Raw genomic sequence first — 70,677 nt, 5'->3', positions numbered from 1 at the left:
ATTGTTTGGTCCTGATGTCCAGGTTCCTCCTCCATTTGTCGCTTGTATCAGCAAGGAGTTGGATGTCTCAGCGGGGGAGCCAAGTATGGTTCCCCAGCCTGCGCTCAGATTTGAAATCTCTTTGTTCTCACTCACTACTATCAGGATGAAGACATTACATGCAGACCGCAGTACCTCCTTTGTTTGAGCATGTGGGACCTTAATAATAATTGTTAATAACAGATTATACAGATGAGGTCCCCCAACATAGGATTTGTTGAGATCAGCCACTTCAGTTATGTTCTGGTGGAACATCCTGTGTAAGGGCTTGTCCTCCCATCATGGTCCCTCTTCCAGCATCTCATCCTCTGTTCTCCACTGCCTGAGACATTCACTCAGCACGTCATCTGTTGGGGGCCTTATCCTTGATGTACCTATGGATCTTGGATGTTTCATCCTGGATAGTGGCTCTCATGCTCACTAGTCCTCGGCCTCCTTCCTTGCGGCTAGCGTACAGTCTCCGGGTGCTGGATTTGGGGTGGAACCCTCCATGCATGGTGAGGAGCTTTGTGTCTTAACATTTGTGGTCTGTATCTCTTCCTTTGGCCACCTTATTATTCCCGCAGGGTATCTGATCACTGGCAGAACGTAGCTGTTTATTACCCGGGATTTGTTCTTGGCATTGAGCTGGCTTCTTAGGACTTGCCTTACTCGTTGGAGGTATTTGGCTGTTGCCGCTTTCTTTGTTGCCTGTTCAAGGTTGCCATTCACCTGTGGTATTCCAAGGTACTTGTAACTGTCCTCAATGTCTGCTATTGTTCCTTCTGGGAGTGAGACCCCTTCTGTGTGGATTACCTTGCCTCTCTTTGTCACCATCCTCCCACATTTCTCGAGCCCGAATGACATCCCGATGTCCGAGCTGTAGATCCTGGTGGTGTCAATCAGCGAGTCGATGTCTCGCTTACTCTTGGCGTACAGCTTGATGTCATCCATTCCGGAGTCGGTATCCATAGCCAGTATCCGTAGCCAGTCTTGTTTATTATTTGGCTGAGAGAGTTCAGACCTATGCAGAACAGCAGCGGGGACAGTGCATCTTCTTGGTACAGGCCACATTTGATGGATACTTGGGCAAGTTGGCTTCCCATATAAAACGAAAATTCTATTCTCACCCTCTGCGGGTAGTCTCATCCATTTTCCAAGCTCGGGTACTCTACCAGAGGCCAGGAAGCTTAAGGGTTCTGCGCAGTATCCTTGCTGCTCCTAGGGCTGCACTTCTGGACTGAGACGTCGGATGTATTTCTGTGAATAACTTGGAGGAAGCTACAACATGTGTCTGCATACTTATGTTTAGATTCACACACAGCTACTCTACGGGTGAAGGTTACTTCTTTGTACCTGTGGAAAGTTAGCTATCTTAAGCATAACTGTTTCTTAACTGGCTTTCTAGTTGATGTCTGTTCTAGTGCCAAGCAATTGATAAAAGTAAAACATGGAGAGAACTAGTAGGGCGTCTGCTTCACAGAAGTTAAGCACTGTTACCTTGTTAATTAAGTCATTTTAGGTGGATTAATAATACAGTTGCTAACTGAGTATTACGTTTATTGTCCAGCATCATGATGATGTCTTTCCTGACCATCCAACAAACAGGTGTTTTATCATCTACATGCAGGAAAGTAAGTGAATACAATATTTTTGTTTACACAAAAATACAAATATTTGTTAATGAACCTGAACTGACTAACTGTTCAGACATGTGACACTTACACCATACAGTGGGCAGACTAGACATATTTATCTGTAATTAATTAAAGTATTACCATCTATCATGTTGTAATGCTGTAGAATAGCAAACAAAATGTATGCATCTTAGTGCTGACAATAAATTTCCTGTTAAAAACCATCTTGCTACAGTAGCATAATTAGATGTAACGCTAACATAAGTGCATATTATTATTGATTTTTGTCTTGTTGTTTGTGATCCTCAGACCTCCCTGTTCTTCACCAAGATGGAAACGAGCCCTCTTCTATTCGAGATTCCAAAACTTTACAGAGGGAAATTGCTTCATCTGCTTTGATTGCAGAAACAAAAGTAGCTAGTGGCTAGTTTTACAACTGATTCTAGTGAGTGTGTGTGCGTGATGTACAGGTAGGTGTGATAACATTGCTTATTGTACAGTCTAATTGCAGCAAAGAGCAAAGATCTCCTTCACACAGCAAAAGTGGATCAGTCCGTCACTTAAGCTGCTCCCCAAATCACGTGTGTCCTGCAGTGGGTAAAAATCAGGGTCCAGGGTAGATGTCGGCTTTGCCAGGACCCTTTTGTCACCCACCTCTTGTATTGCATCCAGAGCACAGCCCAAGACAGAGCTGACCTCTGAACTACTATGTTCCTATTTTGTCAGTCTATATACCTGTTTGCAGTAAAATTGTTTTCTGCAAACAAATGCAGGGTAATTTGGCACATGCAAGTATGCATGTATAACACAATACAGTAGAAGAAAGGGAGAAGCTACTTCTCCCAGTCAGAAAAACTGGACAAATTTTATACATAAAGCTGAGATCTACCTAAAGGGTCTTAGCTTTACATATCTAATAACATTTTAATCTACAGTTATAAACTGTAAATGATAATTATTTAATCTTATTACCTCCAAAGAATGCTTCCTCTCGGCTGTTGTCATCATCTTCAGGCTGTCGAATGTTCCATGAAGTTAGAGGCAGTGTCTCAATGTCATGCAAACTTCTGACCTGCAACATGACCATATGTCTGCTGCTGATCTTATATTTAGGGACAAAGCAAGTTTTTCCTTGCTTAAAAATGTCCTTGATGATTTCCTCAGTGTGCACTTCATCACTCATGTTGAGAAATACGGCAATTCGAGTACAAGACAAATATTTGGGATGTTGGAACAGCTAAAAAAGAAAACAGATGAAACACGCGCGCGCGCGCGCACACACACACACACACACACACACACACACACACACACACACACACACACACACACACAAAGTTAGAACGTGAAAGGAGTCCATGAGCAGAAGTGAAAGTATCTGTTAATGCTAACAGAGGCCTACTACAACTAAAATATTTATAAGTAGAGTAAGAGTGGATTAATTACCTATTTATTTAAACATTTTACCAATGCCTTAGAAAAGACATAAGCCTGAGCTGCAGTACTACCACGCGGGCGGAAGACACAGTGGGAAAAAACATGACTTCCTTACTCCCAATGCCTGGCAGCACAATTATTTTAATATGTTCCATTTACTGTTACGTTACCTTTTGTGAAACAACTACAGACTGTTGTCGTTTCTCCTCCTCACTCAACGCTGCAATCCGTCGCTTTATTTCTTTCCTCAGCTCCTGTTTTGCTGTTCTTAATGCGGCCATTGTGCCGCTGCAACAGATGTCCAACTCGAGACCTCCCACTCGACTCAGCATCGCTCTTTTGAAGCGGAAGTGTCGTCAAGCAGAATCTCGAGGGCGTTCCAAATCACGTGTTCAATGAGAGCAAATCACGTGACCGCCAAGCGGTTTATCTGTGGCTTGAACTGATGTTTTAATATGTCAGAGCTTCATAAACGTTGCAAGCGGAGAGATCTATAAGAATATATATGATCTATAAGATGGACAGGTTTCACATTACAGGTATCTGTATTTATGACAAGTTCAAAACGTAATTAAAGACTACAACTACATTTTGACAAGTCGCAATTCCAATAAAAATGTTCTTTATTAGTCAGAAATCAGTGCCATGCAAACAACTCTTTTCCAAAGCTGGAAAGGTAGTAAGAAGGTGATTAAAGTCATGTTCTGTGGAAAAATAAAATAAAACAAAAGTCTTTGATTTAACTGAATGACAAACATGTCTCTCCTTAATGTAGTGATAAACAGTTGCAGAAGCACCAAATACAGCTCTAATAACATCGGACTATCAAACATTTGCCACATCAAGGCTACTTATATATTATTATCTACAGAGAAACACAATTACACACCTTTGATTAAATAACTTTTATTTGACAATAAAACATGGAATGTGATCCTGAACAACCACATATTAGCGAGGGTTTGATGGTCAGTCTGCTCTGATGCAGTTCTCACACACAACCAGGAGTCGTTGTTCTGACTGTGTCATATGGCGTCGAGCAAATCGAGTGATTTACGTCACGCTATTTGCTTTGTATGTACATTGCATCACATAATGAACCTTACATATACTTCTATATGATGTAAAAGTAGTCAAAGCAAACGACATCAACAACAGCATGGTTGCGCTTTTTCCTGTAACAACAGCATGGCGGAAAAGTCTGCAAACACTCGCCATTTTTGCGCTCGCTACTATATGCTTTCCATCATCTACAAATGCCATGGTGTTCAGTTCATCATGAATGACCTGAACATTGAGCATAAAGACCAAGGAGGCTGATATCTGGCTTTTATGCGCTGATCGACATGCTGAAGCCGAAGAGGAAATTACGTTTTCCATGCTTCGGCTAAACGCTTGATTGAAACTGCAAACTGAAAAATACGACAGTGACACCAAGTGACACCAAGAAAGCCTGCAGTGAAGAAAAAGGTTGATGATGAGCATCGACAATTTCAAGAAAAGTGTGAAATGCATTATTTCTTTGTTGAGCACAGCGCACCCCGACATGTCTTATTTCAATAATTAACTCTTCCAAGGTTTACTTGTGTAAAGTCTTAAACCTTATACCTTACCATGTAAAATGCCTTGAGAAAACCTTGTTGTTATTTGGCCTGCCAGACCCCCCCGCGACAGGCCCAAGCACTTACCAGAGGGAGTAGGACGACTAGGGCAGGGAGTAGAGTTTGTGAGAACCATTTCAAACATCCTTTGTCCTGTATAATGTGTTCTATGAGGAATTTTATATCGTATTGTAAATTTGTATTTTTTGTCATTCTGAATAAATTAGAACATATATTATTCTAGAACCTGTGATCAGTGGTGATATCCAGATCAGCTTCCCATTTAGAATTTGGAAGGCTCACTGTCTGAATTTGGAAAGCTTCCTGTCTCACATATAGATTTTTGATACTGTCCTTTTCCCTGATATATCAATAAAGCGTTCTATTGCTGGCGCCGGTTGCATCTGGATAGGAATATATTTAGTTTTTGCATTAAGTATTGACTTTAGTTGTTGATATTTCAGATGTGTTATCCCTTTGATATGCCAAGTTGGAAAGTGTATTCCCTTTTTGTTTTGGCCTGTAGGTGGCGATTGACTCCCACTTTTGGTCCTAACACATCGTAGTTGCTTACGTTATATAGCCTCTTGTAGTACAATCAATGATCAGATCTATGGTGGCCTAGTGGTTGATACGCATGGCTGCAAATCTTTTTGTCCGGGGTTCGAGTCTGAGTGGAAAGCGTTTTTTTAAATTTTAATTATTGGAAAAACAGCGTCTCATCATCATCATGTGATCACGAGATGACAACGTTGTATTACTTAGTGAATGGATCGCCGAAACCCTGAACCGCTGGTCGCGTTATAGTATGAAGTTATGAACGTAAGTAAAATATGGCAAATTATGGCAGTTTAAAACCGAAAATAAGAAGCGGAACGGTGCACCCTCCCTCGTGCAGCGTTCGATTTGTGGCAGACAAGCTACTGTAACCCTGATTTCTCGCTGTTGGTACGGGCAATTTTCTTTACGTGGTATGCTTCTTTAATGCACCTCACGGCAAGACAGTACGGCACATGTACACTTTTTTCTTTACGCCGCTCTTACCCAACCTTTTTCCTGTCCCCCGTCAACAAGGGCAGGTAGGAACTAATGTTAATGACAAATAAAATCACAGTAGCTGAAATGTCACGTTTCCCAAACCTAAAATAAAAAAAAAATAAAAAAGAATACTAACTAAGGTTACACTACTATAATTTAAAAAAAGTGAATAAGGATGATCTAGACCAGAGGTCTGCCACCGGTAACACCCACGTTTTCAATGAAATAAACAAACACTAGGAGCCGCGGGGGGCGGCAATATTATATTATTTGAGAACATTCAACATTTGTTTTACATAAAAGTCATAAAGACATAAAAGTCAGGGCTCAGAGATCTAACATTTTATATTTTATTGACAGAAGATCGTAGCAATTAACAGCATACCTATTCAGTCCTTGTTCTCTTTTATATGGAATATGAGCAACGATCAAATGTAAGCGTCATATTACGCCTTGTAAAACCATAAAAACTGTTCAGGCCGTTAACAGATGAAAAAACATTGTCAAGGCATCGACAAGGACAGCTAACTCGCTTTTCCCTGCTTCAAACAGCTGCTGTAACTGAGAGCAACTCGTGCGGCATCACCGGTCAAACTCGTCAAAGCAAAAGAGCTCAGTGCAGCATTTACAAATCACATGTGAACGTCTTAATTTTTTTTTTTTTTTTTGTAAATAAAAATAATGTTTGCCCTGTTCATAACTTACCTGACTGCTGTGGATCACTAGTCTTGTGTGTATATAGTGTGACAGACAGTGTGACAGACTTTAGGTGTGTGGCTAACCTTGAGTTTCTGTGTATTCTGAGTTGTGTGTTGTCTATGTATGTGCATGTGTTTCCCCTGTGCAGTAGATGTTTGTGTGTGGCTGCTGGAGGGCTACATAGCTGGCTGACTATGTGGGAAAAGAATAGGAAAGAGAAGGGTGTACACAGTGTGGAGTGAAAGTAGGTGATGGAAAAAGAGTAAAGGGAAGGAAAATAAAGTGGAAGGAAAGTGAGGGAGTGATTGACATTAGAATGACAAACATTTACATGAAACATCTGTGAGAGAATGAGTTTGAATATTGGATGTAAAGTTATAACACTTAGTTGCCTTGCATCTATTATTTTCTTTTAACAAACCTTTTATATTAAACCATTTTTGTTGCATACCACCTGCTAGTACAGCCACGGAGTTGCTTTCCGGTCCCGGTAGAGCTCTCTGTTGACGTACAGTTTGTCGACGCTGATGACAGCCCTGCAGCCTTCTGCCATGAACGTTTTACGGATGGGGAACAGTCAGCGGGGGCGGTTGAGGATCTCCTTGGTGAACTGATCGTTAACTTCAGGTTAACTTAACTTCAGCTGTCTGTCTGTTAAGCAGTTTCTTCTGCTTAAAGTCATGAAACTTGGCAACGATGATTCGAGGGCGCTGGCCATCCGGTCGTCTTCTTCCGAGTCGGTGGAAACGATAAAACACCAGGTTGTCCCTCATGCTGCGGGGCCTGCAGATCAATGATGCCTTCTTTTATTTTTTTATTTTCAGCCGCTAGCTGAGCTACATCCTTCGTCAGGGACTGCAACGTTCCCTTCAGGGCCTCGCCCTCAGTGGCGAGAGAAACCATCTGCTGATGGCTGATTTCCAGGGATTCGCCGAGGGCCATAAACTCTTCGTGGAGGAGTTCCACTAACGCCAGACGCACATCAAAGCTGGTTATTTTTTTCTCTATGGACTCCAGGATGTCCGTGATGTTTTATTTCGCCGAGCTAGCTTTAGGTGACTCAGGTGAGTCAGACAGACAGGATCTTTTGTTTGGAGCTGTGTCCTTTTTCCCCAAGACCAGACGCTCGAAGCACTCGTCGATGTACTCTAAACTTTCTTCGGTGTTATCCAGAATGATAAGATGGTTGATTGTTTTCCGTAGAATGAAGTAGTTATTTATATATTTAAATTGGCGGAAAGTTTGTCACGCTGTTGTTTACTGCCGTTGTCGCGCCGCCTTGTTGAATTTCTCGTGCTGTTCTCACAGAATCTCGCGTTCTCTCACAGCATCGCGTTCTCCCCTTTCACAGTCCTCCCCTCTTACAGTCCTCTTCTCACATTTCAGTGAGGATCAAAAAGTTTTTAACAGTGGTTTTCCGCGTTTTCCTCCGCCTGCTCTGGAATCCCCGAGAACACCAGGTTGTCTCTCATGCTGCAGGCCTGCAGATCAATGATGCTTTCTTTAACTTTTTTATTTTCGGCTGCTAGCTGAGCCACATCCTCCTTCAGGGATTGCACCGTTCCCTTCAGGGCCTCATTGTAGTTGGCGAGGGAAATCACCTGCTGCTGGCTAAATTTCAGGGAGTCGCGGAGGGCCTGGAACTCTCTGTGGAGAACTTCCGCTAACGCCAGACGCATGTGGAAGCTATCTACAGTCGTAGCACTTCAAAGCAACCACCTTTTTTAATGCAGTACGATTGCGACGCCACCGCGCAACGCAACTAGGGATTTTTAATCTTGCAGAAAGCTGAAAAAAATCAGGGTGCTAGTCTTGTTTGTTTTAACCGCCAGGTGGCGCAAAGATGTGAGGTCTGACTGTTCATTTCTATCTGTGTCTGCATATTAAGCACAAAAAACGATGTCATGGTATTGTATCATTAAATGTAGAGTAGTTCATTTTTACTTATTATAGTTTATTATGCGTCTTTGCTCGCTAGTGCATGCCAGTGTTTGTTGTTAATTGTCGAAGCTGCTGATGTTTTTACACAGTTCCCAGACCAGCAGAGAGACACAGTCCCTCCTCCAGCCAATCCAATACGACAAAATAAGTGTAAGAAAGTGAGACTCTTATTTTGAAACACAGTACAACGAAGACAGGAAGGTACTCAAGGGCAACTTAAGTAATAGATTTATATTTTCCTTTCAAGACAACGTCGGCTAAATTCTAGACGTTTTCTAGTTAAATTGTTCAGAAAATAAAATACAAAGAACATCCGTTTTCTCGTTTCTCTTGATTTAAGCAAAAAACGGAATTTAATCACAGCAACCTTAAAAGCCTGTCGTACAAAGCCTATATGCAAAGATTGGTTGATTTGATTTAATATGGACAAGCTGATTAAAGGTAGAACTTCGAGTAATCTGGTTGGGATTGGGTCTAAGAGACATGTGGACGGGGCGGCGCGGTGGTGCGGTGGGTAGCACTGTCGCCTCACAGCAAGAAGGTTCTGGGTTCGATTCCCGGAGTCGGCCCTGGTGCCGCGTGGGTTCTCTCCGGGTTCTCCGGCTTCCTCCCACAGTCCAAAGACGTGCATTAGGTTGATTGGCTTCTCTCTCTCTCTCCCGTAGGTGTGAGTGTGTGAGTGAATGGTTGTCTGTCTATGTGTTGCCCTGCGATGGACTGGCGACCTGTCCAGGGTGTACCCTGCCTCTCGCCCGTAGCCAGCTGGGTTAGCCGTAGCCAGCACCCCGTGACCCCGCACTAGGGAGTAAGCGGTTAAGAAAATGGATGGATGGATGGAGACATGTGGACGACTTGGAAGAATTAATTATTGAAGTTAACTTTATATGAGTCATGAGGGAAAGCTTTCTAAGTAAGATGGAGGACTTGGTAAATGTATTAAAGTTGTTGGATCTAGACAGTGATTTCTGTCATTTGAAGGAACTCTCTGCTCAATGTCTTTTCTAATAGCATAAAGTGCTTTTTTATATATTATTAGACTGCCCTTCTATGCAATGCAGCTTACATTTATTTTGTTCCACTGCCTTTTTAGTTGTTGGGTCCTGTGCTTTAGGCTTTCTGAGTTATACTGTACCTTGAAGCTAACCTCCTCTGATTCACTGCCTTCTTCAGAGGGAGAGCCACTGTGTCTAACATTGTATATAGAGAAGCTGCAGCATCATCTACAAGACAATCAACCTGTTCATAAAAATTAAGGTGATTGTTCTCCTCTGTGTAGCTACAAGACAATGAGGCAAAAGATTGTGAAATTATCTGCTTAAATCTGGCAACAGCGTTGTCAGATAAAAATCTGCCATAGTAAGATTTCTTTCCAGCTGCTTCAAGGTCAATTATGGTAAATTCAAAAGTTAAGAAATGGTCAGATAAAAGAGGATTTTGGGGAAGAACTATTAAATTACCAATTTCCACCCCATATGTCAGAACAAGATCGAGGGTATGGTTTAAACGATGAGTGGGTTCATTTACATGTTGAGTAAAACCCATAGTGCCTATTAATGAATTAAAAGCAGTGCTGAGGCAGTTACTGTCAATATCTACATGAATGTTAAAGTTCCCACTACAATGACTTTATCTGTGCTAAGAACTAAGATAAAGAATTCAGAGAATTCAGTTAAGAACTCTGAATATGGCACAGGAGGACAATAAACAATACAAAACACAACTGGCTTTTGAGTTTTACAGTCTGCGTCAGAAAGGCTCAGAGTGAGGCTCTGAAATGAGTTGAAACTATGTTTAGGGTTAGGATTACTTAACAAATCTGAGTTATAAATTGCTGCTACTACTTCACCTTGGCCTGTACGTCTAGGAACATGATAGTTGATGTGACTCATTTAAACTAACACATTGATCCTGCCGCAGCCAGGTTGTGTAGTACATTTATGTATCATATTACACATATCACATATAGGTGCAGTGACTGTTCTATAACCCTTGTATTTTGGCAGAGTCGTTGTCTAAGGAATGTCTGGGATAAACTCCAGGAAACAGACATTTACTTTTGAGTAAACACTTATTGTTGGCCAGTTGTATCAGGCCAGAAGTTAGAATGAAACCAGATGTCTAGCTGACGTAGGATGAGGGTCTAAAAGCTCGTGAGAGGCAGAGCCCCACGGACTGATGGATGACTAGTACTAGTCAACTAGTCAAAATTCAGGGTTGTTTAAAAGACATCAAATCCTGGATGTCCCAAAACTTCCTTCAACTAAACTCAGATAAAACCGAGATTCCTATTGTTGGACCTAAAAATCTGAGAGAGACACTATTGAGTCAGATAGCCACCCTGGATGGCATAACATTAGCTTCAGATTCTACTGTGAGGAACCTTGGTGTCATCTTTGACCAGGATCTCTCTTTTACATCATACATTAAACAAATCTCCAGAACCGCCTACTTCCACCTTAGAAATATAGTTATAATCAGAAGCATCCTCTCTCAGAGCGATGCAGAGAAACTGATCCAGGCATTTGTTACCTCTAGGCTGGACTACTGTAACTCCTTACTCATATGATGTCCTAACAGCTCCTTAAAAAGCCTACAGCTTATTCAAAATGCTGCAGCCAGAGTTCTGACAAGACTTACAAAGAGAGATCACATTTCTCCTACATTAGCTTCTCTGCACTGGCTGCCTGTAAAATGTAGGATAGAATTTAAAATTCTCCTACTCACCTACAAAGTACTCAATGATAAAGCTCCTTCTTATCTTAAAGACCTCATAGTTCCTTATGCTCCCAGCAGAACACTTCGTTCTCAGAGCGCTGGGCTACTTGTGGTTCCTAGAGTGTTTAAATGTAGAACATTGTCCCATGTTTAACTAACCTTGTCTCTTTCTCTCCAGTAGTTGTGCTTCTCTCTCTCTCTCTCTCTCTCTCTCTCTCTCTCTCTCTCTCTCTCTCTCTCTCTCTCCCGCTCTCCCTCTCTGTCCTCACCTACAGGTATCATTGGACTCAAAGTTTGGTGTCTGTGATGGGCAGCTGCGGATCCAACCATCCTGCCTGCATCCAGTCCCTGGTCCTACCATCCTTCCTGTGCTCTGTTATTGCTTGTTGTTGCTTGTTGCTGTTGCTGTGCTTTTCTCTCTCTCTATCCTCTCACCCCAACCGGTCGAGGCAGATGGCCGCCCACATCCAGTCTGGTTCTGCTAGAGGTTTCTTCCTCGTTAGAGAGGGAGTTTTTCCTCTCCACTGTTGCTGTCAAATTAAATGCTTGCTGTATGTGGGATTTGTTGGGTTTAGTTGTGAGGTTTTAAACCTTACTTTGTAAAGTGCCTTGAAATAAGTTTGTTGTGATTTGGCGCTATATAAATAAAATTGAATTGAATTAAATTGAATGACTGGGACGTTGGGGTTCTCAGGCTGACACACTTCTGCAGGAGACCAGGCGGCCTCTCACCGCTGCTCTGTCCTTTCTTCCTTGCTGATAATATTATGTCACCACTTGTAATAAATTTGAGATGTATCTCTTTAAACGGTAACGCAGTGGTGGTTTGAGTTTGTCCATTTCAATCTGGCAGCTGTAAATTTACTACAGTTTCACTGAGACAGAACAGATCTATGTTATGGTCACTTATCAAGTCATTTAACAAGGATTTAGATGAGAGAAATCTGATATTTAATAAACCACACTTTATTAACTTACTCTTACTTTGTTTTGTAAAGAGGAACCATTTTGATGTTTATTAAATTCTGGTAAGTCACTCCTCTTTGATTCGTTTGTGACTTGTATAATCTAGGTGGTTGGGGAGGAATCTCACAATCTCTATATAACACTTAACTATGACCGCTGTATTCTCTAACTTCACGTTTCGGACTATGGAGTCACCAATGATCAGAGTGGGTTTCTCAGTGGGTGTGTTGCTGAGTGGGAAAAAATTTTATTATTTTAATTATTTGAAACGTAAAGCTGTTGGTTGTAAACTGTGGGCGCCTGTCTAAAGCTATGTTTCTTACGAGCTGTCAGTCAGTCATGACCCAGCTGCGTGGGGCCTGCCAAGGGACTGGTAGCAGCAAAGCTAGGAGGCTCCGCACCAGCTAAAAGGCCCAACATAAAACACACAGAGCACCGAACAGAGTGAGAAGGAGAGGAACAGGGGGAAGCCATAGCAGGAAAGTAGGCTAGCTGCTACGCTAGCAGAGAAAACACTTGATAACTGAGATTTGCAGGACGTTTAAAGGGCTCATATCATGCAAAATCCACTTTTTAGACATTTTGGAGCGTTCCTATGACTCTATGGGTCACATATACACACACTGAGCACGGTAGAAATGCATTTCCTGCTTTTTTCACATTTTGAAAACGTAAATTTTCTCATCCAATGGAGAGAGATATCTACTGTTCTGAGGCCGTTACCCAGGTTTCGTCACAGTGGTTGAAAGTTCTCCTTGCAAATCCTGAACCACCACCCCCACAATGATCCCGAACCAAAACTGGACTTCCGCCATTTCCCCCCTCACTCACCGTGAACAGACCAGCACGGCAGCGCCCAAGTCCTCCCATAGAAATAGTTCGGTTCTTAGGTGTTCTAACCAACACCAAAGTGTATTCACTTTACCAAGGGATCAACAAGTGAGGACTTTGTGGGTCACTTTTATTTTTAACGGACCGGTGCCAGAAACACTGCCTCAGCATTTATACGTATGTACATTTCAAACGAGGGTGCGTACAATGCTGAATTTGTTTTACGGCTCCTGTTGAAAAATAGAAAGAAATAGAAATGAACCCTTAATAGTCCCACAGTGGGGAAATTCATTCTCTGCATTTGACCCATCCCCTTGGGGGAGCAGTGAGCTGCCACATGAGCGGCGCTCGGGGAGCTAGCGCGAAGTGTCTTACTCAAGGACACACCTGATGCCGAGGCAGGGGATCGAACTGCAGACCTTTTGCCTTCCGAGGTCGACACGCTACCAACTGAGCTACCAGGCCGCCTGGATCTATTCCTACAGTCCGTCATCCACTCACTGAAGTAAGTACATGCTTAATACTTATAATGTTTTAAAATGTTAGTTTGTCCGTTTAAAATATAGTAACCTATGTGTGGGGCAAGTTACTAGCTAGCTATGCTAACGGCTACAGCAAGTCGAGCCTTTCTCCCCTTCAAATGTGCTCATGTGGGCTCCTGCAGCCACACACCTGTGTGGATAAAAGCTAATGACTATCATATCGGCATCGAGCGGCGACAGGCAGGAAGCGGTGGATCTAGCTCGCTGTAGTAAGTTTGTGCTTGATACTTGTGATATCTAAATATGTTAGTTGGGTCTGTTTAAAATGCAGTAACCCATATGTGAGACAAGCTAATCGCTAGCGTCGCTAACGGCTACAGTGAGTCAACCGAGCCTTTGTCCCTTTCAAATGTGCTACTCTGAGTTGGCGCAATCACACACCTGTGTGTGTTATTGGCCTTCGATCGCCGACAGGCAGGAAGCGGTGGATCGAGCTTTTGTCCTGTTGACGTGCTGCCGCTCCTGTTTGTGTGTTGCGTTAGCCGTTAGCATGCCTTTAGGCCTTTGCACTTTAGAGCTACAGCTGGTCAATCGTTACAAAAAGAACCTGCAGATGATCGCGGTTATGTTTATTACCCCGTCCTGTGTCACAGCCTAAATCAACTTGTGATTTTGGGTTATGTCATTGTTCTATCAAATTCTAACATGATTAGTTGGAATGATTACTGTGTTGTGTTTCAAGCTTAGTTGCTAATTAGTCACATCTCTACAATACCTGCTGCTTATCTGGTCAGTTACCTATAGCTTGTACCATAGCCATTATATTTGTAGGACCAATACAATTTACAGTAAATTTAACATTGTCTTTTCTATACTGTAGGGAGGCACATCCCAGTTACCTACATGCAAGGAGGCTGTCAAACAGAGAAATCACTGCAGACTGTTGGTACACGGACATCTGCTGCCCAGCTCAGGAGTGAAGGTATGTAAGTTTGTATGTACCAACAGTAAGATAGGTAATAGAAGATTTTAATTGGTATATACTGTTTAGATTTTATATTTGAATTGTAACATTTATCTGTTGTTTTAGCACAGACAGGCCTGTCCTCTTGTTTGGTTTAATTTTTTGTCTGGTATTGTGTGTTCTTACATTAGAGAAGGTTTTGACCTACATAATAATGAACATCTCACTAATCTATAATTCTGATTGCAGTACCTTTTGTTTTGATAAGGTGATGGTGAGGACAGCCACAGCTTCCATCTGGTAGAGGACTGCTTCCGCTCAGTCTTCCAAATAGTGATGAGAACAAGGATCACCACATCTCCCTGTTTACCCTACTTTCATGCATTTCGTCTGCAAGGCCCTGCAAAAGCTTCTGTCCTCAAACCCCCAGACTTCTTAATTAACTCAGTAACCTATACATTGCACATTGGAGTGTGAAGGTAACAGTTTGTTCTAGCTTTGGAGTAGTGGTGTATTTTTTTGGTTTACAATAAAGTTGGCTTTACCTATTATGTATTTCACTAAACTCTGTTTCTGAAAGTAAAACACTTTTTTATTTAGGAAATCATAGTATTGAAATTACAAGTCTTTCTCTTTCTAATATGGTAAGCTATAAAGTTGAAGTGGCCATAAATAAAAAGCATATAAATTATATATAAATAAAATAAAAAAATTCTTAATAAGTGTTGCACTCACAAAAAACACATTTTTACTCAAATGGTAAAGGAGTTATTCCACAGGTGGTCTACATCCATCATACAATGAGTGTTTTAGTGTTTTATCCATCAAGAAACTCTGCCTTCATCAACAACCCAAGCATGAAGATATGGCAACTCAGATTCTTCACCCCAGGAATCCTCAGCACCAGCTCAATAGCCTCTGTAGACTATACCTGTAGACTATACCTGTAACAACTTCAGATACAGAGACATATTACTGTCAGATTTATCAAGAATGACAAAAAACATAATTAAAAGCAGTAAAAATACGTTAGGTCAATATATAATTTGAACCAATGCTTTTTGTTCCCAGGAAGGTCATGCAGTGATTGCTCTAAATATTAATGCACATTTTTTAAATAAAATTGTCAGAGCAGCAGCCCAAGTAAGACAAAAACAGTGAAATGTGTAAATGTAAAATGTATTTATATTATTTCAGCTATGCTCTCAAACTTTTATTTATCTGTAAAATTTCTGTAAAACGAGAGTTTTCCAGGTAAGTCGTGTTGGGAATATTCAAGCTGCATAGGCCATTTAGCATACGCATTAGCAACTGCCAGTCGCTTTGCAAATTACATAAATCAATTAAATTAAAGTAAATGCGACATTACCAATGAGACACATCTTGCATCAGCCGAAATGTGTTGACTTCAACAGCCTCCTCTTCAGCTTCAGGGTCAGATCCGGGATCGTAGACGTATGGTTCTACTACGCTACGAACCAGCTGGCTAATGTCGTGCAGTCCTGTAGCGGGTCTTCTTCTTCTGTGGAGGATTGCGGTGGATTGCATTCTCAATGTCGCACTACTGCCACCTATTGTATCCTAACCGTGCGGTGGCTTGTATCCATGGAGCCAATTTAAAAAAAACAACAACAACAACAAAAAAGGTATGCGCTTCCGCACAGAGGAGTGGTGAGCAGCTTCGCTTGTGACACGCCCAGAAAACTCAGCGTTTGCTGATGGAGAGTGAAAACCACACATTGACAGGGGCAGTGTGGATGATCTAAAGGGTTTTATGGGATGAAAGTTTACAGAGACCTTACTGAGACATTAAAGTCTAATATTTTTTAGAATGAAAAGTATGATATAACTCCTTTAATGAAAAGAAAAGATGCTTGAGTATTACAAGCTTCTTTTTCTTCTTTTAGCAGTCGCTAGGCGATAATATTTAGAAAAGGGTAGTAACGCCGTACACACGTAGCTGCAGCGAACCTCAGTAACCTGGAAGTGACGCAACTCTGTTGTTGCTTTGCTTTTTTCTCTCTCTATCCCCTCACCCCAATCGGTCAAGAGAGATGGCTGCCCACATCCAGCCTGATTCTGCTGAAGGTTTCTTCCTCGTTAGAAAGGGAGTTTTTCCTATCAACTGTTGTTGTCAAATTGTAATTAAAGGCTTGCTGTATGTGGGATCTATCCGGTTTAGTTGTGTAAGCTGTTAAAGCGTACCTTGTAAAGTGCCTTGAGATTACCTTGTTGTGATTTGGCATTAAATAAATAAATAAATAAATACATACATAAATAAAATAGATTTGAACTGAACTGAACTGAACTGAACTGTACTGAACTTGCACAGAGAAAGTTGCAGTGCCCAAAGTATACAATTTGAAATGTCACTACACAACTAGACATGCTGAGATGTATGCAAAATACCAGGGAGATAAGAGGGCCAATCGGGTTCGCATTTATTTTATTTCTTTATTTATGATGGGTTTATTTATTTTATTAATTCTTAAGTAGTTTGTTTATTTTTATTTTTTGTGTTCAAAAATGAAAATAAAAAGATTTGAAATCATGGACTAAATTCTTCTTGTGAAAAACCTGACGCAGCCCAGCCTTACCCCAGGTAAATGAATGATGTATGATGAGATAATGAATGATGAGTTTGATACCTTTGAGACCCCTCTAATACTTGTGTTAAAAAAAAAAATTGAAAAAAAAACGTTTTTCAGTTAATATACAATATATAAATATGTAATAATATATAAAAATATTATGATGTAGGGGATATGCGAGGGGCATGCATTATAATAATTGGATTCATAGCTCCTGACAGAAGATACCAATTATGTTTATAATATCATTATTTTATCAGATCTCTCATATCAGATATATCATATCATCTAAATCCTTAAAATAAATGTCTTGATAAGTGACCATTACATAGATCTGTTCTATCGCACTGAAACCTGGCTGCAGCAGGATGAATGTGTTTAAATGAGTCAACTCCAATGAGTCACATCAACTATGTTTCTAGAAGTACAGGTAGAGGTGGAGGAGTAGGAGCAATTTATAACTCAAACTTATTAATTACTCCTAAACCTAAATATAGTTATAACTCATTTGAGAGCCTCACTCTGAGCCTTTCTCACCCAGACTCTATAACCTTGAAGCCAGTCGTCCTCCTGCTCCATATTCAGAGTTCTTAACTGAATTCTCTGAATTATAATCTGACTTTGTTCTTAGCACAGATAAAGTCATTGTAGTGGGGAACTTTAACATTCTAATCCTTATGAACAGGTTGATTGTCTTGTAGATGATGCTGCAGCTTCTCTGCGTTCAGTGTTAGACACAGTGGCTTCTCTGAAGAAGAAGGCAATAAATCAGAGGAGGTTAGTTCCATGGTATAACTGTCATGGATCAGCATCTGGTCGTCACTGTTATTTCCTGCTTTGTTTTCTGGTTTTATTTTGGCACTTCTTGTTTGGTTTCCTGTCTGCTCTTGGTTCCGTTCTACTCAGTCATGTTTCACCAGCTATGTTTAAGCCGTCACTAGTCATGTGATCTATCAACTGTTTTGTGTTAATCGTTAGTCACTCTATTTAGTCTCCAGTATTCACCTCATTCCTCTGCCAGATTGTTTTTGTGAAAACAGCGTCATCCAGCGATTCGTCCTCAGTCAAGTAAGCTCCTGTTTCTGCCATTGAACTTACCTGTTTTTGCTCGCTCCTTGCCGGTACCTCTGCCTGTGTTTATTATTCCCGGTGACTGACCGTGCCTGTACGATGTTGTTTTTTTGCCCCCTCTTTTGACGGAGCTTCCTTATTGAATGAATTGCTAAACTAGTTCGGTCTACGGCTTTGCATCTAGGTCCTGCATCATGCCCGCTTCCTGATGGCTCATTACAATAACTCAGAGATCCACAGCCTAAAGCACAGGACCAGACAACTAGAAAGGCAGTGGCGTTCCAGCAAAATGAATGTAAACTTCATTGCATAGAAGGACAGTCTTGTAATATATAAAAAAAAACACTTGTGCTTCTAGAAAAACATATTATTCCTCCTTAATTGAGGATAACAAAAACAACCCAAGGTTTCTTTTCAGCACTGTAACCAGGATGATTAAGAGTCATAGCTGTGTTGAGCCTACTATCCCCTTAAATCTCAGTAGCAGTGACTTTATGAACTACTTTACTAATAAAATTATCACCATTAGAGAAAACATTCAGCTGCGACTTCCTCCAAATGATAGAAATCACCCTCCAGATAACATGTTTTTACCTGTGGCCGTAGCCATTGTTATCATTTCCTGTTTTGTTTTGTAATACTTCTAGTTCTGTTCATCCCATATGGCTTGGAGCTGGCTTGGCGGCAATTTAGAAAACATCATAGCGCAGAAACAGCTCTGGTTACAGTCACTAATGATCTTCTCCTAGCTTCAGACAATGGTCTGGTCTCTGTTCTTGTCCTGTTAGATCTTAGTGCTGCATTTGATACAATTGATGACCATCAACATGCTATTACAGAGACTAGAACATAGAACATAGATTAAAGGAACAAGACTGGGATGGTTTAAAATCTATTTGTTGAACAGATTCCAGTTTGTTCTTGTTAATGACAAATCCTCCACATGCACAAGGATTAGCTATGGAGTACTGTGCCACAGGGCTCTATGCTTGGTTCAATTCTGTTCAGCCTATAAATGTCTTCTCTAAGTGAAGGTATTCTATATTTTTTCATTGTTATGCAGCTGATACTCAGCTATGTGTGTCTTTGAAACCAAATGAAACAGATCAACTAGTCAAAATTCAGAGTTGTTTAAAAGACATCAAATCCTGGATGTCCCAAAACTTCCTTCAAGGTCCCTGCACACGCAAAATTCACTTATTGGACATTCTGGTACATATCCTGTATATGGTCCCTGGTTCCTGTTAAGACACTCCCGGTGTGGTGTGGTAGAAGTACCCTCCGTACTTATTTCACATTTTGCGACTATCCAATCCGGTCCAAGAATGATCAGTTTCAAATTAAACTTCTACTTCCGCCTCTTGAGGAGTGCAGATGTGTTTTTTCTCTGCTCCCACTTTACTTTTGCTTGCAGTGTCTTTGTCCTGTCTTTTCTGAGCTTCCTGAACTGCTTTGCTGGAATAACATTTTTGAACAAGGAGCTAATCGACTGGTCACTCCGCACATTGGACAAAATTTTCTCACAAAGAAAAGAATCTCCGGGAGAACCACTCTGCCCCTTGGGGACTCCTGCCTCCGGCTATGTGCGGGACGTGTGGGATTCCTGGTGCCTGTGTGTCTGGAGCCACTGTCCATCAAGGAATGCGGAGGATCTATTCATATTTTGGAGTTTGATAACAGGGCTACTCGTGATTGGCCTTGGTGGTGCCCTGCTTTATCGGAAGATTGAAAAATCTGCAACCGGCTTAATGACCCGGATTAAAGGACTAATCAGTAACATCTCAGCCCGTTCAGATGCCTGGATTGCAAAACTGACCAGTAAGATCTTAGCCCGTTTGGAGAAAGACAGAAGACAGATGGATTACATCTGCAGACAGACTGAACACTTGAAACAAATCTTTCCCCCTAAACCCAATACGCATGTGCCACATGCTCCAACTAAATTTCCTGGACTGAACAACAGTCTGGTCTTTGGCACTGAAGTTGCTACCATCACTACTTTCTCAGTAGAGTCATAACGCGTCGTTCTTGATTTCTTCCACGCCAAAACTCTCTTGTCTTCTTTTACTTCCAGTCTCTTCGGTGGCACCCCACCCCGGAGGGGGGGGGGGGGGGGGGGGGGGGGGGGGGGGGGAGAGACAGCGCCCTCAGCTGACCACAAGTGGAATTACGTTCTCACCCGTTCCTCCAAGTCCCACTGCACTGCTTCAACTACCAGCCGTGGGAGGATGGTGTCTCCCTTCTGGTCCTCATTCGGCTCAATAGAGTCCTCGAACTGCCGGGACAGAGCGTCGGGCTTCACGTTCTGTGACCCCGGCCTGTAAGAAAGTGAGAAGTTAAAACAAGTAAAAAACAGCCCAACGCGACTCGCGGGCATTCAGCCTGCGGGCATTCACATATTCCAGATTTTGATGATCTGTCCAAACGATAAAAGGCTATTGGGCCCCCTCCAGCCAATGGCGCCACTCCTCCAGTGCCAGCTTGATGGGTAACAGCTCCCGGTTCCCCACGTCGTAGTTCTGCTCCGCTTCCAAGAACCGCTTGGCGAAGAAGGCGCACGGGTGCACCTTGCTGTCATCGACCTGCAGCTGGGATAGGATGAACTTGACGTGCCCACCTCCACGATTAACTGGAGTCGTGGGTCCGGCAGCCGCAGGATGGAAGCCGAAGTGAACAGCTCCCTAAGCTGGTTGAACGCGGTTGTCCACACGAACCTGCTCTTCATGGAGGTGAGGACGTAGAGCGGGGCCGCCACTTTGCTGAACCCTCGGATGACGCGTCTGTGCTTGTGGTCCCGGGGTTCGGGCTAATTTGCTACCGCCTCCACCTTGCCTGGGTCCATCACCAGCTTCCCTAGCTGGAGCAGGAAACCTAAAAAGAATGTAGGAAGGAAGAAACAAGGGAGGCACAGGTTCTTTCAAAACAAAAGAGTTTATTACTCTTTTGTTGTCTAGGTGGTGTCCTGCAAACGATGTGGGCTTTGTGGCTAATTGGAGCACTTTTTGGGGAAAACCTGGGCTGATTAGAAGAGACGGCGTCCATCCCACGTTGAACGGAGCCTCTCTGCTTTCTAGTAACATGGCCATGTTGCTTAGTCCCCCCACTGCTTGACAACTCAGAGGAGGAGGCAGAGTCGCAGTCTTACACGCCTCTCTGCATGTTCTCTACAGCCGCGACCCACTCTTAGTCTTAGTTATCGCATAGAGACTGTGTCTGCTCCCCGACCACCTAAACTATACAAGTCACAAACAAATCAAAGAGGAGTGACTTACCAGAATTTAATAAACATCAAAACAGTTCCTCTTACGGAACAAAGTAACAGTAAGCTAATAAAGTGTGGTTTATTAAATATCAGATCTCTCTCATCTAAATCCTTTTTAATAAATGACTTGATAAGTGACCATCACATAGATCTGTTCCGTCTCACTGAAACCTGTCTGCAGCAGGATGAATATGTTACTTTAAATGAGTCGACTCCAATGAGTCACATAAACTATCATGTTCCAAGAAGTACAGGTAGAGGTGGAGGAGTAGCAGCAGTTTATAAATCAGATTTATTAATTACTCCTAAACCTAAACATAGTTATAACTCATTTGAGAGCCTCACTCTGAGCCTTTCTCACCCAGACTCTAAAACTCAGAACCAGTTGGTGTTTTGTATTGTTTACCGTCCCTCCGGCTCCATATTCAGAGTTCTTAACTGAATTCTCTGAATTCTTATCTGACTTAGTTCTTAGCACAGATAAAGTCATTGTAGTGGGAGACTTTAACATTCATGTAGATGTTGACAGCAACTGTCTCAGCACTGCTTTTAACTCCTTAATAGACGCTATTGGTTTTTACACAGCAGGTAAATGGAACCCACTCATCGTTTTAACCACACCCTAGATCTTGTCCTGACATATGGGGTTGTAATTGATAATTTAATAGTTCTTCCCCAAAACCCTCTGTTATCTGACCATTTCTTATTAACTTTTGAATTTAGCACAACTGGACCCTATAACAGCTGGAAAGAAATGTTACTATAGCAGATGTTTATCTGACAATGCTGTTGCCAGATTCAAGGCAGATGATCCATCATCTTTTGCCTCAATGTCTTGCAGATACACAGAGAACAGTCACCTTAATCCCTATGAACAGGTTTGACTGTCTTGTAGATGATGCTGCAGCTCTCTACGTACAATGTTAGACACAGTGGCTCCTCTGAAGAAGAAGACAGTGAATCAGAGGAGGTTAGCTCGTGGTATAACTCAGACATCCGCAGCCTAAAGCAAAGGACTAGACAACTAGAAAGACAGTGGCGTTCCAACAAAATAAATGTAAACTGCATTGCATAGAAGGACAGTCTAATGAAATATAAAAAAGCACTTTGTGCTGCTAGAAAAACATATTATTCCTCCCTAATTGAGGAAAACAAAAACAACCCCAGGTTTCTTTTCAGCACTGTAGCCAGGCTGACAAAGGTCATAGCTGTATTGAGTCTACTATCCCCTTAAATCTCAGCAGCAATGACTTTATGAACTACTTTACTAATAAAATTATCATCATTAGAAAAAACATTCAAGCAGCGACTTCTTCCAAATGACAGAAAGCACTGTCTAGATCCATCAACTTTAAATTTATTAAATCCTCTGTCTTACCTAGACAGCTTCTCCCCATAACTCATATGGAGTTAACCTCAATAATTAACTCTTCCAAGTCGTCCACTTGTCTTTTAGATCCAATCCCAACCAGATTACTCAAAGAAGTTCTACCTTTAATCAGCTCATCCATATTAAATCAAATCAACCAATCTTTACAACTAGGCTATGTACCACAGGCTTTTAAGGTGGCTGTGGTCAACCTCTATTGAAAAAACCAACCCTTGACCCTGGACAAACTAGCCAACTATAGGCCCATTTCAAATTTACCCTTTATTTCCAAGATTCTGGAAAAAATCGTGGCCTAAAACAATTATCTGACCACCTTAGTGGGAATAACCTTATGAAAGATTTTTCAGTCAGGATTTAGAAAACATCATAGCAACAGAAGCAGCTCTGGTTAGAGTCACTAATGATCTTCTATTAGCTTCGGACAATGGTCTAGTTTCTGTCCATTGTCACCATGTTGTAGATCTTAGTGCTGCATTTGATACAATTGATCATAACATTCTATTACAGACACTAGAACATAGAATCGGGATTAATGGAACAGCATTGGGATGGTTTAAATCCTATTTGTTGAACAGATTCCAGTTTGTTCGTGTTAATGATGAATTCTCCACATGCACAAGGATTAGCTATGGAGTACCACAGGGTTCTGTGCTGGGTCTAATTCTGTTTAGCCTATACATGTCTCCTCTAGGTGAGATTATTAGAAAGCATTCTATTAATTTTCATTTTTACGCAGATGATACTTAGCTATACATGTCCTTGGAACCAAATGAAACAGATCAACTAGTCAAAATTCAGGGTTGTTTAGAAGACATCAAATCCTGGATGTCCCAAAACTTCCTTCAACTAAACTCAGATAAAACCGAGATTCTTATTGTTGGGTCTAAAAATCTGAGAGAGACACTATTGAGTCAGATAGCCACCCTGGATGGCATAACATTAGCTTCAGATTCTACTGTGAGGAACCTTGGTGTCATGTTTGACCAGGATCTCTCTTTTACATCATACATTAAACAAATCTCCAGAACCGCCTACTTCCACCTTAGAAATATAGTTAAAATCAGAAGCATCCTCTCTCAGAGCGATGCAGAGAAACTGATCCATGCATTTGTTACCTCTAGGCTGGACTACTGTAACTCCTTACTCATAGGATGTCCTAACAGCTCCTTAAAAAGCCTACAGCTCATTCAAAATGCTGCAGCCAGAGTTCTGACAGGACTTAGAAAGAGAGATCACATTTCTCCTACATTAGCTTCTCTGCACTGGCTGCCTGTAAAATGTAGGATAGAATTTAAAATTCTCCTACTCACATACAAAGTACTCAATGATAAAGCTCCTTCTTATCTTAAAGACCTTATAGTTCCTTATGCTCCCAGCAGAACACTTCGTTCTCAGAGCGCTGGGCTACTTGTGGTTCCTAGAGTGTTTAAATGTAGAACAGGGGGCAGAGCTTTTAGCTACCAAGCTCCTGTCCTCTGGAACCAGCTCCCTCTTCAGGTTCGAGAAGCTGACACACTCTCCACCTTTAAGATTAGGTTTAAAACCTTCCTTTTTGATAAAGCTTATAGTTAGAGATGGTTCAGGTCACTGGCAATTATTGTTAGTCACAGGAACCATCTCTTAGTTAAGCTGCAATAGACATAGACTGCTGGGGGACTAAATTTATACACTGAGCTCCTCTGTTTCCTTCTACCTCCTCTGTCCCATAACCTCCCATCATTGTCCCATGTTTAACTAACCTTGTCTCTTTCTGTCCAGTAGTTGTGCTTCTCTCCTCTCTCCCCCCCCCCCCCCCCCCCCACCCCACTCTTTCTCCCTCTCTGTCCTCACCTACAGGTATCATTGGACTCAAAGTTTGGTGTCTGTGATGGGCAGCTGCGGATCCAACCATCCTGCCTGCATCCAGTCCCTGGTCCTACCATCCTGCCTGTGCTCTGTTGTTGCTTGTTGTTGTTGTGTTGCTGTGCTTTTCTATCTCTCTATCCTCTCACCCCAACCGGTCGAGGCAGATGGCCGCCCACATCCAGTCTGGTTCTGCTGGAGGTTTCTTCCTCGTTAGAGAGGGAGTTTTTCCTCTCCACTGTTGCTGTCAAATTAAATGCTTGCTGTATGTGGGATTTGTTGGGTTTAGTTGTGTGAGGTTTTAAACCTTACTTTGTAAAGTGCCTTGAAATAACTTTGTTGTGATTTGGCGCTATATAAATAAAATTGAATTGAATTGAATTGAATTGAATTACAAAGTGGTATAACAAAAAGCACTTGCAAAAGGCAAGGAGGGAAAACAAAAAACAAGAGACGATCGCTGAGGCAAAAACACAAAATGATCATACACGCTCTCAGGAGACAGGAAGCTTTAGCAGACTTACCGATTAGCAGTTCCACTGCGCATCACTTGGCTAAACACGTCCACTATTCAACAGGACTCACCAGCGACTAGTGCTGGCCAGCCTTTGGTTTAAATACACAACAGTGATTTCCGAGTAATTACAGGTGTGCCTAATTGTCCTACAGCCGGTGGAGGTGCTGCCATCTAGCGGCCCTGGCTGCAAGTCCATGCGTGTGACATTTGTCTGATATACTGTATATTAAATGTGTTCTGTAATGAATATACATTCAAACATACTGGCTCCAGTCATACAGTACATGACAGTAGGTTTGGCAGCTGGTTCAGGCATCTTGTGGTAAAGTTCATCTAAATTTTAATATCAACTACCATGTCAAAAGTATTAAACACATCAAATATCTTGACAGCAACAGTTACTGTTAGACCATGCATCAGTAGGCATTCACTGTTCCTACATTAGTACCTAATTACAGACAAATAAAGCAAAATATAAGCTGCAGCTGAAGATGCCATTATGGAGAAATTTTGCCACAGCAGCAGCATGAGAAAGAGAAGAGAAAATGTATAAATTAGTTTATAATAGTTTATCGAGCTATGCCCCCAAACAAGCTGTAGTCATGTTATGAATATTCTCTTGTATTAATTCAGGCTGCATAAGCTATTGGCAACCATTACTATTAGCGTAGCCACTAATCAACTTGCATGTTACAGTGGCAGCGGTTTAAAGTGACTAGGGTTTTTACTGCAGTACTGACGCGTCGCCACGGTGCAGCGAGTGCGTCGCTGACGAAAGATTTTTAATCCTGCAGCAGGCCGAAAAAAATCAGGACGCTAGTCTCGTTTTAACCACCAGGTGGCACAGCGTTGATTAGAAGCCTCCAAAGCACTACAGCGTAACTGAGGTCCGACTGTTCATTTCTACCTGTAACACACATATATTACACCAGACCTATTTTACTATTAAGTTTTTACTATTAAGTATCTGTTGTGTGCTAAAACATGGGGAGTATGAAGGGCAACAACTTGTTGATAGCTTAGCTGTTTTCTGTTCACTGCAAAGTTATAATTGTTCTTTGTGGTTTAAAACAGGCAGCACCACAGCAGCAACACATTCTTGTTTTCATTCTCCTCAGCTTTTTCGTGTCTTTAAATAGAAGGCGTCTCTTAAAAATATGTACACACCCACCGCTCTAACATTCGATACAACATGTTGACTTCACATAATACCATGATTATGCGTCGCGGTTTAATTAATATAATTTAAATGCGCATGGCCAAGTAAAGACGTAGAGCGCAGTCCATCTGCGACTAAAGCCACTTATTTAGGTTTTAAACTTCCACAACTTGTTAATGAATGTTTTCCAATAGTCGTAGATTTTATGTAAATAACCGTAATAATCATAGGAATTTGTTTTACAGCAGTTGTCGGTCGTAATTTTGACAGGACGCCAGAAATCAGCAGATCTACAGCGACGCATTACAGCAACATGTTTGTTCCTACGTGTTAACTCTGTGTCTGCAGAACTGCAGTTTGACTTGTTTTGACTGTGCGTGTCATTGTAACTAAGTGGCTGAGAGACTTATTCGACCAGTGTACGTTTCAACATTTTCATTTCCCATCCGTCCATCCAGCCACTTTCACCGGCGTTTTCGTCTCTTTCGTTGAGCTGCAAACGGATTTTAATCAAAGCACCGCCTTACAAACCAATAAAACAGGCAAAAATATTTGTTTTTTACAAAAAGACACGGAATTGGAGTAAATATGTTTTTATTGTTTAGAGACAAACGGAAAACAAAAAGTCGTTCTATCGTTGCCTCTGCTTATAATTTGGTGGAGACATCAACCTCTTACACAAACACGTGACGTGTTTCGGAGTCATGTGTCCAGACAGAGAGTGACCAATACACAAATGTATGGATGTGCAAATGCAGGCTACGAGAGGAACAGAGGAGTAGCGCACTAAATGTAGCGAGAATTTGTTTTGACTGTGCGTGTCATTGTTACTGAATGAGTGGCTGATGTGACTTATTCGGCCCGTGTATGTTTCAAAACTTTGATTTCCCATCCGTCTATCTTTCCCGAATAAAAGCACCGCATTACAAACCAATAAACCAAACAAAAATATTTTTTAACAAAAACACACGGAATTGAATTTTAAGCCCTAACCCTCTCTAACGAGGAAGAAACCTCCAGCAGAACCAGACTGGATGTGGGCGGCCATCTGCCTCAACCGGTTGGGGTGAGAGGATAGAGAGAAAGAAAAGCACAGCAACAACAACAAGCAACAACAAGCAACAACAGAGCACAGGCAGGATGGTTGGATCCGCAGCTGCCCATCACAGACACCAAACTTTGAGTCCTATGATACCTGTAGGTGAGGACAAAGAGGGAGAGAGAGTGGGGGGGAGAGAGAGAGAGAGAGAGGGAGAGAAGCGCAACTGCTGGAGAGAAAGAGACAAGGTTAGTTAAACATGTGACAATTATGGGAGGTTATTGGACAGAGGAGGTAGAAGGAAACAGAGGAGCTCAGTGTATAAATTTAGTCCCCCAGCAGTCTATGTCTATTGCACCTTAACTAAGAGATGGTTCCTGTGACTAACAATAATTGCCAGTGACCTGAACCATCTCTAAGTATAAGCTTTATCAAAAAGGAAGGTTTTAAGCCTAATCCTAAAGGTGGAGAGTGTGTCAGCTTCTCGAACATGAAGAGGGAGCTGGTTCCAGAGGAGAGGAGCTTGGTAGCTAAAAGCTCTGCCCCCCGTTCTACATTTAAACACTCTAGGAACCACGCTCAGCGCTCTGAGAACGAAGTGTTCTGCTGGGAGCATAACGAACTATGAGGTCTTTAAGATAAGAAGGAGCTTTATCATTGAGTACTTTGTAGGTGAGTAGGAGAATTTTAAATTCTATCCTACATTTTACAGGCAGCCAGTGCAGAGAAGCTAATGTAGGAGAAGTGTGATCTCTCTTTCTAAGTCTTGTCAGAACTCTGGCTGCAGCATTTTGAATAAGCTGTAGGCTTTTTAAGGAGCTGTTAGGACATCCTATGAGTAAGGAGTTACAGTAGTCCAGCCTAGAGGTAACAAATGCATGGATCAGTTTCTCTGCATCGCTCTGAGAGAGGATGCTTCTGATTTTAATTATATTTCTAAAATGGAAGTAGGCGGTTCTGGAGATTTGTTTAATGTATGATGTAAAAGAGAGATCCTGGTCAAAGATGACACCAAGGTTCCTCACATTGGAAATCATATAATAACTGCATAGAATAAGGAAGAAAACACTTTTCCCATAACACGGTGCAGTATAATGTGGACCTGAACAATCAGCGACCCCTGCTAGTGTTGAGGAGAAGTGTAAAAGCTTACAGCATCTGGTATTCCCAGGCGGTCTCCCATCCAAGTACTAACCAGGCCCGACCGTGCTTAGCTTCCGAGATCAGACGAGATCGGGCGTGCTGAGGGTGGTATGGCCGTAAGTGAGAGCAAAGCATGACAGGAGCTCTTTTAAGCTTGGCAAGCCACGCAAGAGCATCCATTTGCCTGAATGTGGCGTTTATAAACGACTTAAAGCATTTTGGGACATACACAGAAGCTGGCCATTTTGGCTTTATACACAATATCCCCTTTTTTGTATTTCGCTCTCCCTTTAAACAAAACAAATAGAGAGAAACCAAAATCATTACTTGTAACGTGTCACAGACCACAGGCATGAACTGTGGACAAAGCAAAAGCAGCACTGTGACTGAAAACAGAAAATTCTTGCAGGTAATAGCGTCTGTTGTCTAAGAATGATGCAATTATAGAGTTAACAAATAATTGAACAATCTAGGTGAAATGTCAAATACATAAAATACAAGTAATAAAAAACACAAGATATTAATTGCAGAAGATACGTCATAAATCATCTAATAACTGCATAGAAAAGGAAAGAAAACACTTTTCCCATAACACGGTGCAGTATAAGGTGGACCTGAGCAAACAACCCGCTCTGCTAGGGTTGAGGAGAAATGTAAAAGCTTACAGCAGCTGGTATTCTCAGGCGGTGTCCCATCCAAGTACTAACCAAGCCCGACCTTGCTTGGCTTCCAAGATCAGACGAGATCGGGCGTGCTCAGGGTGGTATAGCCGTAAGCGACAGCAGAGCGTGACAGGAGCTCTTTTAAGCTTGGAAAGCCACGCCGTTACATCCACTTGCCTGAATGTAACGTTTTTAAAGGACTTAGAGCATTTTGGGACGTACACAGAAGGTGGCCATTTTGCCTTCAAACACAATATCCCCTTTTTGGTATTTCGCTCTCCCTTTAAACAAAACAAATAGAGAGTAGCCAAAATCATTTCTTGTAGTGTGTCATCGACCATAGGCATGAACTGTGAACAAAGCAAAAGCAGCACTGTGACTGAAAACAGAAAATTCTTGCAGGTAATAGCGTCTGTTGTTTAAGAACGATGCAATTATAGTGTTAACAAATAATTGAACAATCTAGGTGAAATGTCAATTACATAAAATACAAGTAATAAAAAAACACAAGATATTAATTGCCGAAGATACGTCATAAATCATATAATAACTGCATAGAATAGGAAAGAAAACACTTTTCCCATAACACTGTGTAGTAGAATGTGGACCTGAGCAAACAGCCCGCTCTGCTAGGGTTGACGAGAAATGTAAAAGCTTAGAGCACCTGGTATTCCCAGGCGGTCTCCCATTCAAGTACTAACCAGGCCCGACCGTGCTTACATAGCTTCCGAGGTCAGACGAGATCGGGCGTGCTGAGTGTGGTATGGCCGTAAGTGAGAGCAAAGCATGACAGGAGCTCTTTTAAGCTTGGCAAGCCAAGCCAGAGCATCCATTTGCCTGAATGTGGCGTTTATAAACGACTTAAAGCATTTTGGGACATACACAGAAGCTGGCCATTTTGGCCTTATACACAATATCCCCTTTTTGTATTTCGTCTCCTCCCTTTAAACAAAACAAATAGAGAGAAACCAAAATCATTACTTGTAATGTGTCACTGACCACAGGCATGAACTGTGGACAAAGCAAAAGCAGCACTGTGACTGAAAACAGAAAATTCTTGCAGGTAGTAGCGTCTGTCTAAGAACGATGCAATTATAGAGTTAACAAATAATTGAACAATCTAGGTGAAATGTCAATTACATAAAATACAAGTTATAAAAAACATAAGATATTAATTGCCGAAGATACGTCATAAATCATGTAATAACTGCATAGAATCGGAAAAAAACACTTTTCCCATAACACTGTGCAGTAGAATGTGGACTTGAGCAAACAGCCCGTTCTGCTAGGGTTGAAGAGAAATGTAAAAGCTTATAGCACCTGTAATTCCCAGGCGGTCTCCCATCCAAGTACTAACCAGGCCCGACTCTGCTTAGCTTCCGAGATCAGACGAGATCGGGCGTGCTCAGGATGGTATGGCCGTAAGTGAGAGCAAAGCATGACAGGAGCTCTTTTAAGCTTGGCAAGCCACGCCAGAGCATCCATTTGCCTGAATGTGGCGTTTATAAACGACTTAAAGCATTTTGGGACATACACAGAAGCTGGCCATTTTGCCTTCAAACACAATATCCCCTTTTTGGTATTTCGCTCTCCCTTTAAACAAAACAAATAGAGAGTAGCCAAATCATTTCTTGTAGTGTGTCATCAACCATAGGCATGAACTGTGAACAAAGCAAAAGCAGCACTGTGACTGAAAACAGAAAATTCCTGCAGGTAATAGCGTCTGTTGTTTAAGAACGATACAATTATAGTGTTAACAAATAATTGAACAGTCTAGGTGAAATGTTAATTACATAAAATGCAAGTAATAAAAAAACATAAGATATTAATTGCCGAAGACACGTCATAAATCATATAATAACTGCATAGAATAGGAAAGAAAACACTTTTCCCATAACACTGTGTAGTAGAATGTGGACCTGAGCAAACAGCCCGCTCTGCTAGGGTTGAGGAGAAATGTAAAAGCTTACAGCACCTGGTATTCTCAGGCGGTGTCCCATCCAAGTACTAACCAGGCCCGACCGTGCTTACATAGCTTCCGAGGTCAGACGAGATCGGGCGTGCTGAGTGTGGTATGGCCGTAAGTGAGAGCAAAGCATGACAGGAGCTCTTTTAAGCTTGGCAAGCCAAGCCAGAGCATCCATTTGCCTGAATGTGGCGTTTATAAACGACTTAAAGCATTTTGGGACATACACAGAAGCTGGCCATTTTGGCCTTATACACAATATCCCCTTTTTTGTATTTCGCTCTCCCTTTAAACAAAACAAATAGAGAGAAACCAAAATCATTACTTGTAATGTGTCACTGACCACAGGCATGAACTGTGGACAAAGCAAAAGCAGCACTGTGACTGAAAACAGAAAATTCTTGCAGGTAGTAGCGTCTGTTGTCTAAGAACGATGCAATTATAGAGTTAACAAATAATTGAACAATCTAGGTGAAATGTCAAATACATAAAATACAAGTAATAAAAAAACATAAGATATTAATTGCCGAAGATACGTCCTAAATCATATAATAACTGCATAGAATAGGAAAGAAAACACTTTTCCCATAACACTGTGTAGTAGAATGTGGACCTGAGCAAACAGCCCGCTCTGCTAGGGTTGACGAGAAATGTAAAAGCTTAGAGCACCTGGTATTCCCAGGCGGTCTCCCATCCAAGTACTAACCAGGCCCGACCGTGCTTAGCTTCCGAGATCAGACGAGATCGGGCGTGCTGAGGGTGGTATGGCCGTAAGTGAGAGCAAAGCATGACAGGAGCTCTTTTAAGCTTGGCAAGCCACGCCAGAGCATCCATTTGCCTGAATGTGGCGTTTATAAACGACTTAAAGCATTTTGGGACATACACAGAAGCTGGCCATTTTGCCTTCAAACACAATATCCCCTTTTTGGTATTTCGCTCTCCCTTTAAACAAAACAAATAGAGAGTAGCCAAAATCATTTCTTGTAGTGTGTCATCAACCATAGGCATGAACTGTGAACAAAGCAAAAGCAGCACTGTGACTGAAAACAGAAAATTCCTGCAGGTAATAGCGTCTGTTGTTTAAGAACGATACAATTATAGTGTTAACAAATAATTGAACAGTCTAGGTGAAATGTTAATTACATAAAATGCAAGTAATAAAAAAACATAAGATATTAATTGCCGAATACACGTCATAAATCATATAATAACTGCATAGAATAGGAAAGAAAACACTTTTCCCATAACACTGTGTAGTAGAATGTGGACCTGAGCAAACAGCCCGCTCTGCTAGGGTTGAGGAGAAATGTAAAAGCTTAGAGCACCTGGTATTCCCAGGCGGTCTCCCATCCAAGTACTAACCAGGCCCGACCGTGCTTAGCTTCCGAGATAAGACGAGATCGGGCGTGCTGAGGGTGGTATGGCTGTAAGTGAGAGCAAAGCAAGACAGGAGCTCTTTTAAGCTTGGCAAGCCACGCCAGAGCATCCATTTGCCTGAATGTGGCGTTTATAATGGACTTAGAGCATTTTGGGACGTACACAGAAGGTGGCCATTTTGGCCTTAAACACAATATCCCCTTTGTTTTATTTCGCTCTACCTTTAAATAAAACAAATAGAGAGAAGCCAAAATCATTACTTGTAATGTGTCACCGACCACAGGCATGAACTGTGAACAAAGCAAAAGCAGCACTGTGACTGAAAACAGAAAATTTTGCAGGTAATATGGTCTGTTGTCTAAGAACGATGCAATTATAGAGTTAACAAATAATTGAACAATCTAGGTGAAATGTCAATTACATAAAATACAAGTAATAAAAAACACAAGATATTCATTGCCGAAGATACGTCATAAATCATATAATAACTGCATAGAATAAGAAAGAAAACACTTTTCCCATAACACGGTGCAGTATAATGTGGATCTGAGCAAACAGCGCCCCCTGCTAGGGTTGAGGAGAAATGTAAAAGCTTACAGCACCTGGTATTCCCAGGCGGTCTCCCATCCAAGTACTAACCAGGCCCGACCGTGCTTAGCTTCCGAGATCAGACGAGATCGGGTGTGCTCAGGTGGTATGGCCGTAAGCGAGAGCAGAACGTGACAGGAGCTCTTTTAAGCTTGGCAAGCCAGGCCGTTGCATCCACTTGCCTGAATGTGGCGTTTATAAAGGACTTAGAGCATTTTGGGACGTACACAGAGGGTGGCCGTTTTGGCCTTGGAGTCATACTCAGACACGGCTGAGCGAACCTAGTCCTCAGGACTATCGTCCCTGATCACACCGTCCAGACGACCTGCAGCGGATCCTGTTCGTAGACGCCAATTTCTGTGGTGGAAATTTTCCATAAAGAAGCAGAAGAGAGAGAGTTGTCCTTTTGTGCGATTTATTGAAATAATAAAGAAAATAAAAATAATGGGGAAAGCAAATCAAAAGCATGGATGTTGATCGTGCACATCAACAAACCAAAAACCAGCTGGGGAGATCAGTGCACACACCACGAAGGTGTGATGCAAAGAGCCCACGATCCTCAAGTTGCTTCTGCCTTTTAGCTTCTCTGTCCGACTAGGGTGGAATGTCTTTCTAACCCAATCAAATTACATGCACCATCTCCTCCCTGTCGCAGTGTGTGTGAAGATATTTACATTCTCACACCTGCATTGCTGATGTCCAACTATCTGTGAGAAAGGAGCACCAAGTCTCAACAGACAGAGACACAACTCCCCAACCTTGGGTTTGGGAGCTAGAGTTGAGAGTCTATCAGGCAAAGACAACCATTGAACAATGTAGGTGAAATGTCAAATGCATACAGTAAGACAAAACACAAGATATTAATTGCAGAACATAAGTCATAACTCATATAATAACTGCATAGAAGTAAGGAAGAGACATAGAAATAAGGAAGAGACAATTTTTCCCATAACAGTGACTTAATGCTGTCTTGGCCCATTGGTACTTTGCCTTGCCTACTGGAGCAAACGATGCCACAGGAGGCTTACTGTAGCGTTTGCATGAATGTGTGGTTTTCACAAAACTGTGAAGGCACTGCCCACAGGCAGAGCCTGCCAAAAATCAAATCAACTCGCCAGCATTCCTCACCACCGAAGTCTTTAGTAAAAGACGAAAGACTTGTGCGTTTTGAAGAGAAACCAGAGCCAAGATGGCCCGGCGCCACAGCCGAAGCCAAAGTCCCTTGTCATACAAACAACAGTCGTCACGGGAATGTGTGTCTCTGAATTGCAGTGTTTCACAGGCCCCTCCCACTTCCTGAAGCTCTGCCAACAAAACAGGCAGGAACTGAGGTGTGCCAAAGGTCACGTGCCAGCAAACCCGCACGGACTCAAAGCAACCTATTGCCGTGTATGCATATTGTCCTTCAACTGAAAATAGGGGAGAGTGCGAACACAGTCCCGCACTAGCACAAATTATGCAGTCAAGATTCCCGCATTTGGGGAATTCGCAGGGGTCAGACAGCCAGAGTGCAAAAAAAAAAAAACACCTTCTTAATCATGGTATCTCCCCTGCCAGGTAAGTTTGCCTTGCTCCAACAACACTCAGGGAGATTCTTCCCTGGCTGATCATGTTGGCTGACGGTGCTGAAATTCAATGAGCCTATAGAACTGCACTAAGCCACCACTCAGGCAGAACGCTTGTGTAGGGGTTGATAAGCAGTATTTCCCCTAGTGTTTCTGTTCTACAGGCAGAAACACGTCTCTGCCATAACACATTTATACATTTCCAGCACAAACGTACAGTCGTAGCACTTCAAAGCAACCACCTTTTTTACCGCAGTACGTGCCAGCGCGCCACGGGTGCGTCCCCGACTAAGGATTTTTAATCCTGCAGCCAGCTGAAAAAAATCAGGGTGCTATCCTCCTTTTAACCACCAGGTGGCGCAAAGATGTGAGGTCCGACTGTTCATTTCTATCTGTGTCTGCACATTAAGCACAAAAGACGATGTCATTGTTTTGTATCATTAAATGTAGAGTAGTTCATTTTTAATTATTATAGATTATTATGCGTCTTTGCTCGCTAGTGCGCTAGTGTTTGTTGTCAATTGCCGAAGCTGCTGATGTTTTTACAGTTTTCAGGCCAGCGGAGAGACACAGTCCCTCCTCCAGCTAATCCAATAGAATAATATAAGTATAATAACATAAAATAGGAATCTATATTTATTCATCAATCGGGGTTATAAATTTATTTTATATGTATATCTGTAATCGTCTTCTGGTTTGTTGATCATGAGGAAAAAATACAAAACAAACTGGATTCGTTTCGTTTCGTCCTCTTTTTATATGAGCGACAAACTGAATTCAAGTGTTGTTGTTTTTTCGACACAAGGCACAGAGTTGGATTTAAAGCTGATTTTTCGTTTTGAGAAAAAAGCAGAGAACGAAAAACTAAGTCGTTCTCTCGTTATAGCAGCTTTTAAGGTTAACCAAATGCTTAACATTTACTCTGACGCAATGACCTATAGTTTGCTCTGACTCTGAATGAAAAGCCCGAATGACAGATGATGTGTCCAGGTAGAGCTTAAGCAGAAATGTATGCATGTGATAATGCAAGCAACGAGAAAATCGGGGAAGTGGCGTCACCGTCTGAAGCAGACGTGACGTTCCAACGATGGTGCTGAGGAGCCGCTTATTTATAGGCAGATGACTTGGATCAAGTTGTCAATGCGCGCTAGTGTTTGTTGTCAAATGCTGATCTCACTGCTGCCTTTATACAGTATGTCCTCGTGTGTAAGTACTGTGTCGGGTCTGTGTACGTTCTACGTTTGATTTCCCCCACTAGAATAAATCAAGCCTAGGTAAATTGTCCAGAAAGAAATAGAAAAGAACATCCGCTTCCTTATTTCTCTTGATATAAGCGAAAAACGGAATTTAATCACAGCACCGTGTTAAAACCAAATAAACGAGCTGAAAACAGTGTTTTCAAAACTAGACCTGGAATTAGATTTGAAGACGTTTCTCGTTTTCTTGTTTTGTGGAAAAAAAGATTTTATTCTGGGGGACAAATCAAACAGTTGAAACATACACGGACCGTTTTCCGTTTCTCGTTTAAAAAGGAACAAACGGCATCTGCAGCATAAACCACTTTGACCACTTTTAATGTGCTCAATTAAACAGTTAAAACACTAAGACATAGGCAATGTGCCCTTTAAACGGAAGCTGTATTATTATACTTGACCTTAAAGACATTTACCACAATATCTGCAGAAAAACAAAGTTTTATTACACAGGCAACACAGTGGATTTGGAACTCGCTCTGCGCGAGTTACGGCGTCTGATGCTGATTCAGTTGCAAAGCAAACTTCAAACCCCATCCCCTACTAAGTATTGGCACAGAGACATTAACATATTGTCTCCACTCGGTCAATAGGTGTAAAATACTTTACCTCCGAGACAAAGAAAAACTCCATGGGAGATCGGGCAGCGTGATCACTGCACCTACGTAGCTGTGAGACGCCAAAAGCTTTTACTTGACTTTTTTTAAATGATCTTCTTATGGTATTTCACACAGGTCTGGCAGACTACCACTGCTAACTTGTAGAGAATATCATATAATAAAAATAAACTAACTCTCTCTGTGGTGCCAGAACGCCAGGACTCAGTAGACCTCCGACTCATTAATGCAGCAAGTTGTTTGTTCTGCATATATTGATTCTGCATGAGTAATAAGGACTGTTTTACACTTATTTAGCCGAAGACAAAACTCAAAAGAGAGACACCCATCAAGTTTTAACAAATGTGCAATAAGAAATATAAACAGAAATAGCTTGAAAGCGTTTCCGTTTTATATTCCGTTTATTTCGTTATTACTCCTTTCATCTTTACCACATAAAGTCATTGCAGAGCTACAGCCATGTTCCTACGAAGTTAACCAGCTGTTTATTTCGTTATTCCCTCTTTCATGTCCGTCTGGTGAATGAAAGTGGGCGTGGCCATCCACGACCCAGAGCAGGGAGACTGGGAGAAGGGGAAACGCGCATCAACACGCAGGACAAAGATCTGCGTTTCTCTGCTGCTACAGCCTCGCTGCGTTGGGTTGTTAGTGTCCCTTTCACCTGTTCCATATGAAATGTGTTCCTACGAAGTTGATCAGCCGCTTTCAGAATCAGAATCGTTTTTATTCCCTAGGTTTGAACAGGGCAAACATTATTTCCCCCAGTGTCCCTGCTCTGGGTCGTGGATGGCCCCGCCCACTTTCATTCACCAGACGGACATGAAAGAGGAAATAACGAAATAAACAGCTGGTTAACTTGGTAGGAACATGGCTGTAGCTCTGCAATGACTTTATGCGGTACAGGTGAAAGGAGTAATAACGAAATAAACAGCTGGTTAACTTCGTAGGAACATGGCTGTAACTTTGTAATGACTTCATGTGGTACAGGTGAAAGGAGTAATAACGAAATAAACGGAATATAAAACGGAAACTCTTTCAAGCGTTTTCTGTTCACCCAAACGTGATGGGTGTACAGTCATCTTTTCAGAAAAATTTTAGCATGTGCATGTTGTTGTAAATGAATAACGAAATTAACAGAATCTACGTTTGAAAAAACTGTGAAGAGTTCCGTGTTTACATGAAAGCGGGCAGAACAACGTCCGTCTATGACTCACTGCCGAAAGCGGCTGGTGAACCTCTTGGGAACATGGCTGTAGCTCTGCTAAATAATACAGGCAGCCAGCCCTATTAATCATTTGTTATTTTCTTGTAGGCGAAAATATAAAAATGTTCAGTAATTACAACTTCTGCTTCCACCGGGATTCAAACCCGGTGTAAAAAACTAACACATCAAGGCTGTTAACAATAAACAAACCATTACACCACGGAGGCGTTGATGTGTAACTCTACAAGGGCCTATATAACACGAGTATAGGACAGCGTCATAAAGGCCAGTGTGGGGGCTGATCGCCACCTATAGGCCAAATAGACGCAACACAACTCCAACGCGCTAAAAACCCGGTGATACCGCGCTGAAAATGCAAACAGATTGCCGTAAAGGCTGACAGATTGAAGTGCTACGACTGTAAGCACCGCATCTACTACAATTCCAGATTAATCGCCGACAATCCAAGGGCACGTTACTGTGACCAACCATGCTGGGGACAAGCTTTAGCTATAAGAAGCCCAGATACAGCTAGCGAACAATGACAGAGTTTTAACATTGTACAGCTTGAGCAATTTAATATATGGACTTCAGCTGGGAGACGTATAAGATATTAAACTGATAAAAACAAATAGTACACTTGATCGTAGCCAAAAGGCCGAGAAGCGATGAGCCAACCTCTTTGCTTCCAGAGGCAGCCTCCTCTGGTGCTGCTCACTTGTCAGGGTGCTGTGCGTTGAGCTGGACAGACAATAGTGTCTGCTTAGCCCCACCTACGCCTCTACTCTCTGTAAATACCTGCGGGCCTTCTGCAAGGTAGCCATGCTGAGAAACAGGCTAAAGGAGGTTGAGGCATTGACGTTTCCAAGAGTGCATAGTGACACCTTCCCAACAGAGACATACTCAAATGTAGCTGTGTCACATGTTTACTGACATGGTGGAAAGTCAATATATTCCCTCCAGTGAAATAGTAACAACTTGACCCATTTCAAATTTGTCCTTTACGTGAAAGGACACAGCTTTACATAGAGATGCCTTTAAGCCTCCAATTGACCCTTTTGCTAACTCACTAGTATGTTTTGTAAACTTGGGAGGTAGGAGCAGCGCTGGCCAGACAGCGTTAGCTCGACACTGTCTTGTAATTTGCAGAATAACAGAATCATTCAGGCCTCATTCAAACAGCTCACATCATCCAAATGTCTACACGCTTAGTTAGTCTCAAAGGCTTTGCTACTGTAGTCAGCTGAAAGGTGCGGCACCACTACATCGGCTTATTTGCTGCCAGGTTAGTGGCAGCCCATCAGGCCACACCACGGCGTGAGGAAGGTTTTTTCCAACAGCTGGCCTATAAGGCACTCATCGCCTCACATTTGCTGTGCTTGCTCAGGCAGCACATATGATAAATGGGAATCGATATAGAGAAGATTAGCATGGCCCCTGCGAAAGGATGACACGCAAATTTGTGAAGCTTTTCCACATTTGGATGAGCCTTCATTCCTCCTAACGGAAGCACAACTTTTTTCAAACATAGATGTGCACGGCTTGTTTACAAATTTAAAAAGATTAACTCAGTGAGGTCAAATTTGGTGCAAAAATTGTTATGTGTTTGCTCTGGAAGTGGTAGGTTTGTGGGTAGGACAAAGCTCAAAGTGGGAAAAAAGTGCTTGTGATCAGAGAGATCTGAGGGGGTGTGAAATTACAACTCCGAAACAGAGTCATACCCAAACGTAGCTGACACGGCAGAAGGTGCAGTCATTCCACCCAGTCACGTAGTGCTGACTTGACCCATTGCTACTTTGCCTTGCCTACTGGAGCAAACGATGCCACAGGAGGCTTCCTGAAGCGTTTGCATAAACGTGTGGTTTTCACAAAACTGTGAAGGCACTGCCCACAGGCAGAGCCTGCCAAAAATCAAATCAACTCGCCAGCATTCCTCTCCACGGCAGTCTTTAGTAAAAGGCGAAAGACTTGTGCGTTTTGAAGAGAAACCAAAGCCAAGATGGCTTGGCGCCACAGCCGAAGCCAAAGTCCCTTGTCGTACAAGCCACAGTCGTCACGGGACGCGTGTCTCTGACTTGCAGTGTTTCACAGGCCCCTCCCACTTCCTGAAGCTCTGCCAACCAAACAGGCAGGAACCGAGGTGTGCCAAAAGTCACGTGCCAGCCAAATCACGTGGTCGCAAAGGAACCTATTGCTGTGTATTGTCCTTTAACTGGAAATAGGGGAGAGCGCGGACGCAGTCCCGCACTAGCAAAAATTATGCAGTCGAGATTCCCACATTTGGGGAACTCGCAGGGGTCAGACAGCCAGGGAGCAATGGCCGAGCCTCACACTGGGTGAACCACCTTCTTAATCATGGTATCTCCCCTGCCAGGTAAGTATGCCTTGCTCCGACAACACTCAGGGAGATTCTTCCCGGGCTGATCATGTTGACTGACGGTGCTGAAAATCAATGAGCCTATAAAACTGCACTAAGTCAGCACTCAGGCAGAACGCTTGTGTAGGGGTTGAAAAGCAGCATTTACCCTAGTGTTTCTGTTCCACATGCAGAAACATGCCTCTGCCTTCACACATTGATACATTTCCAGCACTAACGCAAGCACCACATCTACTACAATTCCAGAGCAATTGCCGACAGTCCAAGGGCACGTTATGGTGACCAACCATGCTGGGGACAAGCTTTAGCTATAAGAAACCCAGATACAGCTAGGGAACCCTGACAGAGTCCTAACATTGTACATTGTGCAATGCAATACTAGGTCGATGCGTGGAGTGGATGGAGAAAACCTGTTTCAAAAAGCAATTCAATATATGGACTTCGGCTGGGAGACGTATCAGATATTAAACTGATAAAAACATTTTTTTTAAGAACATAAATTTTATTAACATAAATCCAACTGACTGAATCCATCAAAACACTTCACATTAACCAAAAAAACAGAAACTCAAACAACATTTCAAAACACTGATATCCTTAATAAATGTTATGTTGCTATACAAATCCAAGCAAAAAAACAAAACGCCCCCACCTACCTGCAACCATTCAAACCCTGTACTGCCACCTTTCCCTTCATCTTACATCCTACATCCAACCTAGACCCCCTTACCCTTTTCTTTTGCTGCATGGTACCCCCACCTTTCTTCATCATTTCGCATTCTGTCCACAACATCCCACTCTACCTTTTTCATTATCTCCCCCACAGTTCCCTGTGTCCCCCTTTTTACCAACATCTGGCGAGCCAACCATAGACCCTTTTTATATAAAGACACCATCAACCATAACAAACCCTTATCCTTTGTCCCCATCTTAATTCCCTCCCCTCTTTCCACAACTGCCCATAACAAACTCAACCCCCCATTCAACTTCTGCAACACTCTTTCCGCCCCAGCCCACACCACCCGCGCAAAACCACAGTCCCACATGACATGTCTCACCGTTTTTGCCTCTGTACATGTCACACGCGGGCACTGAGGCGACCTACACAGATTGTGCCTGTACATTTTTTCCCTAACTGGAAGGCTGTTATGAAGGCACAGCCAATTTAGATCCTTAAGACCATTATCCAGGCCTGGCATCTGCACTAATTTCCGCACAGCAGAGGGCACCCGCAACAGGGGCTCAAGAGTTACCTTCTCCCTAACCACCTTATACAAAGCCCGATGATCCTTCCAAAGCCCTCTTTCCAGTGCCTCCAGATGCTCCCTCAACCACTCTGCCGCATGGGTAAATTGCCAAGGTCTTTGCTCCGACCGGGGCCCCTCATTGGACCAAGCAATGAGCCCCCTAACTGAGTAATAAAAATATCATCGGAGTCCACAAACCACTGGGTGCGACCCCGCCAATACCAAACCCTACACCAAGGATGTAACAAAAATGGCATCCAACTTCAAAGGGAAATCTGGCACATCCCGGCCCCCGTCTTCCAAACCAGCCAGCATTCTCCTTCTTGCTACCCATTCATACCGCCCACCCCAGAGAAACCCAAACACAAGGCGGGTCAAGGGCCGCCTCAAACACCGTGGCAAAGGGTAGACATAAGCCAAATAAAGCAAGGAGGACAACACATCCACCTTTAACACCAGCACCTTTCCAACCTTCTTGATTTCCACAGGGCCATCTTTTTCGATGTCCGTGCAATTCGCCCCGTCCAACTTAATGTTGCACTATTAGATGTGCCACCATCAGTGGCAAATTCCTGTCTGCCACCCAGGCTCTGACATCCCTAATCAACTGAAGGTTCTGATATAATGAATGACCTGCTACCCCACATGTCTGGTTTACATGGACCACACCAGGCAACAGTGCACCAAGACGATTGGCCAGAACCTTAGCAAGGAGTTTTTAATCAACTCCCAACATTGTTAAAGGCCTCCAGTTTTGTAAGTGGGACTTATCTCCCCCTTTGTGTAATGACACCCATCTTAAAAGACCTTCCCCACCTCCCCTCCCTTAGCCCCTCAGACAGGACCTCCAGGAGGGCAGGCCCCAAAATATCCCAAAAAGCAACATAAAACTCCACTGGTAACCCGTCCCGTCCTGGCACCTTGTGGCGCTTCATCTCCATGAGTGCTTTTGTCAGTTCAGCCAAGTTCAGTGGAGCCCCCAAAATAGCCGCCTGCACCAGAGATACGCGTCCCCTGACCAAATCTAAAAACCTTCCTGCAACCTGCGTCACCACCACCCGCTCTGCAAAAAAATCTTGAAAATAGTCCGCAACCAGCAGCCCCTGCACTTTGTCTTCTAGGAGATCTAAGTGGGCTTGATCTAGAGACAAACTCATCACACACACTTCTTTCTGCCCTCTGTGTCGCAAAGAAAATCATCCTCATGAACTGGAAAACTAAAAAAAATTAAGCATTACTCAATACCTGAACAGCTTGTTAGATTATACCACCTTAGACACATTGTCTGCTTCATCAAATCAATGACCAAAACTATACTCTGATTGATTCCATTTCCAGGTAAGGATGCGTGGGGCTCGGGTGCTGCGTCATGTCTGGCACAGTGGAGGGGGGGTGACTAGTGGTTGGTGGTGCCTGCCTGCCTAAGGAACCGGGACAACGGGTTGGTGGACTCTGGGCTGGCCGCATGGGTCCCCTGCGGCGGGGGTGTGGTGGCTGCTGAGACCGGCGGCCCTGTGCCAGGGTGGGACCATTTTGAGGGTTGGCGTGTGCCTGTCCCCGGGGAGCCGGAGGCGGGCCTCCCTGCCGGTGTGTGGGGGCGGACCTGGGGGTGGAGACCTGGGTGACCTGAGTCCGGGGGACTCCCTCTGGGGGTGCCTGCCTGTGCCCGGAGGGGTGTCTCTCCCCTGGGGCGCTGCCCCTGCTCGGGTGGGGCGCTGCCTGCCCTAGCGGTCCGACGCCCTCTGGTAACTGCTCGGGCCTGTTGCAGGGGGGGTTGGCGGACTACTCAGGCTAGAACCTTCATTGGGCCCTGGGCGGAGGCTGGCCCTCAATGCACAACCGCAGAGTATGTGTGTGGGTTTGAGTGTCACACTACACGGGGCGAGCATGGGCATACTTGAGCGAGAGAATGGGTAAGTGTGAAAGAAGGGTGAGGATGGCTCTGGCTGTGCTGCGTGTGGCGCCTGGGCAGTAGTACTGCGGTCCCTGGGTCTCGGCTGTCCCTTCCTGGCTGGGGGTTGTGGGGGGTGGTGGGATAGGTAGCAGAGCCAGTCGGGAACCTGGCTCTGCGGACCCTGGTGCTCTGCTTCCCAACTACATTTCTCCGCATTCATCCACTTAGGTCTGCAAGGGGCGTCTTGCTGATGGAGGGACCGGGGCTACTGGGAAGTGGTTCCGTCCCTTCCAAGTGGGATGCTCTGCAGTTTTAATTGCATTAGTCATACACACTTGTCCAGGAATCTGGGGGCTCCTTCCGGGGGGGCCAGTAGACGGAGCCTTCCCGTTGATGGCTCTGTCTGCTGGACCCCCCGGAGAATTGGGTATCTCCCAAAGTTCCTCATACTTAGCTACATACACATACATTTAGGGCCGGGGGTGGGCTCTTTCACTGGGGCCTGGGGCTGAGGCCAGTTGTGGCCTCGGCCACTGGCCCTGATGGAGAGATCACCACCCAGTTTTAACTGCAAAAAAGACATTTAGGGCAAAGGGGGGCACTGTCCGGGGGACACACCGTCAGCCAGCGGTTGTGCTCCTGGAGGTGTCACCCACCTTCAGTGCACTTTAGTTCCACACACTCACGTCCAAGCTGGGTTGCAGGGTTCTGGGGTACCTTTTTCTACTGCCCTCTGCCTCCCCCGGGTTGGGGGGGTTGGTCGGGGCTCGGGAGGAGCTGCGGTCCCTGCCTGGGGCCACATGGACGGCAGGCCAGAGACCTACCCTCCCCACGAATGTGATCAAGCGAATGGTGTGGGTGCGAGAATGTATCTGAGAGTGCATTGGTTCACGTATGATTGACTAGTTTGTTGTGAGTGAGTCTATTGTGTGTGTGTGTGTGTGTTGATGTGATGATGTGTGTTGCACATGTGGGTGGGTGTATGCGTCTGTGTTTGTGTGAGTTGGTATGCGTGTGGTGCGGTTGAAGTGTGGGGGGTCCGGTTTTTCGCCCGGGGTACGATGATCGTCTGCCTGGGTGGTCTCTTTTCTGCTGACCTCACCAATTGCTGGCCTTGTGCTGCAGGCCGCTGTAGCGCCAGGGGATGAGGTCGGGCCGATGGGGTAGGCCCCGCTCCGCCCATGTGGGGGTGGTGGACTGGGGGCGGGCCCCACTCTGGGCGCGGGGGCATCTTCTGGCGGGCTCCCTACGGACCGTGGGTCCTCGGGCTCTACTCTTTCGGGCCGACCCTCCCGCCGGGGGGAGTGTTTGCCCCTGGTTCTCATGGGGCGGACAGCGTTGACCCCCGGTGGCCCACTCTGGCCTCGGGCGCTGTCTCTGTTGCTGCTGCAGCTCTGCCTGGGGGGCTCTGTGTGGGCAGCTTGGGTTGCAACACCTGCCCTCCTGGAACTGAAGGTGTGTGGGCTCCCTGGCTGCTGGGATTCCTTCCTCTGCTTGCTGGATGGGCGTAGTGGCGGAGCCCCTCACATCACCCTGGCTTCCACAAGTGGCATTGTTCATGCACCAACGTCTGCCTCACCCTTTGGGTGAATAATGTTAAGCTACAGCCTTACTAACCTTGTAGTGGGACACTTTCCAAATCCAACTGTAAGTATTACTGATACTTATCACTACCAATATGAATAATGTGTGAATATGGAATTTGTGGTGTTGTATGTCATGACTTTTATTAAGTAGTATGGGATATGTATAATAATGCACATATGTATGTATATTGTATGTATATGTTTGTATTAGTATGTGCACATACCTTATTGGTATTAGTATTAATCTCCAAGGTAAACCACAGTACAAAAATTGTTTAGTTATGAATGTGTTAGCCAAAGGTACATCCATGCTTCTTATTTATTTTTTTTTATTTATTTTTTTGCTCCGATTGTTTACTTAACAGATTTGCTTGGTTTCAGCAGCTGGTTGCACCCCTTACCCCCCCCCCCCACCCCCCCCCCCCCCCCCCCCCACCCTCCCGCATACACACCCTAAAGCAGAAACCTAACCTGTCCACCAACACAGCAACATCACACACATTTTGGATTAGCTAAATAAACCATTAAATAAACCATAAATCAGGATGAGTATATATATTCTATATATACTCTTCTTGTTAAAGCAAAGCTGTCCATCACAATGTGGCATTCAGCGTAATATATGCTGCTTGCTAAACTGCTGGACAGAACAAAAAAAAAAAAAAAAAAAAAAAGAAAGAAAATAGTCCGCAACCACTTCCACCATACTTCACGCATCAGACACCACCCGCCCCCCACCAACTTGAACCTCCTTAAAAACTTGCGCACCCTTGCTGCACGCACAGACTCAAAAAACCGTGCTGTACACTTTTTATTTCACTCCCGGAACTCCTGCCTTTTGGTTAACAGTGATGCCCTAGTCCGGCTGTCTTACACCATTTTCAGCTGAGCCATAAGATGCCCATGCTTTCCCTCATCTATAGCCTTTCCAGAATTAACCAAAACCTGCTCCCATTCTAAACATCTTTGCAACCTCCAGACTTCAGCCTCTTCCCTCTGCGCTCTGCACTTTGAATATGCAATACAGAAATGCTTTACCCGCTTCTTCAAAACTTCCCACCAGTCCACTGCTCTTTCACACTGCCCGAACTCCCAGAAAACCCTGCAGTAAATCATTGCAATCCTTTCGGAATTTTGCTTCCTGCAATATGCTGCAATTCATCTTCCAATAGCCCGGCCCAAACACTGGGTCCCCCACTCTGACCTGATATTCCACCCCACAATGATCAGAGAACAATGTAGGCACCACCTTGCCAGAACTTAAAACTACAGATTGCGAGAAAAGTAAATAATTAAGACGCCCTGAGTGCCCCCTGGTATTCCGCCACGTGGGTCCCAATAAAGCTGGTCGAACCGCTTGACCTCCATCAAATAGACCCATTACCATTAGCAGACCCAACCACTCCCCTCCACTATCACCCATAGCCTCATTCCAATCACCCCCCAGAATAATACACCTGTTTGTCCCACAGTGGGGGATTAAAGCCTCCACCATTTCTAACCTCTCTGACCGTATCTGCAACCCATATACCCCCATAACCCGAAAACTAAAACCCCTACAATTAAAATCAACACCCATTACCCTACCCTGCACCACCACAAAGAGCGCTCTATCTGCACTTCGCTGTCAAATAAAATACCCACCCCTAATGAGTGCACTCCCCCCACACTCCACACCGACCGTTCCCCACCCCATTCGTCCCCAAAATTCTTCACATCTCTTCCATCCCTCAAGTGAACCTCTTGTATCAAACACACTGTTAGCTTCATGTCCCTAATAAAACCAAATACAGATGCACGCTTCAAATCATCCCTCAGTTCCCTTACATTAAAGGTAGCCACTCTCATATAAGAAAAAACAAAGCCAATAATCTCAGTCCAAAATCAGGTTTCATAGCTGTCCCCCTCCTCCATCTGCTCCGCCCATGAGAAAGGTGTTACTGACAAAACCTCTGGTTGTTGACTCCGTTCCACTCCTACTCTGTCCTCCAATGAGGGGAGGGGTGACATGTCAGATGACAGATCAAAGTCCAGATCAAAAGTCTCCAGCACAACAGGTTCCAAAATGGAAGGTAAACCGTGTGTGTTTTCCTGCAAACCTCCCACTGGGGCCTGCTGGGCTAAATCAGTGAAATTTGAGGGGAGAGGCACCTCCCGCCTTGACTTCTTCAATAACCTCTCGTCGACACATTGTTCGCCCTCCTCTCCGCCTTTACCAGCTTGATGACTCTTACGTGCCTTCTCCTTTCCTTGGCCTTTCCTGCAGACCTTTCCGACCGAGGGATCCCCACCCTTCAGCACACATGAAGTACAGCTCATGCTGTGATTGCCCACCAATGCGGACTGCTGGATGGTCCCTTCATCATTTAATCCGCAACCCGTCGTCACGTTCTCTTTTGTGGTCTTCTGTTCTTCACCAGCTCCCACCTGTATAACTTCACCTGAAGCTGGATCGCGAACGCATCGCTGCTCCTCAACGCTCATTTCCACTCTGGTGACCTGCTTTACCACCTTAGCAAAAGTCTTTTTCAGGCTAGGACAGTCTTTGTACAAATGACCCAAGTCAACACAACTATGGCATGATTTGCTGTATGGGCAAGTACTTGCTTTATGCCCCTCCTTATCACAAAAACGGCAATGCAAAGCGTGACAACCAGCTTCCACATGGCCATGCTTTTTGCAACACCTGCAGAAAAGAGGCTGTTTTGAATAAAACAAATAGCCCCAGTCGGCTCCTAGCTGGAACACGGCAGGAGGATGTCTCCAACCATCCACCCCCTCGTTGTCCTCATGTAGCAAAACTTGAAACTGTCGACGTCCTGTCCAGAAACCAAGCGGGTCCTTTATATATCGTGCTGCTGACACCACCTCTGCATAGCGTCCCAAAAAATCACCTAAAGCAATGTCTGTCACATACGGATTAAACGTGTGAACCGTGATAATCCTAAAATTGGGCTTATCCAAACTAATCACTGAAAAAAAGGAAAGAGGGCCCTCATTAGCCAACTTATTGCAGCTGGCTAAAGTAGACTGATGAAGTTCAGCTGTCACCAGAGTCACATCATAAGCCCTTCAATTGCAGTTGCTCCTTAATCACTCGTCTTCCGAAAACATCTCTGGGCATCAAACCCTTCTGATCTCCTTTCCATTCAAAATGAACAGTATGGCGTAAACCAACCCTGGGCATAAATCTTCCATCACTTGAAGCCGCCATGGTAATAAAAATAACAAAAACTACAGATAATCTGGTACCCTACTCTGAAAAAAACGGTAAACACTAAAACGATACTACACTTGATCGTAGCCAAAAGGCCGAGAAGCGATGAGCCAACCTCTTTGCTGCCAGAGGCAGCCTCCTCTGGTGCTGCTCACTTGTCAGGGTTCTGTGCGTTGAGCTGTACAGACAATGCTGTCTGCTAAGCCCCACCCACGCCACTACTCTCTGTAAATACCCGCGGGCCTTCTGCAAGGTAGCCATGCTGTGCTTCAATTACAAACAGGCTAAAGGAGGTTAAGGCATTGACATTTCCAAGAGTGCTTAGTGACAACTTCCCAACAGAGAGGTACTCAAATGTAGCTGTGTCACATGTTTACTGACACGGTGGAAAGTCAATATATTCCCTCCCACTCTGCTTTTGCTTGCAGTGTCCTTGTCTTGTCTTTTTCTGAGCACCCTGATCTGCTATTCTGGAATAACATTTTTGAACATGGAGCTAATCAACTGGTCACTCAGCGCATTGGACAAAATGTTTTCAAAAAGGAAAGAATCTCCGGGAGAACGACTCTGCCCCTTGGGGACTTTTGCCTCCGGCTACATGCAGGACACGTGGGATTCCTGGTGCCCCGTGTGTCTGGAGCCTCTGTCCATCGAGGATGCAGAGGATCTATTCATATTTTGGACTTTGATAACAGGACCACTCATGATTGGCTTTGATGTTGCCCTGCTTTATCGGAAGATTGGAAAGATTGGAAAATCTGCGGCCGGCTCATTGGCCTGTCCACCGGCCGTGGAGCTACAAACGCCGATGGGGGCCATGGTTACTCGGCTGACAGAATTACACCAGAGGATGGCCCGGATTGAAGGACTGAGAATTAACATCTCAGCTCGTTCGGATGATTTGCATCAGAGGATTACCTGGATTGAGGGACTGATCAGTAACATCTCAGCTTGTTCGGATGCCCGGATTGCAGGACTGACTAATAAGATCTCAGCCCGTTCGGAGGAAGAAAAGAAACAGACGGATAACATCTGCAGACAGACTGAACACTTAGTTACTATGGTGACAGCCTTGTCTGACAGGATTGAGGAGATGTCACGGGTGACCCATGGTCCCACAAGAGGCGATGAAGCCCTGAGTTCTGAACCGATTGGAGTATTGATCTAGACAAATTAGTCATGGATTGTTAAAATGTATTAAATTTGGCTGTGTATTACTCTGTCCCTTCTCCCTCACCCCTCCCTTCCCGGGTCCAATCTAGCTCACCAGCTGTGCCTCTATCTATCCTCTTGCCCTGTTGTGACTCCCTTTAAGGACAACTGTTGGACTGACATGTAAACATCTTGGTCGGCCTCGGTCATACTTCTATAAACAACACCTCACTACACTGATGCAGATACACCCCCTCCCACCCCACCTTACAGTCTCACTGTCTGCTCTCGACCTTATCTATCTGTCCTGATGAACCCAAGAAAAAATTCCAGCAAGATTTCCACTTGTACTGTGTGCCACTGTATGTGCGTGTTTTTTATTGTTTGTACTGCAATTGCTTCCACTGTCGGACTAGCGCCAGGTAACCTGGCTGCTAATGGGAATTTCCCCGCTGTGGGACTAATAAAGGTATTCTATTCTATTCTATTCTATTCTATTCTATTCTATTCTATTCTATTCTATTCTATTCTATTCTATTCTATTCTATTGACCCGTTCGAAATTTGTCCTTTACGTGAAAGGACACAGCTTTACGTAGAGATGCCTTTAAGCCTCCAATTGACCCTTTTGCTAACTCACTAGTATGTTTTGTAAACTTGGGAGGTAGGAGCAGCGCTGGCCAGACAGCGTTAGCTCGACACTGTCTTGTAATTTGCAACAGTATCATTCAGGCCTCATTCAAACAGCTCATGTTCTTCAAATGTCTACACGCTGAGTTAGTCTCAAAGGCCTCGATACTGTAGTCGGCTCAAAGGTGAGGCACCACTACATCGGCTTATTTGCTGCCAGGCTAGTGGCAGCCCATCAGGCCACACCACGGCGTGAGGAAGGTTTTTTCCAACAGCTGGCCTATAAGGCACTCATCGCCTCACATTTGCCGTGCTTGCTCAGGCAGCACATATGATAAATAAGAATCGATACAGAGAAGATTAGCATGGCCTCTGCGAAAGGATGACACGCAAATTTGTGAAGCGTTTCCACATTTTGATGTGCCTTCATTCCTCCTAACGGAAGCACAACTTTTTTCAAACATAGATGTGCACGGCTTGTTTACAGATTTAAAAAGATTAACTCAGTGAGGTCAAATTTGGTGCAAAAATTGTTATGTGTTTGCTTTGGAAGTGGTAGGTTTGTGGGTAGGACAAAGCTCAAAGTGGGAAAAAAGTGCTTGTGATCAGAGAGATCTGAGGGGGTGTGAAATTACAACTCCGAAACAGAGTAATACTCAAACGTAGCTCGGGATGCGTGTCTCTATCTTGCAGTGTTTCACAGGCCCCTCCCACTTCCTGAAGCTCTGCCAACCAAACAGGTAGGAACCGGGGTGTGCCAAAGGTCACGTGCCAGCCAAACCACACGGTCTCAAAGGAACCTATTGCCGTTTATGCATATTGTCCTTCAAGTGGAAATAGGGGAGAGCGCGAACGCAGTAGCACAAATTATGCAGTCGAGATTCCCGCATTTGGGGAATTAGCAGGGGTCAGACAGTCAGAGTGCAATGGCTGAGCCTCACACTGGGTGAACCACCTTCTTAATCATGGTATCTCCCCTGCCAGGTAAGTATGCCTTGCTCCGACAACACTCAGGCAGATTCTTCCCGGGCTGATCATGTTGACTGACGGTGCTGAAATTCAATGAGCCTATAGAACTGCACTAAGCCACCACTCAGGCAGAATGCTTGTGTAGGGGTTGACAAGCAGCATTTCCCCTAGTTTTTCTGTTCTACAGGCAGAAACACGTCTCTGCCATCACACACTGATACATTTCCAGCACAAACGCAAGCACCACATCTACTACAATTCCAGAGCAATCGCCGACAGTCCAAGGGCACGTTATGGTGACCACCCATGCTGGGGACAAGCTTTAGCTTTAAGCAACCCAGATACAGCTAGGGAACCCTGACAGAGTCCTAACATTGTACAGCTTGAGTGGAGTGCACCGTTCCCAGAAGCAATGCAATACTAGGTCGATGCGTGGAGTGGACGGAGGAAGCCCCTACTCCATCCCCCTGTTTCAAAAAGCAATTTAATATATGGACTTTAGCTGGAAGACGTAGCAGATATTAAACTGATAAAAACAGATTTTTTTTTATTTTTTTCATTAGAAAACAAATCACCGATACCATACATAGAACATAATCACCAAACTCAAATGAACACCAAACCTTCCCCTCTACCCTTTGCAAACTAAAAGCACATACTATAAACTAATCCCAAAACCCTCTCGAAATTACAAAAACATGTCCCTAATTAATATTTCCTTTTTACCAATTCAATCCTTGATGCACAAAAAAAAAAACCCTACCAATAAACTTCACACAATAAACATTCTCTAAACTAGAAATACAATTGTTAAATGCATGAATACCACAACATACTGTCCCCACCCTCACTACCTTCCTAACATATCCTCCAATGCCCCTTTTTCTTTCGCCGCATGGTAGCCCCAACGTTCCACATCACACTTCATCCTTCCATCCGGTCACTTCCCACTCCACTTTTTTAACCACTGCTCCTACTGTAACCTGCTTCCCACCCTTCACCAAAGCTTGACGCGCAACCCATAACGCCCTCTTATACATACTTATCACAAACCAAAATGCTTCACTGCTCTTCAGCATCCCCCCAATCCCTCACCACGTTCCACCAACCCCCACGATATCAAGACTCCCCCGTACACTCTCTGCAACACTCCCATTGCCCTTACCCACACCACCTTAGCAAACTCGCACTCCCACATAACATGTTTTACCGTTTCCTCCTCAATGCATGGCACCCATGGGCACACTGGTGACCTGCTCAACCCTATGTCTGTACATCTTTTCCTTCACCGGTAGGCTTTTATGGAGACACATCCAATTAAGATCTTTTAGGCCATTTTCCAAGCCTGCCTTTTGCGTCTCCCGCCACACTACTGGAGGGAGTCCTACTACTGGTCCTAATGTCCTCTTCTCCCTCAGCGTAAAATACAGCTTCCTCTGATTCCTCCAGAGGTCCCCCTCCAAAGCTTCCGAGTTCTCTCGCAGCCATCGTGCTGCATGTTCATACCTCCAAGGACTTTGTTCGACTTCGGCCTGACATTAGACCACTTTATGAGCCGCCTCACTGGGTAAGAGAAAAAGTATTGCAGCCCCCAGGTCACTGGGTGCTCCGACACCCCCACCAAACCCTGCACCAAAGAACTTACAAACATCACATCTAATTTTAGGGGAAAATCTGGTACGTCCCGACCCCCATTCTCCACTGCTGCATGCATCCTTTACCTGGCCACCCACTCATACCCTCCCCCCCACACAAAATCAAAAACCCAAGTACCGTCTCAAACACCTTGGCAGTGGATACACGTAGGCTACATGTAGTAGCGATGACAACACGTCCACCTTTAGCACCAGTACTTTCCCCATCAGTGTCAAGTGCCTAGCCTTACACATGCCCATCTTTCTCCGCGCCTGTGCCAGCACCCTTGTCCAGTTCAGCGTTGCACTGTTGGCCACTTCAAACCACACTCCAAGCACCCGCACGGGCCCCTGAACCACGGGCACTCCCTCTGGGCTGTCTCTACGTTGCTGCCATCGTCCAAAATACTTTAGCACACTCTTGTGCACATTCAGCTTAACACCTGAAACTTTCCCAAAATCCTGAAAGATCTCCAATGCTGATTTCAAACTCTGATCCTCATCTAATAATAACGTTGTGTCATCCGCATACTGCAATAACTTTACTTCCTCCCTCCCCCTGGCACCAAAGTGCCCCTTACCCTGGAATCAGACCTAATAACCGCTGCTATTGTCTCCATATACAAAACAAACAAGAGTGGTGACATAGGGCACCCCTGCCTGACCCCTGAACGTACCTCTCCACAACATGGAAGCTCATGTATATATACATGTATATATATATATATTCAAACTCCTCACTCATATTACCATTCACCATTACCACACTGCTCGCACCCACATACAGAGACTCTACCCACCTCACAAAGCGTGGACCAAACCCCATATTCTCCAACTTCCTAAACAAAAAACCCCAGTGCACTCTATCAAACGCCTTTGCCTGGTCCAACCCTACCACCATCAATGGCAAGTCTTTGTCCTTTACCCAATCGGTAGTGTCCCGAGTCAGCTGCAGATGCTGATGCAATGATCCACCCCACACGTCTGACTTGCGTGAACCACCCCAGGCAGCACTGAGCCCAGACGGTTCACCAGCACCTTGGTGAGCAACTTATAGTCTACCCCCAACATCGTCAACGGCCTCCAGTTCCGCAGATCTGTCCTGTCCCCCTCTTTGTAAAGCAAAGTGATAACCCCAACCTTAAATGTACCTCCCCACGTCCCTTCTTGCAAACCTTCCAACAGTGCATCCAGGAGTGTGGGGCCTAACTACTCCCAAAAAGCCTCGTCAAATTTTCCACCGGCAATCCATCCTTTCCCAGCACCTTACACCTTTTCAGCCCCCTCAGTGCCTTTGTCAGCTCCACCAGGTTCAGCGGAGCTGCTAACATGGCTGCCTGCTCCGGAGATACTCTGTCCCTCACCAGGTCGATGAAACAGGTCGTCCCCTCTGCTTTCACCTCCCGTGCACCCAGGAAGTCCTTGTAGTAATCTGCTGCCACCCTCGCCATCCCCCTAGGATCCGTCACCTCCACCCCCTCCACATTGCGAACTCCCCTAGAAACTTGACTTGCTCATTCAACTCGCACTGAGCCAAAAAACTGCGCTGTGCACTTCTCATTCCATTCGACTACCTCCCTCCTCCTCATTTCGAGGAACGTTCTGGCTTGACCCTCGTAAGCTGCCTTAAGAAGATTCTTAGTGCGAACCTGGTCAACTTCATCCGTCGCCACCCCAGCATTAAACACACTCTGTTCACATTCCAGTCGCTGCTGCAAGCCCCACATTTCAGCCACCTTAGGCCTCGCCCTCTATTGGATGCAGAACTGTCGCACTCTATCCTTTGCCTCCTCCCACCATTCGACAGCTGTTTCACACAATGGTTGCAGCCCCTTAAGCCTCCTCAAAAAAACAGAACAGTTTGACCAGAAAGAGGCCTCCCCAAGCATACTGTGGTTAAATTTCCAGTATCCATTCCCAAAAACTGGCCCTTCCACCCTCCCCCGGTACACCACCCCATCATGATCAGAGAAGAAAACAGGCCTTACAGTACCACTCTCAACAATCATAGATCGTGAGAAAAAAACATAATCCAGACGGCCCATTATTCCTCTGGAGTTGCGCCACGTGGGCCCTGCCAGCTCAGGTTGCACTTCAGAACCCCCATCAACCAGACCCAAATCTTTCAACAGGTCCAGCCAGCCTCCCCTTAACTCCTTCGTTCCAATCACCCCCCCAGCACTATGGTTCTGTTAGTAACACAATGTGGTACCAAATCTTCCACCATCTTCAACCTCTCTGCACGTAGTTGTGACCCATACACCACTATAGCCCGAACCCCCCCCAAACTCAAAATCCGCCCCAACCACTCTTCCCTGAACAATTACTAAATCACTTTCCACTCGTACCCCCCTCCCAAATAATATCCCCACCCCTGATAAATGAACACCCCCCACACTCCAAACAGCAAATAGGGGTGAATGGGGGTTAGGGGGAGGTTTATTTTTCAAATGAACCTCCTGCAACATATACACAGTAAGCCTCAAACCCCTCGAAAAACTAAACACCATTGTCCGCTTAAATGTGTCTCTTAACCCCCTCACATTAAAAGTCCCCACACTTATTGACGTCATCTATACAAAATAAACTCACTACACCCTTCAACCCTACCAAATCATCCCCCGAAGCTCCACCATAGCCCCTTCATGTGTCCCCGTCCTCCATCTGCTCCGCCCATGAAACTTGTGAGTCCAAGGGGCCCGCTTCTGGCTGATGTGACTCCGCTCGCTCCACCCTCTCAGTCGCAGGGAGCGCAAGTAACTCTGAAGACAGCGCAAATTCCAAATCAAACGTCTCCAGCATTGCTGGGTCTTTAATGCTTGTAAAACCTAGTCATGTCTTCCGGCACTGACTGTACCAAAAACAGCGCCCTATCTACCTGCACATCACTATCGTCTTCTTGTCCACTTTGCGCAGACACTGCCCCCTTAATCCTTTTCACTGCCACCCCATCTGCATCATGCCCATCCCTCGAGTCCACACTTTTAATCATGGGTGGGCAGTCCTTGCCCACCAAACCTTGTCCTTTATCAAGTCTCTGCTGTCCCTTGAAACTTCTTTCTCCATCCGAGGTTTGATTCCACTGACTCCAACTTCCCCAGTGGTCTTGCTCCCGGAAAGTGAAGATTGTTCCTCTCATCCATCATTCAAAGCCTCCCCCCACTGTGATATCTGCATCTCCAGCCTGCTTTTTGCCTTCTCCCAAAATTTTTGGCTCCCCTGTTACCTTACTGCATCCGGTGCCTTGCGGCTGCCTAGCAGCCTCCGCGAAAGTCTTTGTCCTGTTTGGGCAGTCCCTGTAAAGGTGTCCAGGCTCACTGCAACTGTGACACATCTTGCCTGAAGGACACCCAGATGCCACATGTCCCTCCCGCCCACATAGATAGCATTGCAAGCCTGTGCAAGCCACCTCCACGTGACCATGCTTCCTGCACCGCCTACAAAACAGAGGCTGACGTGCATAAAACAGGTAACCTCTGTCCGCTCCAAGTTGAAAAACTGCCGGTGGGTGCTTCCAACCATCTACCCCCTCCTTGTCTTGATGGAGAAGAACCTGAAACTGCCTCCGCCCTGTCCAAAAGCCTAGGGGATCCTTCACATACCTTGCTGCTGAAATCACCTCTGCAAAGCGTCCAAGGAAATCCCTCAAAGCGACATCCATCACAAACGGGTTGAATATGTGCACTGTGATAATTCAAAAATTAGGTTTGTCCAGGCAAAACCTAAAAAAAAGGAAAGAGGGCCCTCATTTGCTAACTTAAGGCAGCTAGCCACAATACTCTGATGCAACTCAGCAGAAGCAAAAGTCACATCGTACGCTCTTGCCTGTTGGTTCCACTGCAGGCAAAAAACATCCCCCACCGTCAGTTGCAGTTGCCCCTTCACCACTCGTCTGCAAAATACATTCCTTGGCATCACATCCTGTCCTTCTAACTTCCATTGGAAACGAATGGTATACCTTATTCCAACCCTTGGCACAGCACCTCTTTCCATTCCATGACTTCACCCAACACAAAATGAGAGGAAGAAAAAAAAAAAAACAACCCCGCCAACGCAGGGGGGATGCACTCTCACAATAACTGTACTCCGTAAAACAGATACTACACTTGATCGTAGCCAAAAGGCCGAGAAGCGATGAGCCAACCTCTTTGCTGCCAGAGGCAGCCTCCTCTGGTGCTGCTCACTTGTCAGGGTGCTGTGCGTTGAGCTGGACAGAAAATGGCGTCTGCCTAGCCCCACCCACGCCCCTACTTTCTGTAAATACCCGCGGGCCTTCTGCAAGGTAGCCATGCCGTGCTTCAATGAGAAACAGGCTAAAGGAGGTTGAGGCATTGACATTTCCAAGAGTGCATTGTGACAACTTCCCAACAGAGACGTACTCAAATGTAGCTGTGTCACATGTTTATTGACACTGTGGAAAGTTATGATATTCCCTCCAGTGAAATATTAAGAACTTGACCCGTTTCAAATTTGTCCTTTAGGTGAAAGGACACAGCTTTACATAGAGATGCCTTTAAGCCTCCAATTGACCCTTTTGCTAACTGACTAGTATGTTTTGTAAACCTGGGAGGCAGGAGCAGCGCTGGCCAGACAGCGTTAGCTCGACACTGTCTTGTAATTTGCAACAGAATCATTCAGGCCTCATTCAAACAGCTCACGTCATCCAAATGTCTACACGCTTAGTCTCAAAGCCTCGCTACTGTAGTCAGCTCAAAGGTGCAGCACCACTACATCGGCTTATTTGCTGCCAGGCTAGTGGCAGCCCGTCAGGCCACACCACGGCGAGAGGAAGGTTTTTTTCCAACAGCTGGCCTATAAGGCACTCATCGCCTCACATTTGCCGTGCTTGCTCAGGCAGCACATATGATAAATGGGAATCGATACAGAGAAGATTAGCATGACCCCTGCAAAAGGATGACACGCAAATTTGTGAAGCTAATTTGTGGTTCGAATCCCTGTTAGGGCGAATAAGCATCCAGTGTGGGTCCTTGGGCAAGACCCTTCAAGCTACCGCCTACCTCAAATCATTAGAGACAATGAACCACGTGGCTAAGATGGCTCTGTTGGAATGCTACTACTCAAGTAACCCTAGTCAGACATGCAAAGAATGTACGGCGAATGGGAACGGAGAAACCCACATTCAATTCATGGCGAAGCAACTAGTCTTGGCGAAGCAACTAGTCTTGAACTAGTCTAGCCATCTACATGGCGTAGATTCAATCTCATGGCGAGATTGAATGGGCAACCCCGTTCGCAACACAACCTGTGAAAGTTTACTCTCAATGGCAGGGTAATAACAGCAGAGCAGACCCACCAAAGGCTGGAAACTGAACAGTACTGGAAAGGTATAAAGGGAAGGGAAGCGTCACACAACAGCGATGCACAGTGGCTGGTGGATCTGAGGGAAGACCACAGCAACCTCCCTGAACAGAATCCAGTGATTATCACAGTGGCAGACATCCAACATAGAGTCTCAGGTATGAAAAACTGGACAGCACCTGGCCCTGACAAGATCCACGCCTACTGGCTAAAGAAGCTCACTGCAATCCATGAGCGCCTGGCAGCACAAATGAACCAGCTGCTAAGGGATGGGACTCATCCTGAATAGCTAACCCGAAGGGCGAACAATCCTGATAATGAAGAATCCCTCAAAGGGTACAGTCCCATCCAACTACCGGCCAATAACCTGTCTCTCCACAACATGGAAGCTCATGTCAGGCATCATCGCAGCTAAGATAAGTGGGCACATGGGTCAATACATGAGCGAAGCACAGAAGGGCATTGGTAAGGATACCAGAGGAGCCAAACACCAACTCTGGTTGACAGAACAGTTGCCCAAGACTGCAGAATGCGACACACCAACCTGTGCACAGCCTGGATCGACTACAAGAAAGCCTATGACTCGATGCCACACACATGGATTACTGAATGCTTGGAGCTGTACAACATCAACAGAACTCTAAGGGCCTTCATTGCAAACTCGATGAGGTTGTGGAGAACCACCCTTGAAGCCAATGGGAAGCCACTTGCCCAAGTATCCATCAAATGTGGCATATACCAAGGAGATGCACTGTCCCCACTGCTGTTCTGCATAGGTCTGAACCCCCTCAGCCAAATAATAAACAAGACTGGCTATGGATACCGACTCCGGAATGGGGCCACCATAAGTCACCTCCTCTACATGGATGACATTAAGCTGTACGCTAAGAATGAGCGAGACATCGACTCGCTGATCCACACCACAAGGATCTACAGCTCAGACATCGGGATGTCATTCGGGCTCGAGAAATGTGGGAGGATGGTGACAAAGAGAGGCAAGGTAGTCCACACAGAAGGGGTCTCACTCCCAGAATGAACAATAGCAGATATTGAGGACAATTATAATTACATTACTTGGAATACCACAGGCAAACGGCAACCTTGAACAGGCAACAAGGAATGCGGCAACAGCCAAATACCTCCAACGAGTAAAGCAAGTCGAAAGGCAAACCACCAAGGCCAGAGACGTCGCCCGGTATGGCGCAGCCGGGGCCCCACCCTGGAGCCAGGCCCGGGGTTGGGGCTCATATGCGAGCGCCTGGTGGCGCCACCAGGCCGCACAGCCCGAAAGAGCGACGTGGGGCCGTCCTCAAGTGGACCCACCATCCGCAGGAGGAACCGTAGGGGGCCGGTGCAGAGTGGATTGGGCAGCAGTCGAAGGCGGGAGCCTAGGCGCCCCAATCCCTGGATAACCAATCTAGCTATTGGGACATGGAATGTCACGTCACTGGGGGGAAAGGAGCCTGAGCTTGTGCAGGAGGTCGAGCGGTACCGGCTAGAAATAGTCGGGCTCACCTCCACACACAGCCTGGGCTCTGGAACCCAACTCCTTGAGAGGGGCTGGACCCTTTTCTACTCTGGAGTTGCCTGCGCTGAGAGGCAGCGGGCTGGTGTGGGCTTGCTCATAGCTCCCCAGCTTAGTCACCATGTGTTGGAGTTTTCCCCAGTGGACGAGAGGGTCGCTTCCCTGCGCCTTCGGGTGGGGGATAGGTCACTCACCGTCATTTGTGCTTACGGGCCAAATGGCGGTGTGGAGTACCCGGCCTTCTTGGGGTCCCTGGAGGGAGTGTTGGAAAGCGCTCCAACTTGGGACCCCATCGTTCTTCTGGGAGATTTCAATGCCCACGTAGGTAACAACAGTGATACCTGGAGAGGTGTGATTGGGAGGAACGGCCTCCCTGATCTGAACCCGAATGGTGTTATGTTATTGGACTTCTGTGCTAGGCACAGTTTGGCCATAACAAACACCATGTTCGAACATAAGGGTGTCCATCGGTGCACATGGCACCAGGACACCCTAGGCCGGAGGTCGATGATAGACTTTGTAGTCGTTTCACCTGACCATATGTTTTGGACACTCGGGTGAGGAGAGGGGCTGAGCTGTCAACTGATCACCACCTGGTGGAGAGTAGGATCCGCTGGCAGAGAAGGAGGCTGGAACGACTTGGCAGGCCCAAACGTATTGTGAGGGTCTGTTGGGAACGCCTGGCTGAACCCTCTGTCAGACGGACCTTTAACTCACACCCCCGGGAGAGCTTCGACCAGATTCCGAGGGAGGTGGGAGACATAGAGTCCGAGTGGACCATGTTCTCCGTCTCCATCGTCAACGCGGCCGTTCGGAGCTGTGGACGCAGGGTCTCCGGTGCCTGTCGTGGTGGTAATCCCCGAACCCGGTGGTGGACGCCGGAGGTAAGAGACGCCATCAAGCTGAAGAAGGAGTCCTACCAGGTATGGTTGACCTGTAGGACTCCTGAGGCAGCTGATGGGTACCGGCAGGCCAAGCATGCTGCAGCCCGTGCCGTTGCGGAGGCAAAAACTCGGGTCGGGGAGGCCATGGAGGAGGACTATCGCTCGGCCTCAAAGAGATTCTGGCAAACCGTTCGGCGCCTTAGGAGGGGGAAGCAGTTCTTTACCAACTCTGTTTTCAGTGGAGGTGGGGAGCTGTTGACCTCAACTGGGGATGTTATCGGACAGTGGAAGGAGTACTTTGAGGATCTCCTCAACCCCTCCGACATGCCTTCTGCTGAGGAAGCAAAGGCAGGGGACTCAGAGGCGGACTCGCCCATCACCCAGGCTGAGGTCACCGAGGTAGTTAGTAAGCTCCTCGGTGGCAGAGCAGCGGGGGTGGATGAGATCCGTCCTGAGTACCTCAAGTCTCTGGATGTTGTGGGGCTGTCTTGGGTTAAACGCCTCTGCAACATCGTGTGGAGGAGGGGGACAGTTCCTCTGGACTGGACAACCGGGGTGTTTGTCCCTCTTTACAAAAAGGGGGACAGGAGAGTGTGTTCCAACTATAGGGGGATCACACTTCTCAGCCTCCCTGGGAAAGTCTATGCCAGGGTACTGGAGAGGAGAATTCGGCCGATAGTTGAACCTCGGATACAGGAGGAACAATGTGATTTTCGGCCTGGTCGTGGAACGTTGGACCAGCTTTATACCCTCAGCAGGGTGCTTGAGGGTTTTTGGGAGTTTGCCCAACCAGTCTACATGTGCTTTGTGGATCTGGAGAAGGCATTCGGCCGCGTCCCTCGTGACATCCTGTGGGGGGTGCTTCGGGAGTATGGAGTCCAGGGCCCTTTGCTAAGGGCTGTTCGGTCTCTGTACAACCGGAGCAGGAGCTTGGTTCGCATTGCCAGCAATAAGTCAGACCTGTTCCCGGTGCATGTTGGACTTCGGCAGGGCTGCCCTTTGTCACTGGTTCTGTTCATAATTTTTATGGACAGAATTTCTAGGCGCAGCCAGGGGCCGGAGGGGGTCTGGTTTGGGGACCATAGGATAGCATCTCTGCTTTTTGCAGATGATGTTGTCCTGTTGGCTTCATCAGGCCAGGACCTCCAGCGTGCGCTGGTGCGGTTTGCAGCTGAGTGTGAAGCGGCTGGGATGAGAATCAGTTCCTCCAAATCTGAAGCCATGGTTCTCGACCGGAAAAAGGTGGTTTGCTCTCTCCAGGTTGGAGAAGAGTTCCTGCCTCAAGTGGAGGAGTTTAAGTATCTTGGGGTTTTGTTCACGAGTGAGGGAAGGAAGGAGCGTGAGTTTGACAGACGGATCGGTGCGGCGGCTGCAGTAATGCGGTCGGTGTATCGGTCCGTCGTGGTGAAGAGGGAGCTGAGCTGAAAGGCAAAGCTCTCAATTTACCGGTCAATCTACGTTCCTACCCTCACCTATGGTCATGAGCTTTGGGTCATGACCAAAAGGGCAGCGGCTGAAATGAGCTTCCTCCGCAGGGTGGCTGGGCGCTCCCTTAGAGATAAGGTGAGGAGCTCTGTCACCCGGGAGGAGCTCGGAGTAGAGTCGCTGCTCCTCCACATCGAGAGGAGCCAGTTGAGGTGCATCGGGCATCTAGTTCGGATGCCTCCTGGACGCCTCCCTGGGGAGGTGTTCCGGGCATGTCCCACCGGTAGGAGGCCCCGAGGAAGACCCAGGACTCGCTGGAGAGACTACGTCTCTCGGCTGGCCTGGGAACGTCTTGGGGTCCCACCGGAAGAGCTGGAGGAAGTGTCCGGGGAGAGGGAAGTCTGGAACTCTCTGCTTAGACTGCTGCCCCCGCGACCCGGCCCCGGATAAGCGGATGAAAATGGATGGATGGATGGAGTAAGGCAAGTCCTAAGAAGCCGGCTCATTGGCAAGAACCAATCCCGGGCAATAAACAGCTATGCCCTGCCAGTGATCAGATACCCTGCGGGAATAATAAGGTGGCCAAAGGAAGAGATACAGACCACAGATGTTAAGACACAAAAGCTCCTCACCATGCATGGAGGCTTCCACCCCAAATCCAGGACCCTGAGACTGTACGCTAGCCGCAAGGAAGGAGGCCGAGTACTAGTGAGCGTAAGAGCCACTATCCAGGATGAAACATCCAAGATCCATAAGTACATCAAGGATAAGGCCCTGACAGATGACGTGCTGAGTGAATGTCTCAGGCAGTGGAGAACAGAGGATGAGATGCTGGAAGAGGGACCATCATGGGTGGACAAGCCCTTACACGGGATGTACCACCGAAACATAACTGAAGTGGCTGATCTCAACAAATCCTACCAATGGTTTGAAAGGGCCGGGCTGAAGGACAGCACAGAGGCACTCATCCTGGCTGCACAGGAGCAGGCCCTGAGCACCAGAGCCGTAGAAGACCAGATCTACCACACCAGACAAGACCCAAGGTGTAGACTGTGCAAAGAGGCCCCTGAGACGATCCAGCACATAACTGCAGGGTGTAAGATGCTGGCAGGGAAAGCATACATGGAACGCCATAACCAAGTGGCTGACATAGTATACAGGAACATCGGCGCGGAGTATGGACTGGAAACCCCAAGGTCAAAGTGGGAAACACCTCCCAAGGTGGTAGAGAACGAGCGAGCCAAGATCCTGTGGGACTTCCAGATCCAGACTGACAGAATGGTAATGGCGAACCAACCAGACATTGTGGTGGTGGACAAAGAACAGAGGAAAGCCGTAGTGGTGGATGTGGCAATACCAAGCGATGGCAACATCACGAAAAAGGAACATGAGAAACTAGAGAAATACCAAGGGCTCAGAGAATAACTGGAGAAGGCTTTGAAGGTGAAGGCCACAGTGGTGCCTGTGGTGATCGGAGCACTGGGGGCTGTGACCCCCAAACTGGAGGAGTGGCTACAACAGATCCCTGGAAAAACATCCGAAATCTCAGTCCAGAAAAGTGCAGTCCTAGGAACAGCAAGGATACTACGCAGAACCCTCAAGCTCCCTGGCTTCTGGTAGAGGACCCGAGCTTGGAAAGTGGATGAGACCACCTGCGGAGGGTGAGAATAGAGTGGTATATATATGCTTATATATTTAAGGCACTGTAGGTTTATGTGCGTATGAGGAGACCTACATTAAGCTTGGGACTGATCAATCCAAGTGTAGATTTTCTCATGAGTTGTGAGGCCTGAGAGATTAATTATACATAGGAAAACAGTAAAAGCTCTTTCTTTTAGTATGCATATGAAGACGAAGTGTGCTGCCAATAGTGTATGAAGTTTAATCAAGTGTGTATTTGTGTATATACGTATGTGAAGTTAAACGGCGTAATAGTTGCTTGTTGCTGATTTAAATTTGAGTAGGCTGGGTTGACAGCGGCTCTTCTACTCCTATGGAGCAAAAGGAGTGTGTGTGTGTGTGTGTGTGTGAGGGAAAGAGGAAAAGAGAGCAGGAGGGCGGGGGAGTGAGTGTGTGTGTGACTACAGACAGATCCCCGCTCCTCATACGTGTGTGTTGTCAGATAGTTGGGGGGAGCCGTTGGCTTGGTGCCAAGTGGCGACACAAAGTTGGGTTTTAATTTTGTAGTAGTTTAATACTTTAACATATTTTATTGTCCTATGTCGTGTTTACTTTTCTTTGTACTTTTATAATCATTTTGACGTAATCTGAGTGTTTTAGTGCATTTTTTGTGACGACGTGTCCGCACTGTGGTTGGGAGTGGTCAAGCTGGTCACGCTGTGTAAAGACCGCGGCTGTTTTGTTTATTAGAAAATAAAAAAAGGGGGGAGTTGAGGCGCGGTCTCTAAATTGGTTATACTTTCTGTCAGTGTGTATTGGTGGGATTTAGCTTCTATTTTTTCCTTTTTTCAGTTTCCATTTTGTCTGGTTCTAGGTTAACTAGGTTATTTGGGCAAAGTTAATAAACATTCCTCCATTTATATCAAAGGTCTTTCTTTGCTTACGCGGCTGTCGCAGCTGCATTCTCATGAGCAAGACCACCATTTGTGACCTAATGTGGGTTATAATTTTTCTTCAGCAGTTGCTCTGAAGTGGGCGTTTCTGCAGTGGTTTTAGTTTATCTTTGCATCAGACTTACTCGTTTATTCAGAACAAATCAAAACTTATCAGCTCAACAGTCACTAGGAATGATTATCGGGCCAGTTGCTTAAAACAGAGGTAAAACCAAGATACCCAGAAAGGAAGAGCGTCTAATTACAATTTAACTGTTTAATATTTATGTTGCTTTTCACTAACTATGGGTTGTAAAGACAGGGAACTTACTTCAGTTATGAACACTGATTGGGATTAGTTTAGTCACAAGTATAATTAGGTGTCATTAGGGGTTGAAATCATATCTTCAGTAAAGGTACATATTCAATAATGAGATCTGTGGATGGGAACATGTCTCCAGTCGAGGTGTTGATGAAGGAAATTCAGAAATGCTCACACAAATGGAGCAAGCGGACACATGAATCCACGTCGCCCTGGCCTTCAGAGGGGACATTTGATCTGAGGCAGTGTGCAGAGATGCAGGGTTTTATAAAGACCTATAAGATAAAAGACAAATCTGTAAAGCGAGGCCTTAAAAGGGAAAGAGAAAATGCAGTGTTGCAATTGTTTATTAACTGTGCAAAAATGATTGGCAAAAAGACGACTCAATGTGGTGATAATCAATTTAATCAGATCTCTATAACTAAGTCTCTTTCAGATGCATCACAGATGGATGCAGAAGAAATAAAACCATTACGGACAAAGAAGCCAGTTCACCCTGTAGCTGATCTAGAAGGGACAGACAGGGCAGTGAAAAGGGATGAGTTGTTAGAACTGCCCGACATTTATTTAAAAACAAAGAAAATTTCAATTGGAAATTCCTGCAGTGAAAGTGATCTGCATGACAGAGCGGTTAGTTCACTGTGGGCTGAGTCAGATGAGGAATCAGTGTGTGTGGGTGACGGATGGGAAAATTAGGTTTCTGATGGACTTCCACTGCTGATCAAAGGGGCAAAGCGTCAAAATCTGCCCCGGCCTTCAAGACCGGATCAGAATGACCTGACTGACACTGTGGAACTTTGCAACTTGTCACTAGAACAAATAACTGACCATGTGATTCATGCTGTTGAGCTGCTTTAGAAGCAGGCAAAGGAGGCAGTGAAAGAAGCAACACGCCAGCAGCGGCGAAAAGAGGGGGAGAAAAGAGAGACGAGGATGGTGTCTGCTCAACCAGCCAGCGTGCCTCAGACCCCACTTACACCACCAGGCATGGCCACACCTCAGGTGATGTACATTCTACCAGGAGGGTGGACAAGACGACCTCCTATGAGGAGAGGAGGGTTCCCTGCAGACAAAGGCAGAGGAACAGGAGGCAGCCACAGAGGAGGCGTGAGATGCTACTGCTGTGGGAAGACTGGTCACGTTAGAAGCCATTGCTTTGATTGGCTACAAGGCTCACGAGGAGGGCCTAGACCAAAGGGGTCCGCTGATCAATGTGGAGGCCCCTCAGCTGGTTAATAGAGAGGAGCAGACACATGCAGGATTGATGAACTTTGTTGATGGGCTCCATCAAAAGCCAAAAAGCCAGAGGCCTCTGAATCTGTGACTTCACCTTGCTGCACACTTTAGTACTTTGAGACTCAGACAAATATCTAAAATTTGGAAACAAAATAAACAAGTCGGCTGGTGAGAATGACTTAGTCCTTAAACCTGCCAAAAGATTCAAAAATTAAAAATATGCCAATTTTACTAGGCAAGGGAAAGACAAAGGTATAGAGAATATTTCAAGATAAAGTTCCCAATTCAATCACTCTGCTGACAAATGCTCCATCTGATGCTCAGTGGTTGATGGTGTTAAAAACAATGTGAATGTGAAGTATGTGGATGAAAAGACTGTGTGCACCAGACTTTGAGACATGCCTCAGTCCATCTCTCCAACTAACAAGTGTAGAAAGTTGTCTCATGATATTGGTAAAGACTCATTCACATTATTGAGGTAAGAAAGTTTCACCAGACAAGCCTCAATACTGTAGGAAGTGCCTCCCACATACCATAAAGTGAGTGAAGTATCTGAGGAGGTCAATCAGCTAAAAGGGAATTTGAGGAGAGTGTAAATGTTTCCCTCATAAAGTAAACAGCAGTTTGAACCCTACAGTATGTAAGCTATTATAACGCATCATGCTCTCATGTGTTACAGAAAACATCAAACTTTAAGGTGACTAAAACCAGGTGTGCCTTTCACTGCTACTGTGCCAGTTCTCCAATAGATAGAAAAACCAAACCATTCAGAACCCGCAAGGTGTAACTGTTGCAACAATGCTTAGCCTTCTATAGTACAGTATTGTAATGCAATGGATTGTGTTGCTACGAGCAGTTACAGTTCACTGCACTACATTTAGGATTTGCACAGTACGTCTACTGTTTAAGCGGGGCTGCAGTTTTAATGATCACCTTGACATGTTTTGATGAGGTTCCATTTAGTTCTTATCATTACTATCATTAATATATTCCAACAGAGCAGAAGACACATTTAGCAAATAGGTAAACAAGGTCTCAGTTCATTTTTTATTTCCATTCTTTTGCTAAGCAGTTAACATAGATGTCATCAGTCTGCAGGCCTTAAACAAGTGTGACAGGGCTGTGGTGTTCTTTACGGCATGGAAGGAGGAGGTCTGGGGAAGAGACTGAGTAGCAACAGTGACGGTGCTTTATCCTCCAGGAGGTTTGACTGTCTGTGGGTTTATATGGACTTTCTTTAATAGGTTACAATACTTCAGTTATCGTCCACAGCTGTTTTGTTATCACTACAAACTCTGACAGTCACAGGGGCATTATAATTAGATGTAGCAATAATTGTGGGGTTGATTGAATTTCTAGGGTATAGCTTTGCGTTTCCAACAGTTCACTAGGTTGTGTTACTGTCCAATGTGTCATTTCTGATAGTTTGTGAGGATTCAGCTTATTTAGTTTTTACGTAAATGTTTTCATAAAGTCACTTAATGCATGCATCTGCAGTGCTTCTTGAATTCAATAAGGTTTCCTACAACGCAGTGATTCTGTGTTCATAATGAGATTAGTTCGTGTTGATGTTGTAGTTATTAAGGTCTAAACATTCTTGTTCCTTCTATTGACATCGTCCTTAATTTCATGTCCCCGGTAAGGATAAATACATAAGGAATAATGGGAAATTATTACTAAGGGTAGTGCTAGTGCCATCTTAATTGGCTACAACTTCAATGGACATTTATCTGTCCATCGAGGGGGGAAGTTTGTGGTAAATTTGATCATTGCTTATGGGGGAAATGCAGAGAGTGGATAGGTTCATGTGTGTCCTCAGTTACTGGGGTTAAAGAGTTTGCTTGGACTGGGTTTGCAGAGTCTGGTGTTGCCTAATCATGTTTTTCCGAGCTGTTCTTAAGAAAACACCGTCGACCTGGGAAAGGAGCTAGGAGGTCGATGATGGTCCAAAAGGATCCGGGAACTAAACAGATAACCGGCCAATTGCCAGGACTTTGTGGAAAAATGTTTTGATTATTGCTTGTGGGGTCCTTAGTAACTGAGGTTAAAGAGTTTGTTTTTGAGTTTGAGAAGGTTTGTTCTTGAAAGAACATCTGTAGCTAGTGTCAAGCTGACCCTGGTTGATGGCCAAAGAAGTTGGGGGAGTTCTAGAGTGTTCTGGGAACACTCGGATAACACGGTCCATTGCCAATCCTAGCCATGTAGATTGGTTTCTCTTGAGTAAACATCTAGACTTCCCGCCTACATGGACATGAAGAGAGAGTTGATTGAAACAGGCCATGTGGAAGTTTTTTGAGAGTGCATTTCTACTATTGTTTATAACATAAAACATTAACATTAAATAATAAACATCTCGCATTGATAAAATTTACAAACTTTTGGTTCCTAATGACCCAGATACTCTACATGTTTTAGTCTTAATCTTTAGCTTTGCGATAAAAGGTATAGTAGATTCATGGTGGCTCCATGGTTGCCTAGTGTTAAAGGGCTTAGAAGGCTTCAGCTTTGGTTCTCCCTGATTAGGAAATGTTTCTACGTCTAATATGTTTTCTGTCAACATGACGTGTGGTCGGCTTAGGGCCTATTGCTCTGTTTTTCTCTTAGGCATAATATAATTTGTATGATTACTTAGATGTGTCTTAGATGTGCTTGTTACGAACTCGCCCCGTCGGTTCCGAACCGGCGGGGTTTGACAGGGAACCTACTAAACTCCTCCCGTCGGTTCCGAACCGGCGGGGCTTTGACGGAACCCTGGGGCAGGAGAGGGAATGCGGTGGAGAGAGGTAGTGACAGCACCCGCTCCAAGCGGGGAGAACTACGGCTCTCACGGAGCCGGGACGAGAACGCGCTCACACTGAGCGGAGGCTTCAGGCACCACGGCCGACGTGCTTCCAGCACACAGCTCCTCTGTGTAATCCCTCACACAGACACCTGGCCGCAACCGGCAGACCAGGTCGCAGGGAACACAGGAGAGGGAAGACCCCAAATGCACGACCCAAACAGTGTCTTAACAGTTAACATAAAATGGTTTATTTCAATAGGGCGGCACGGTGGTGCGGTGGGTAGCACTGTCGCCTCACAGAAAGAAGGTTCTGGGTTTGATTCCCGGAGGCGGCCCTGGTGCCTTTCTGTGTGGAGTTTGCACGTTCTCCCCGTGTTTGCGTGGGTTCTCTCCGGGTTCTCCGGCTTCCTCCCACAGTCCAAAGACGTGCATTAGGTTGATTGGCTTCTCTCCATTGCTCGTAGGTGTGAGTGTGTGAGTGAATGGTTGTCTGTCTATGTGTTGCCCTGCGATGGACTGCCGTAGCCAGCTGGGATAGGCTCCAGCACCCCCAGCACCCCCAGCACCCCCGTGACCCCGCACTAGGGAGTGAGCGGTTAAGAAAATGGATGGATGGATGGTTTATTTCAATACAACATAAACTCTCTGCACAGCAGGACTCAGTCAACACAAAAGGAAGAACTAAAAATCACTGCGATGCAGTCATTAACCTAACTCACTATCTCAAACTAAACGCTCCGTACACTACGGGCAAAAATCCTAAACATGAAACATAAGACACTCACAAACCTTACAGGACATCAAATCAAAACGCAGGAACTCCACTTCTTACTCTCCTCTCTTTAGACACACCAGCAATGTGTGAAACAAAAGACATCCCTTATATACAAACCAAAACAGGTGGGTCAACTAATTACACAGGAAATTAAAACTCAGACCCACACCAAAAAGTCCCAAGAGCGCCTCTAGCGGCGTGAAGGCTGAATGTCACAGAACCCCCCCCTCAACGGCTGGCTTCCAGACAGCCGCCAACAAAAAAAAACACCATGGGCGGAGGGGGAAAAACACAGGAGGCGGGCACAACGCAACCCCTCCCCAACAAAACAGGAGCCCATTTCAAAGTCCATCGTAGGGTAACTCCCATCCCAGCGGCAGAAAACAGTTCCTCCCCAGCGCCCTGCTGGGGCCAGTCGGCACCTCCGTGCTCTGAAAGTCCTTCAAATGTCTATAAAAGTCCACTGCCTTTCAAGGCGGGCGACGAACCTCTTCCAGCCACCGCTGCAGAAGAGTAGGCAGTTTGACCGTCCCCAGACTGACAGTGCGACCTCTGGGCGGCTGCCAACGAAACATGAGCCCTCCAGGGGCTTGACGCGGCCGAAACCGTCTGACCATCAGACGTTGAGACTCCCGTGGCGGCCGACGGCGTAGGAGGCAGCGCCACTGTGGCAACTGTCGACGCTGAAGGCGAGGCAACCAGTCCACAAGACAACTACGCAGCTCCGGACCGCCGCCGGAGTGCAGGGAAACCAGCGGCGTCCTCCTTGGACCGCCGCGACGAGAAACAGGAACCAGCGGCGTCCTCCTTGGACCCCCGCAACGAGAAACAGGAACCAGCGGCGTCCTCCTTGGACCGCCGCGACGAGAAACAGGAACCAGCGGCGTCCTCCTTGGACCGCCGCGACGAGAAACAGGAACCAGCGGCGTCCTCCTTGGACCGCCGCGACGAGAAACAGGAACCAGCGGCGTCCTCCTTGGACCACCGCGACGAGAAACAGGAACCAGCGGCGTCCTCCTTGGACCACCGCGACGCAACGTTCCACCAGGAACGGACGTGGCCTCCTCCGGACCACCCTCAGGAACGGACGTGGCCTCCTCCCGACCACCCTCAGGAACGGACGTGGCCTCCTCCCGACCACCCTCAGGAACGGACGTGGCCTCCTCCGGACCACCATCAGGCACGGACGTGGTCTCCACCGGACCACCATCAGGCACGGACGTGGTCTCCTCCGGACCACCATCAGGCACGGACGTGGTCTCCTCCGGACCACCATCAGGAACGGACGTGGTCTTCTCCAGACCACCAGGAATGGCTTGGCGACAGGAACATGACGCGGTGATACCATTGGAAACCCACGAAGCAAACCCACCCTCACACTACTCTTGTAGGCCACACGAGGTGCTGGCACAGGTGAGCCGACTCGTGATGCAGCAGGCAAACCGGAAGTTGCTATAAAGTTCTCTGTCCTTTCAGCAGCCACACTAAAATCCACCTCCGATGAGGTACGTCCCTTAATTGTCCGTTTAAAATCCACCGTTCCATCACACTGTCCCTTCAGCTCCCTCCATATCCTT

General features: G+C 45.4%; 1 protein-coding gene, 11 non-coding genes and 9 pseudogenes across 14 annotated transcripts in view; 3 read left to right on the top strand and 18 right to left on the bottom strand.

Moving 5' to 3' along the window:
- mthfs (5,10-methenyltetrahydrofolate synthetase (5-formyltetrahydrofolate cyclo-ligase)) overlaps positions 1-3,449 on the bottom strand; it is a 6,658-nt gene extending 3,209 nt beyond the window's left edge. Inside the window, exons 1-4 of one of the 3 annotated variants that reach the window (XM_055503298.1) lie at positions 3,263-3,449; positions 2,628-2,727; positions 1,149-1,258; positions 1-1,042 (exon numbers count right to left, since the gene is read on the bottom strand). The exon at positions 1-1,042 is cut by the window's left edge and continues 345 nt beyond it. In XM_055503298.1, the coding sequence (XP_055359273.1) occupies positions 460-1,042; positions 1,149-1,171 (606 nt within the window). In that variant the 5' untranslated portion in view covers positions 1,172-1,258; positions 2,628-2,727; positions 3,263-3,449 and the 3' untranslated portion in view covers positions 1-459. Of the gene's footprint in view, positions 1,043-1,148; positions 2,244-2,627; positions 2,893-3,262 lie in introns of all 3 variants that reach the window. The other 2 variants (XM_055503297.1, XM_029130315.2) reach the window with 2 other exon arrangements.
- A 24,897-nt stretch (positions 3,450-28,346) lies between these two features.
- Positions 28,347-28,465, bottom strand: LOC114843784 (5S ribosomal RNA). The gene has a single exon (XR_003783641.1). It is a non-coding gene; the product is annotated as a 5S ribosomal RNA (ribosomal RNA).
- A 536-nt stretch (positions 28,466-29,001) lies between these two features.
- Positions 29,002-29,120, bottom strand: LOC114843761 (5S ribosomal RNA; annotated as a pseudogene).
- Positions 29,121-29,657: 537 nt separating this feature from the next.
- On the bottom strand, positions 29,658-29,780 carry LOC114843765 (5S ribosomal RNA; annotated as a pseudogene).
- Positions 29,781-30,313: 533 nt separating this feature from the next.
- LOC114843794 (5S ribosomal RNA) lies at positions 30,314-30,432 on the bottom strand. The gene has a single exon (XR_003783650.1). It is a non-coding gene; the product is annotated as a 5S ribosomal RNA (ribosomal RNA).
- A 536-nt stretch (positions 30,433-30,968) lies between these two features.
- LOC114843764 (5S ribosomal RNA) lies at positions 30,969-31,091 on the bottom strand (annotated as a pseudogene).
- A 537-nt stretch (positions 31,092-31,628) lies between these two features.
- LOC114843757 (5S ribosomal RNA) lies at positions 31,629-31,747 on the bottom strand. Its single transcript, XR_003783629.1, has one exon. It is a non-coding gene; the product is annotated as a 5S ribosomal RNA (ribosomal RNA).
- A 537-nt stretch (positions 31,748-32,284) lies between these two features.
- LOC114843762 (5S ribosomal RNA) lies at positions 32,285-32,403 on the bottom strand (annotated as a pseudogene).
- Positions 32,404-32,938: 535 nt separating this feature from the next.
- Positions 32,939-33,056, bottom strand: LOC114843766 (5S ribosomal RNA). The gene has a single exon (XR_003783630.1). It is a non-coding gene; the product is annotated as a 5S ribosomal RNA (ribosomal RNA).
- A 954-nt stretch (positions 33,057-34,010) lies between these two features.
- Positions 34,011-34,123, bottom strand: LOC114843780 (U5 spliceosomal RNA). Its single transcript, XR_003783637.1, has one exon. It is a non-coding gene; the product is annotated as a U5 spliceosomal RNA (small nuclear RNA).
- Positions 34,124-34,352: 229 nt separating this feature from the next.
- Positions 34,353-34,501, bottom strand: LOC114843771 (U1 spliceosomal RNA; annotated as a pseudogene).
- Positions 34,502-38,075: 3,574 nt separating this feature from the next.
- LOC114843776 (U2 spliceosomal RNA) lies at positions 38,076-38,245 on the bottom strand (annotated as a pseudogene).
- Positions 38,246-38,950: 705 nt separating this feature from the next.
- Positions 38,951-39,057, top strand: LOC114843783 (U6 spliceosomal RNA). The gene has a single exon (XR_003783640.1). It is a non-coding gene; the product is annotated as a U6 spliceosomal RNA (small nuclear RNA).
- A 402-nt stretch (positions 39,058-39,459) lies between these two features.
- LOC114843779 (U5 spliceosomal RNA) lies at positions 39,460-39,572 on the bottom strand. The gene has a single exon (XR_003783636.1). It is a non-coding gene; the product is annotated as a U5 spliceosomal RNA (small nuclear RNA).
- Positions 39,573-39,794: 222 nt separating this feature from the next.
- On the bottom strand, positions 39,795-39,957 carry LOC114843767 (U1 spliceosomal RNA). The gene has a single exon (XR_003783631.1). It is a non-coding gene; the product is annotated as a U1 spliceosomal RNA (small nuclear RNA).
- A 7,880-nt stretch (positions 39,958-47,837) lies between these two features.
- LOC114843777 (U2 spliceosomal RNA) lies at positions 47,838-48,003 on the bottom strand (annotated as a pseudogene).
- Positions 48,004-49,987: 1,984 nt separating this feature from the next.
- LOC114843781 (U6 spliceosomal RNA) lies at positions 49,988-50,094 on the top strand. The gene has a single exon (XR_003783638.1). It is a non-coding gene; the product is annotated as a U6 spliceosomal RNA (small nuclear RNA).
- A 425-nt stretch (positions 50,095-50,519) lies between these two features.
- Positions 50,520-50,669, bottom strand: LOC114843770 (U1 spliceosomal RNA; annotated as a pseudogene).
- A 364-nt stretch (positions 50,670-51,033) lies between these two features.
- Positions 51,034-51,218, bottom strand: LOC114843775 (U2 spliceosomal RNA). Its single transcript, XR_003783635.1, has one exon. It is a non-coding gene; the product is annotated as a U2 spliceosomal RNA (small nuclear RNA).
- Positions 51,219-56,275: 5,057 nt separating this feature from the next.
- On the bottom strand, positions 56,276-56,416 carry LOC114843778 (U2 spliceosomal RNA; annotated as a pseudogene).
- Positions 56,417-57,122: 706 nt separating this feature from the next.
- Positions 57,123-57,229, top strand: LOC114843786 (U6 spliceosomal RNA). The gene has a single exon (XR_003783642.1). It is a non-coding gene; the product is annotated as a U6 spliceosomal RNA (small nuclear RNA).
- The last annotated feature ends 13,448 nt before the right edge of the window (positions 57,230-70,677 follow it).

Source organism: Betta splendens, chromosome 16, assembly GCF_900634795.4.
Source record: "Betta splendens chromosome 16, fBetSpl5.4, whole genome shotgun sequence".
NCBI classification, from domain to species: domain Eukaryota; kingdom Metazoa; phylum Chordata; class Actinopteri; order Anabantiformes; family Osphronemidae; genus Betta; species Betta splendens.
This window is presented reverse-complemented; position numbering and strand designations above follow the sequence as displayed.